Source organism: Calonectris borealis, unplaced genomic scaffold (assembly GCF_964195595.1).
Source record: "Calonectris borealis unplaced genomic scaffold, bCalBor7.hap1.2 HAP1_SCAFFOLD_45, whole genome shotgun sequence".
NCBI lineage: Eukaryota > Metazoa > Chordata > Aves > Procellariiformes > Procellariidae > Calonectris > Calonectris borealis.
Window position 1 is genome coordinate 672651 of NW_027441457.1, and position 60948 is coordinate 733598.

Genomic DNA, 60948 nt, shown 5'->3' on the forward strand with positions numbered 1-60948 from the left:
CAGGATCATCTCATTTTCAGGAACTTCTGATCCATCATCCCAGCGTTCCTTCCAAAATGTACCATGCTGCATGGCTGCGTAAAGTAAACTGGGACCATTTGAAACTTTCTTTGGCCTGGAGCACACAGCACACATCTCAGCTGTTTGCTAGATTCTGGGTCTGAGGCAGCAAAACAAACAAAGCCAGGCTACACACAGCGGGGTAGGGGGAAAAGGTCTGGATCCTGCACAGTTTGGGGGGTAGGGGGAAGGATGGGAACCCACTTTATTCTCAAAATGCAACAGTGAGGTTTTCCAAATACCTTGCTGACCAGACCAAAACAATGTTTTTGAACGTTAGCAGCAATAAAAAGAGCACATTGCAGTATTTTAAACGTCTTGCTATGCAAGGTGGAGGATGGATGAATCAGAGGAACATGGCACACATTCCAGCTGCAGAGGTTTGCCTAACAGCTGGCAGGGACGTACAGCACTGGCTGCCGGGGGAGGCTACCCAGTAAGGACCAGTGCCGACCGCAGGGAGGAGGAGCCCAACACCTTCCCATGCACTCGGCAGCTCTCCATGGCAGCAAACGACCAGAAGAGCTGTGTTATCCTGAAGCACATGGCAGGGCAGCTGCAGGACATTTCTTCGTGGTTGCGCATCTTCCCACCCACCCAGCCGTCATCAGTCCCAGTTACGGCACAGAGAAACACCTCTGTTTCATGCACGTGCCCGCACAGAAACACAGGCAGAGGGAAGAAATCCCTTGGGTATGAAATACAGAAGCGGCACTGAAAACCTTGTCCTCTGACAGAGTCACTGCCGTGTTTCCCCAGATCAATAAACAGCGTACCTTGTGGCAGGATCACCATCGCATGCGTATCGCTCGCTTTCATTTCCATCTTAAGCTATCAGCTGGCACTTGCTACCTCCAGACTGTAGCAAGGATAAAAACGATTCCGTCTGCAAGCAGCACAGCACCGTGAGAACCCGCGGTGTGAAGTCCTGTGTTTACATAAACGGCTATAAATAATAAAAATCTGCAGGGACCGCTGACCCACACATGCTGTATTTTCTGAATAGGGCCTAGGGATTAAACCTACAAACTAAGGACTGCGACTCCTCTCACCCTCTTCTCTTCCCCTCCGTTTGGTGTGGGAGCTCGTTTCACCAGTGAAGGTGCACCACAAAAACAGCCTCACAGAGGGGCAGGGCGGGGAGGGGATAAGGGAAGAGGTGGAAAGGAAATACGCAGGGAAGCAGCTTTGCTCCCGCTCGGGCCAACTGTACCTGCGAAACCACTGGCCGAGCGCCGGCGGGAGAAGTGTGCAGCTCTGCCTCCGAACGGCAGCAGCCGGGGTTCATCAGGCTGCTCCCTACAGGAAACAATCGCCACTGCCTCCATCTTGCCAGCGCACGGACACATTCAAAAATGAAGAGTTTTCAGCGAGGGAACAAGGCTTGAACAATAATAATCGGGCTGGCGATTTCCCCAGGCAGCTGAATATTCCCAGTCCTGAACAGGGCAGTTGCAGTGAAAGCCCTGTGAGAGTTAACAGGAAAACACACACCTCCTATTACTGTAGTAACTAAAGATGCCGGGGCGGCTCAGGGGGGCTCTGGGAGTGGGGCTGCCCGGTGCCTGTGCCCGGGGGGTCTGTCTCCTTCCCCTCCCCAGCTCTCGGGTCTCTCCCGGGGCTGCCCCGGCCGGCCCGGCTCCAGCTGACCGGCAGCCCCTCGCACCGGGCGGTTTGGAGCATTCCCCACCCCCCCCCGCGCGGCCCCAGCCCTCACCTCAGCCGAGACGCAGCCGGAGCAGAGACCGCGCCTCCCGAGGCCAACATGGCTGCCGGGAAGCTGAGCGTGGGGAAACGACAGCTCCCGGCATGCCCCAGGAACCAACATGGCCGCCCAGCAGCCCCATGCCCCAGCACTACAGCTCCCAGCATGCCCCAGGAACCAACATGGCCACCCGGCAGCCCCGTGCCACAGCACTACAGCTCCCAGCATGCCCCGGGGCGCTCCTTCCTGCTCTCTGACCCTGGGGGACACCGCCCCCGGCCCGGCCCCGCCCCCCCCGGCCCCATGGCCCCTCCCCGGGGCTGCCCCGGCCCCGGTCCCGGAGCCCCGGTGGAGCCGGGAGGAGGAGGGGAGAGGGAGAGAGCGGCAGAGAGGGGTGGGGCAGGGCGGTGGGGTGGCCGGAGAGGGGCGGCAGACGGACAGAGGGGCGGCAGACGGACAGAGGGACCGGAGGACGGGGGGCGGGGAGTGGCGGAAGGAAACCCCTGGTGAGGAAGGGGGCAGGGAGAAGGGGGCAGGGCAGGGGCGCAGGGACGTGGCGGTGAGCAGCAGGACAGAGGGACAGAGGGAGCAGAGGAGGGGGGACAGAGGGACGGACCGGCACAGGCGGCCGAGGGGGGGACAGGGGAGGAGGGTGAGGGGGAGAGGAGGGGGAGGGAAGGGGAGAGGCGGGGCCGAGAGCAGGACCCGGGGCAGAGCAGCCGCGGCTCTGCAGAGCAGCCAGCGCTGTGCGCGCGCAGCTGACTGCCTCTTCTCTGGGAGGGGCGAAAGCTGCCGGCCGTGACGGCACCAGCAGCTGCACCCGCCCGGGGCCTGCTCCTGCCCTATCCGCTCCTCCGCAGTCGGTGACATCAGAAGAAGCCTCACAAGCAAGGTGACTTCTCATGCCCAATCGGCTACTCGGGAACATGCGACATCACAAGCACCTGCACCCGCCCGGGGCCTGCTCCTGCCCTATCAGCTCCTCTGCCACCAGTGACCTCACAAGCACCTGCCCGGCAGGAGCGTCCTCACTCCCAGCACCCCGGGTTCTTCCCCTCCACCTCCATTGCTGTCTCCCGTCTCCCTGTGCTCTCCTCGCGCCCAGGCCCCTTCTCACCCCCCCACCCCCTCCCAGTGCCTCTCTCTGTCGCGGTGTTTGTGTGGCCGATGTCACCTCGGACGCATTGTCCCAGCCGCGCCGCCTGCATCTCCTGCTCTTCTCCCTCTGCTCTCACCGTGACTCCGCCCGCCCTCTGACGCGCTTTTTGACCTCCTGGGCCTTCGTCCTGCCTCCCTTCTGCTGTTAAATCCTGTTCCTGCGGGGAAGTGACAACCGGTCGGTGTCCCCTCCGTGCACCTTCCCTGCATCTTCCTGGGCTGGCAGCCGGTGGGAACTGTCACCATCGGCCCGCCTGTGCTTGAAGTCTTCTCCTGGCACAGGCGCAGCTCTGGGTGTGCTTGGTGCGTACCGTGCTTCCCGAAGGAGAACAGCAACGCTCCGAGCTGCTCCTGGGCAGTGTCCAGCTGGGAAGAGCTGATTTGAAGGCAGGTTTGCCGCAGGTCCTGAGGCTGGTCCCGGGGTGCTCCCTGTCCCCCCACTCGGGCACAGCTCCCACATCCGGCTCCTTCCAGCAGGATTTGGGAAAGCCCGTTCCCAGCTGTGAGCACCAGGCCAAGGGCATGGGGCAGAAGCAGCCCCCACCCCCGAGGGCCCCCGCCCCCAACTGGCCTCTGTCCCCAGACCACTAAAACTTCCAAACAGGCTCTCCCTGTGACTGGATTCTCTTCAGGTTCAGGAAAAGAACCTGTATGCTCCCAGATACAGTCGTCTGACTAAGACTGTCAGAGGGCGATTGGGGCTTCACTTCCAGAACAAAAGAACGTCCATTACAGAACCTCAGCCACCACCTCCATGATCGTGGTCACGCACCCACAAAAGCTGCGCTGTGAAAAATCTCTCCTCCCCACCTCTTTGTTCTTCTCATACCCCCAGACTACCGCGGCAATAATCACATACTTATTCTGTAATTACCACCCATCTGAAACCCCCCCAAAGCATCATTCCCTGAGGTGACTGACAGCACTGTGGATAAGGGAGAACCATCACCAACCACGCACCCGCCCGTTCGTCCTCTTGCAGCAGGGTCTGTGACCGAGCACGTCTGCATGGACATCTCTGCCTGACAGGAGACCAGCCTGAAGAAATATCTGATATTGTCTTGGCTCTGGAGTAAGGAAGGAATTTATGACAGTGATACAAACAAGTTTAAGAGAAAGCAGGGTAGCGGAAGAGGCAGAAAATGTGATAGGTCTCATCCACCTCTACTTTCAGAGGAAGTTTCGGGGTGTTTTTTTGTGTTCGTTTTTTTTTTTTTTAATCACTGCACAGCACAAGTGAAAAAACACACACCTGCGTTTTCAGGATACCTGTAAACTACAGGAGTAAAACTATCCAGTCTATGTAATTACACTTATTTCCTGGATACATCAGTCCTTTCTTTTACATTTCAGTGGAGAGCCTTACGTTAAAATCACTAAACTCTGATATGGAAATAGCAAAACATCGTCCGTAAATCTTTGAAAAGAACAATACATTGAAGGAAAACTGTTCACAGAAACTGTAAATGACGTGTTTCTGCTGTAAAAGGTTATCACGCTTTTGAGTATCTTTGCCATCTTCATCTTCTTTGTCTTCACTTTCTTCTGATGACATTATAACTACGTACCTCAACATAACATGAAACTGTTCAAGCACTCTTGCAAATTATATGGAATCCAAAATGCCTTTCTGTCCTAGTTTTGGCTGGGACAGTTAAATTTCTTCATAGCAGTTTGTATGGGGCTGTGTTTTGGATTTGTGCTGATGTTGATAACACAGGGCTGTTTTCGTTGCTGCTGAGCAGTGCTTACCCAGCGTCAAGGCCTTTTCTGCTCCTCACCCCACCCCACCAGCGAGTAGGCTGGGGGTGCACAAGGGGTTGGGAGGGGACACAGCTGGGACAGCTGACCTCAGCTGACCAAAGGGATGATCTGTGGCTTTTCTGTCCCACTCCAGGCATTGTTGCTCAGATGCAGGACTGCTTGGCAAAAATTTAATTTGGTATTTTCTGATTTCATTTCCACTAGTTGACCTTTTTTTTTTTCCCCCCCTCTTTTCCATCTCACAATTTCTTCCCCTTGACCATCCTTGTACCCTCCCATGCAAACAGCACGTCTCTGTTTAACCTTCCCTCCCTGGCCCTAGTTTGGTTTTCTTGGTACCCTCATTTGGTGTTTCTGAGTTGTCACCAGGGCGGTTCCTACCTTGGTCAGCGATTCCATTAGACTAGGACCTCCTTTATTATCTGTAGTGTCCTGCAGTTCCTCGTGCTGTTCTCTTGTCAGAGGCACCACAAATCTGGTGGGCCATCTGTACCCCCATATTAACAGCTGTCCACACAGAGCTTCGCTCCAGGGGGACTTGAGTAACTCTGGGATTTGGCAATAGAAACCTGATGAAATTTTACAAGTAGAAGTGGTCAGTCCTTTACTGGGGGCAGAGTAAACCCATAGATGAGGGCAGGCTGGGGCCTGAACAGCTCAGGGGTGACCCTGAGGAGAAGGGCCTGGCCATTCCAAGGGATGCCATATGAGCCAGTGGTACACACTCACTGTGTGTAAGGCCACCTGCATATGGGGCTGCGCATACGGGCCTGAATTAGGGGGTGCGTGGCCACCCAGAAAAGGGAGCTATCATCTCCCTTGACTCAGCATGGGTGTGGCCACATCTGGATTATCAGTGTCTGGCTTTGGGGCTCCCTGTTCTGGACGAATTGGGAGGAATTGGAGAGGGTCCAGAGGAGATCTGCCAGGATGGAGTTTGGAGCTTATGTAGAGAGGTTGAAGGTCCTGGGCTTCTTTAGCCTGGTGAAGTAGAGGCTCAGGGCACCACAGTAGTAGTCTGCAAGTGTTTGAAGGGTGGTTTCAGAGGTGATGGAGCTGTTCTTGGTAGTGGGAAGAGAAAGAAACCTCCACAAAGGGCATCTTGGAAGGTTCAGACTGGATGTGAGGAAAAAGAAATCTCTCTCAAAGAGTATCCTTGTATTGTAAGAGGTCACCCAGAGGGAGTCTGGATCAGCCCGTGGCTTTGTGTTTCAAGGAGAAGCCAGTGAGGGTGGAGAGACATGAGTGAAGGTCTGGGTTTGTAGTCCTAGGCCTAGAAAGACATTCAGCAATCTTTTGTCCTTGCCATGTCTCTGCTCTGAAACAAATCCTTTGCACACATGGGGTCGAGGACACTTGGTACCAGGATTCCTTATGGCAAGTCAGAGCTTGCCTGGTTCCACAGCGTATGTGCTTCAGCCTAATGTGCAGCAATGCCCTCAGCCAGGGCCACAGACACGGTGAGCTGGAGCCGTTCATGTCAGAGACTGAGCTGTGACAGTGATGGAATGAACTGCCAAGGCATGGTGGCAGAGCTCAGTACAGCTGCTCTTCAAGGACAGCATCCTCCAGGCACAGCAATAGTCCAGATCAAAACTGAGTCTAGACCTGTAAGGCAACGCAAGGGCACCATAATGAGTGTTGAGTACTTCAGGAAAAGTTAAAGAAGACACAAAGACACTGTGTGGCCACTGCTGAATTTCATAAGGGATAGAGGAGAGATTCTCCATATCCTCTCATCCTCCGTCTTCACCAGCAAGGTCTCCCAGGCCTCTGTGACTCGAGGTAGGAATCTGGAGAAGAATAGCCAGCAGTGGATGGGGATCAAGTCGGGGTCACTTGGACTAATGCAATCTTTACCAGTCTCTGGGACAGGAGGGGCGGCATCCCAGGGAGCTGAGCGAGCAGGCTGGTGGCACAGTGAGGCCACTCTCCATCATCTCTGAAAGGTCACGGAGACTGGGAGAACTCCTTGACGCCTGGCAGCACCCAAATGTGGTGTGCACTTTTCAGAAATGGCCACTGGATGAGCAGTGGAACTAAAGGCTGTGCCCCAGAGCACGTCCACTCAGGTCCCACCTCTGAGTGTCTGGAAGAGAAGGTGACTGCATTTACCCAGTGTTGTGGTTTAAGCCCAGCCAAAAAAAATAAACTGCACGCAGCCGCTCGATCACCCCCACCTCCAGTGGGATGGGGGAGAGAATCGGGAGGGCACAAGTAGGAAAGCTCCCGGGTTGAGATAAAAACAGTTTAATAATTGAAATAAAACTAAGTAGAACAGTAATAATAACAATGATAACAAAAACAATAACAGAATACACAAAACCGGCAATGCACAACGCAACCGCTCACCGACCACCGACTGCGTGTCACAAACGGGGGGCGAGCCCCCCCCCACACCTGGTTTTTATACTGAACATGATGTCACATGGTATAGAATACCCCATTGGCCAGCTGGGTCCACCACCCCGGCTGTGCTCCCCCCTCCTGGTGCAAGCATCACCCAGCAACAGCCAAAGCATCAATGGGCCATCAACGCTCCTTTCACACCGAACCCAAAACACAGCACACCACCCAAGCTACTGGGAAGAAAGTTAACTCTGTCCCAGCTGGAACCAGGACAATATCCACCCCTTATTCTATACCATCTACATCATGCCCAGGTCTCACATTTTCCCATACATTCCAATTAGTCACCGCTACTTTTCCCTGCCTTTTGATATATACACACACAGAGATATCATTCCCTTAGTCTATGGGCCATCCCTCTAAAACGTCCATTGAGTTCATTTAGTCCATGACTTCGGGTTCCACCTGTCATAACAGTCTTGCAGGGCAGGAGAGATGGTGTGTGGTGTCGGGCTCTTGCATGCGGAGGCCAGTTCTGGGCGCTCGTCCGGTTCGATCATTGTTGCACCTTGCTCAGTTTCATCGGAGTTCATCCTACATTAATCTGGGTGATTCTTACTGTAATACTGTTAATATGGCATATGGTAACCATAGAAGTGATGACATACAGTACTATGTAATAATTAACATCGTACAATTCAGTTCATTGGCTATTTTCACCCAAAATTAAATCCCCCTGAGGTACACACCGGACTTACCCATCCTTTCTCATCACCCACCAAGTGCACCCAGGTCCCTGAGCAAAAGCAATCCCACGGATGGGTTTTCCCTTGCCAGAGGCAGGAGCAGCCCAGACCGTCTTCCCCAGCATATTTCTCATATGCACGACAGGGACTTTATCCCCCTCTACAGCACGTAAGGGTTTGGATTGGGCAGGGCCAGCTCGAGTGACAGATCTCCTGGTGTTGACTAACCAGGTGGCCTTTGCTAAATGTGTGTCCCAATGCTTGAATGTCCCACCACCCATTGCCCTCAGTGTTGTCTTTAGCAGCCCGTTGTATCGTTCGATTTTCCCGGAGGCTGGTGCGTGGTAGGGGATGTGATAGACCCACTCAATGCCGTGCTCTTTGGCCCAGGTGTCTATGAGGGTGTTTCAGAAGTGAGTCCCGTTGTCTGACTCAATTCTTTCTGGGGTGCCATGTCGCCATAGGACTTGCTTTTCAAGGCCCAGGATGGTGTTCCGGGCGGTGGCATGGGGCACAGGATACGTTTCCAGCCATCCTGTGGTTACTTCTACCATGGTGAGCACACAGCGCTTGCCCTGTCGGGTTTGTGGGAGTGTGATATAATCAATCTGCCAAGCCTCCCCATATTTATACTTCAACCATCGTCCTCCATACCAAAGAGGCTTTACTCGCTTGGCTTGCTTGATTGCAACGCATGTTTCACATTCGTGGATAACTTGTGCAATAGTGTCCATGGTCAAGTCCACCCCTCGATCACGAGCCCATCTCTATGTTGCATCTCTCCCTTGGTGGCCTGAAGTGTCATGGGCCCACCGAGCTATAAATAATTCACCTTTATGTTGCCAGTCCAGATCTACCTGAGCTACTTCGATCTTGGCAGCCTGATCCACCTGCTGGTTGTTTTGATGTTCTTCAGTGGCCCGACTCTTGGGTATGTGAGCATCTACATGACGTATTTTTACAACTAGGTTCTCTACTCGGGCAGCAATATCTTGTCACAATGCGGCAGCCCAGATGGGTTTACCTCTGCGCTGCCAGTTGTTCTGCTTCCACTGCTGCAACCACCCCCACAGGGCATTTGCCACCATCCATGAGTCAGTACAGAGAGAAAGTACTGGCCATTTTTCTCGTTCGGCAATGTCCAAGGCCAGCTGGATGGCTTTCACCTCTGCAAACTGGCTCGATTCACCTTCTCCTTCAGCAGTTTCTGCAACTTGGCGTATAGGACTCCATACCGCAGCCTTCCATCTCCGATGTTTTCCCACAAGGCGACAGGACCCATCAGTGAACAGGGCATATTGCTTCTTGTTTTCTGGTAGTTTGTTATATGGTGGGGCCTCTTCAGCACGTGTCACTTCCTCCTCTGGGGATATTCCAAAATCTTTCCCTTCTGGCCAGTTCGTGATCACCTCCAAGATTCCTGGGCGACTGGGGTTTCCTATTCGGGCCCGTTGTGTGATCAGTGCGACCCACTTACTCCACGTAGCATCGGTTGCATGATGTGTAGAGGGGACGCTCCCTTTGAACATCCAGCCCAGCACCGGCAGTCGGGGTGCCAGGAGGAGCTGTGCTTGAGTACCAACCACTTCCGAAGCAGCTTGAACCCCTTCATATGCTGCCAATATCTCCTTCGCAGTTGGAGTGTAGCGGGCCTCGGATCCTCTGTATCCCCGACTCCGGAACCCTAAGGGTCGACCTCGAGTATCCCCTGCTGCTTTCTGCCAGAGGCTCCAGGTAGGGCCATTCTCCCCGGCTGCGGTGTAGAGCACATTCTTCACATCTTGTCCTGCCCGGACTGGCCCAAGGGCTACTGCCTGAACTATCTCCCGTTTAATTTGTTCAAAGGCTTGTCGTTGCTCAGGGCCCCATTTGAAGTCGTTCTTCTTCCTGGTCACGTGATAGAGAGGGCTTACAATCAGGCTGTAATCTGGAATATGCATTCTCCAAAAGCCCACCACGCCTGAGAAAGCTTGTGTTTCCTTTTTGTTAGTTGGTGGGGACATGGCTGTTATTTTATTGATCACATCCATTGGAATCTGACGACGTCCGTCTTGCCATTTTATTCCTAAAAACTGGATCTCCTGTGCAGGTCCCTTGACCTTACTTCGTTTTATTGCAAAGCTGGCCTTCAGAAGGATTTGGACTATTCTCTCCCCTTTCTCGAAAACTTCCTCTGCTGTGTTGCCCCACGCGATGATGTCATCAATGTATTGCAGGTGTTCTGGAGCCTCACCCTGTTCCAGTGCGGTGTGGATCAGTCCATGGCAAATGGTAGGGCTGTGTTTCCACCCCTGGGGCAGTCGGTTCCAGGTGTACTGGACGCCCCTCCAAGTGAAAGCAAACTGTGGCCTGCACTCTGCCGCCAAAGGGATGGAGAAGAACGCATTAGCGATTCAATGGTGGCGTACCACTTGGCTGCCTTTGACTCCAGTTCGTATTGAAGTTCCAGCATGTCCGGCACGGCAGCACTCAGTGGCGGCGTGACTTCGTTCAGGCCACGGTAGTCTACTGTTAGTCTCCACTCTCCATTGGACTTTCACACTGGCCATATGGGACTGTTAAAGGGTGAGCGAGTCTTGCTGATCACTCCTTGGCTCTCCAGACGACGAATCAGCTCATGGATGGGGATCAGGGAGTCTCGGTTGGTGCGGTATTGCCGCCGGTGCACTGTTGTGGTGACCTTCAACAACCCCACAACAGAAGGATCCTCCGAGAGACCAGGCAAGGTGGACAGCTGTTTAATTTCCTCCGTCTCCAGGGCAGCTATACCAAAAGCCCACTGATACCCTTTTGGGTCCTTGAAATACCCTGTCCTGAGATAGTCTATGCCAAGGATGCACGGAGCCTCTGGGCCAGTCACAATGGGGTGCTTCTGCCACTCATTCCCAGTCAGGCTCACTTCGGCCTCCAACACAGTTAACTCTTGGGATCCCGCTGTCACTCCAGAAATACAAATGGGTTCTGCCCCTTTATAGCCTGATGGCATCAGGGTACACTGCGCACCGGTGTCTACGAGAGCCTTATACTCCTGTGGATCTGATGTGCCAGGCCATCGAATCCACACAGTCCAGTAAACCCGGTTGTCCCTTTCCTCCACCTGGCTGGAGGCAGGGCCCCTCTAGTCCTGGTCATCATATTCGCTATCCACTTCTTGTAAATATGAATCAGAAGTCTCTTTGTTAAGGTCGGAAGTGGAATCAGCCCTTCTACTCTGTCTGGGGAACTCACTGGAGACTGGAGCAGCAGTTTTCCTGGAAGAACCCCCTTTTGTGGTTGTTTTTCCTTGCAACTCATGTACCCATGCCTGTAGGACTGAGGTAGGTTTTCCATCCCACTTCCTCATGTCCTCTCCGTGGTCACACAGGTAAAACCACAGGGTGCCCCTGGGTGTGTACCCACGATGTCTCCTCTCTTGAGCGGAGGGACGCTTGCTCCTAATGGCTGAGACGCTGGCCTGTGCAGGGGGGGAGCAGGACATATCCTCTTTGAGTTGCTGGACCTCCTGAGACAGTTTCTCCACAGCAGAGACACAGGCCCGTAGGGAGGAAGAGAGACTTTCTTCATATTGCCGGAGTTGACCAGCCAGTTCATCCACTGTTTGTTCCTCTCCATCTCTCCAGGTCGTTATTGCCAATGAGTTTGCATGTGACGCTGGTGCGCTCCGTACAAACTTCCGCCACATGGGTCGGGGGCATTTGACTTCATCTGGGTCTTTGGGTAACTGCTCGTTGTTCAGGTCATCATAAATCACTTCCAGCACAGCTAATTCTCTCAGGTACTGGATACCTCTCTCCATGGTGGTCCACTTGCCTGGGTGACATATAACATCTTCCTTGAAGGGATACCTTTCCTTCACACCTGACAGCAGTCGCCTCCAGAGGCTGAGGACTTGTGCCCCTTGTCCAATTGCTTTGTCAATGCCCCCTTCCCTAGAAAGGGATCCCAGCTGCTTGGCTTCCCTACCCTCTAATTCCAGGCTACTGGCCCCGTTATCCCAGCATCGGAGCAGCCAGGTGACAATGTGCTCGCCTGGACAACGGCTGAAGTCTTTTTGCATATCTCGCAGCTCACCCAGAGATAGGGATCGGGTGGTCACCATCTCATTTATGGGTTCTGCCTCCTCCTCATCCTGTTCTCGTGATGGCCCTGGTTCATCTTCATCCCTTACTAAATGAGCTGATTTCTTGTGCTTTTTTTTTTTTGTATAGGGGCGACTGATACCGGTGTGGGTTGGTCTCTGTCGCAGGGGGCAGAGTAGCTGCCGTGCCTGCCGTGGTGCATGGAGTAGCCACAGGGCCTGTTGCTTTGTCATCAGCTGCAGAGACGTTTCCTTCCCCTTGGGGGTTCTGAGTGGTGTTAAATAGGGCTCGGGAGGCGTGGGCCAGGCCCCAGCACATTGCAGTGATTTGCGTCTCCCTAGAATGGCCAGGGTGACAGCATACTTCTTCCAAATATTCTACTAATTTTTCAGGGTTCTGCACTTGTTCAGGGGTAAAGTTCCAGAACACTGGGGGTGCCCATCGCCCTAGGCATTTGCCCATGCTATCCCACTCGCCCTGCCACTCATAACTATCCAGCCTTGGGGCAGATCTCTGGATGACATTCTTAAATTGCTTACTAACCTTGGATAAAACCGCAACAATATTCCCAAGGATGAGAGAAGGCTGTAGAGATTTGGGTTGCAGAGGTTTGAAGTAGTCCTTTCAAAATCTGAGCAGGGTGAGCTTTGGAGCCAAGGAAAAATAGAGCAGCTCTCAAGGGTGTTTTTGGATTAGCGCTACTATCACTAACAAAAGTAACAGGGCAGTGCTGTAAGGGAGTTCCTTCTTATTCTCGATGGTGAGGATGAAGTCAAGCTCTTCAATTTCATTCCCAACAGTCCTTCTTACTTGTCAAAAAAGCTACTGCGTCTCAGCAGTTAGCCTCCTGAGGAAGTTCTTAGAAGAGTGCTTTTTCTTTCACTGCTAACTCCTCTATCATTTAAAGATTACGCTTCTTAGTCAGAAGTGCTCTGAAATTCTCTCTACTAAATATCTTTTTGCCTTACTTCTGGGGTGAGAGTGAGGTGGAATAAGGGTGGTGTTTCTTTTTCAGCCAAAGGCGGCCGAAGGACAGATCCCAGGTTAGTGCAAAGACATAAAGGAAGCCAGAATTTTTATGTGGTATGCACTGACACACCACCATTACCTGCACTTCCAGTTCCCAAAGTCCTACCTGTGCAGTAGAGAGCCTGGAGTTGTGAGCTCCCTTCATCTGCCCTGCGTGTCAGCATGTGAAATGGAACTAACCTAGTCACAAAGTTGGGTTTGGTTCTCTCCACAGCCTGAAGCACCACATGGGTCAGGAGACAAGCCAGGATACCTAACGAGGACTCACACTTCTCTGCACTTAAAGCTTAGGGGTTCTGGGGAATCTCAGGTGGCATGGCATACCGATTCCTGGTTTGAAGGAGCTGGTCAGGTGCCTCGTCTCCATTTCTGTGATGGTGGCTTTGATGCCTGGCTGATGGGCAGACTCTGTACATGGTTGCTGACACCTATTGAGAAACCTGCTCTGAAAGGATTAACAAGGTAGATTGTTCTTTTTGGAAGGGTATTAGGATAGTAAAAAAGAAGAACGTGGGTTGGGACAAATGAAAAGGGATGCCAAAGACGTGGTCAGGGCTGTTTGGGGGTACTTGTAAGGCAGCCCTGCACCTGATGTGAATTATTTCTGGGGTCAGGGAGAACCTGGGAGCTTTCTCTAATTTGAAACCATGAAGGGGAAGGAAGGACAGCATCATTCAGGCTGGAAGGGACCTCAGGAGGTGTCTCCACCAACCTCCTGCTCAAAGCAGGGTCAGACCAGATTACTCAGACCTTTATCCAAACACACCTTGATCACATTCTAGCACAGAGCTGGTGCACGCTCCCTGGGAAACAGCTTCCAGAGTTTGACTTTCCCCATGATTGAGAAGTTTCTGCCTTTATCTAGCGTCCTTCCAAGCCCAACCACCCAGCTGGTGTTTCACCCATCTGCTTATACACCCATGCACACCATAATATCCTCTCCTGGCCACAAGAATATTGTGGGCGATGTTGCTGAATGCCTTGCTGACTTGCAGGGAAAAGACCACCACCGCTCTCCCAAAGTCCAGCAATCCTGTCCTTTCATCACAGAAAGCAAAGAGGCCGGCCAGGCACAATCTACCTGGGTGTCCTGGTTCCAGCTGGGACAGGGTTAACTTTCTTCCCAGCAGCTTAGGGGATGTGCTGTGTTTTGGGTTCGGTGTGAAAGGAGCGTTGATGGCCCATTGATGCTTTGGCTGTTGCTGGGTGATGCTTGCACCAGGAGGGGGGAGGACAGCCAGGGTGGTGGACCCAGGTGGCCAATGGGATATTCTATACCATGTGACATCATGTTCAGTATAAAAACCAGGTGTGTGGGGGGCTCACCCCCTGTTCGTGACATGCGGTCGGCGGTCGGTGAGCAGTTGTGTTGTACATTGCCTGCTTTGTGTATTCTGTTATTGTTGTTGTTCTCTTTGTTATTATTACTGTTCTACTTAGTTTTATTTCAATTATTAAACTGTTTTTATCTCAACCCGGGAGCTTTCCTACTTGTGCCCTCCCGATTCTCTCCCCCATCCCACCGGGGGGGGGGGTGATCGAGCGGCTGCGTGCCGTTTATTTTTGCTGGCTGGGGTTAAATCACGACACATGCAAAGCTGGTGGGCCTTTTGTCCATAATCATGTTAAAATGCATCAATAATCCTTTAAATGTTTGTGTGATTTCCCTAAGGATGTCAGTATTTTAGAAAAATAAATACAAATTTCAAAAGGGTTAATCTGCCTGAATATAAACACCTGCAACATAGCAGTCTGCATCTGTGGGTGCCCTTCTGGGCAGTGCCCATTAGATGGGTGTTTGCACTCTAAGGCATGATACCCCATGCCCAAGTACATATCTAAGTGGTTCAGATGAAGGGCGGTCTTGCACAAGTCACCCTTTTCTCCCCAGGTGGCATGGACGCTGCTGGTTTGCCTCTCCAGAGAGTGGCAGAGGCTGGATCCCCTTCTCAGGACAGACTCCTTGCCAGAAAGACACAGCCGTGGTGGGAACTCAGCAGGTTTTTATGGCATTTCACGCAGCATCCATTTTGATCCATTTGGTGCTTTTCTGTGACTGCTCTTTCTGCACAGACGATCACAAACAGAAAACGCTTTCATAAGAGATGGTCAAAAAGGCCCTTTATGGACAAGAAAGCTCACCATGAGCTCTGGAGCGAGCGAGGAAGTTTATAATGAGCACCAGGAGGAACCAAGAAGCTCAAGGCCTCTTCTGAAGAGCGAGAGGCCCTGAGCAGCAGTGATTGGCCACGGGTAGGTCTGGGAGAGAGGGTCAGGGATGTCAGGGAGAAGCAAGGGGGTGGCTGATGGCTTTAGCAAATCCTTACAACCATGCCTGAGCCCAGCAATGGACAGCAGTTGATGCCTGCAGGTGGAGGAGGAAGAAGAGGAGGATTGTCCTGGGAATATGGCAGGAAGAAAGGCCCTTCTTGTACAAACAGGGATGATAGAGACATTTCCATCCTGTGCGCATGGCTCAGCCTGGCAGAAGGGGAATGCCCACTGCTGGGGGGAATGTGCTCAGTTCTGCCCAATGAGCTGACCTTGATCTCTTTTCTTCCTTCACTCCCCACGCTTGGATGGGCCTCAGGCAAACATCCATGAGCCTGGAGAATGCACAGACCTCCTGGGCTGATGTCCCATCACTGCAGGGGCAGAGGAAGGGTTTCTGAGACACATGGGCATGCAGGAAGAGAGCCGTGGGTGGGTGGCAGCATGTACATAAAGGAGGAAGAAGATGTGAAATAGCAGGGAGTGGGAGGGTGTCATGCGGAAGTGAAATAGGTTGAGTTTTGATTGTGAGGCAGCAGAAGAAGGAGGAGGTGCAGTTCAGTGTTGGGATATGGATTTAAATAGAGGATTCAAGTGAGTCTGTGGGCTGGGACATCTTGGGTGATTGAGGAGCATTAGCAGGGCTTTGGAAGAAGCTGCACAGTTTGTGGGGAACTCACAGCCATTAGCAGAACCCAGAAAACCACAGCTTTGTGTTTGAAGAACGAGTCAATGAGGACAAAATGTCATCAGTAAAGCTTGGGACATGATGGGGTGAGAGGGAGGTGGGGAAGCAGGGCTGGTGGTTAAAATGTGCAGAGAAAGAGGCACAGGCACAGAACAGTGTAGGACAGCCTGTGGTGGGGATGGCCCCTTTGTGGGGGCTGGGACCCCCCAACAGAACTGAAATCTTTGTCCTTTCAACTATGGCTGCTGTCTCTTCCACCGTAGCCCCTGAGAGGACACCAGTTCCTCACAGCCCCAGCACTTTCTTGCCTCCTCACTCACCCTCCACAGAGTCTGGGAGGAGTCCTACTGCAGCCCTGCACTCGGCATCGCACCCCCACATCTCCCTGCTCCCTGGAAGAACCCTGAGCATCGCAGGAGGGAACGGATCCCCATTCCTAGGGGATGGGGGTCAGCGCTTGAACATCTGCTTGATGAAACACATCAAGGCCTTTCACAGTTGCCTGCACATCTGATCTTCAACCTGTAAGCAGTGCCTCTGCGTTCCTGCTTCACCGGCCCCCAGAGACAGTCGCCTTGTCATCTCATTCCCTCCATGATCTCTTCAGTGATGGCCCTCAGGGGGACTAAATAACACCTGCAGAAACTTGGAGACGTGCTGCTGACTTTTCCTTCTCCAGAGGCCAGTTCAATCTTCTGTCAGTATCTGCAGTTCAGGAACTTGGCACCAGAGGGCTCATTAACATGCAAAATGCCCTAACCAGCCAAGTCTCTGGGCATAACTTTCCTTCATTCCTCTGTTCTTATGTGGTTAATGTGAGAGGTTTCAGGAGTGTAGTCGAAGTGAAAAGTTTTCAATACTAAATATCAGTAAGAAACCATTTCTTCTTTTTCCCCTTCTTCTTTTTCTGCTTACACATTCAGTGATACCAGAAAACTCCAACTGATATTGATCCTCAGCATCTCCTAACGGAGGCTGAAGATGTAGGGAAGTCAAGACCCTGTATGTCAGACTGGCAGTCTTTGTCCCTACCTCTAACCCCACCATTTCTCCCATCTCCCCTGGGACTTACAGCACCTTTGTTCAAACCTGAGCTTTCTCCACTACAGTCAGTAGCTGCGTGTTTCAGCCCATTGGCACCAACTCCCACCCGCTTTGCTTGGAGAACGAGCTGCACGCAGACACAGAAGGATGTTTCTTAATTCCAGCAAACAAAACCAAATGAAGGCATGGTTCAATAAAAAATAAACCACACTCCTCTGCTGTATATTAAGTCCACCTTACCTCCTCTGAAGTCCACTTGGATGGACTTAGACCAACAGAAAACACATTTTTGTGTCAAGCACAGATCCCAAGAACCCCCAAAGCTCTCCCTGCCCCAGACTCTCTTTGTCCATACTCACTCAGAGCGAGTCACACGCTGAAGTCATGAGCTCCCTTAATGCACAGAAGGAAGCAAAGAGGCAAAGTGAATGGAATGCTCTCTTTTGAATAGCCAAATCTGCACTAGTCCCACCATATCGGGGTTACAAGAACGTCTACAAGTAGGCTCTGCAGCACCTATACCCACGCATTTCTTACTGTCCTCCAGTGCTGGACACCTTGGGGGCAATTGTCCAGGCTTCCTTTCCTACTCAAGGGAGAGAAATGAGTTGTCTCGACTGAGATGCTTTGGCCTACCCTGCCTGTCCACCAGCTCCTGCTCCAGAAAGGCTCCTGTCAGCCCTGGGTAACATTTCTCAGTACCATGTGGGGTCTTCAGCTACCCCTGGGAATCTTGTTGGCCACCTCGGTGTGGGCAACGGCATCAATCCCTGAAGGAAGATGTTAGGCAGAAGTTGAAACATATGCAGAAACGACCTCGGTGTAATAAGTGTGTAAGAAGGCTTCATCTTGACAGCTTTGACAATGGTCTGTAAATTCTCATTATTTTTTCACAGGCCATGGACGTGGACCAGCAAGGCTGATGACACTTTCTCTCCCTCAATGTAAATACAGATTTCTACATCCGGTCCCTTTTGACTGGTAACGTTTGAGTTTGCTCAAGTAGCTACTGATTTGATTCCTGTCCACTGATGGCTGTTTTCCTCTAGAGTCCTGCCTTGAGGCACAAAGGCCTGGGAGACCTTGCTGGTGATAAGAGCACATCAAATATCTCAGATCTATCCATGCCTACTCTTACTAAATTTAGGAGTGATCCCATATTATCTTTGCTTCTTCTTGAACTGTCCCTGAAATAGTAACAGCTCATTATGGTACCCTTGAATTTATTTTCAGGTATCAACTGAGTTTTGATAGAGACCATTTCTGTGCTTGGAGGATGTTGTCCTTGAAGACGAGCTGTACTGAGCTCTGCTGCCCTTCAATGCTGCTGACCACGAGACCCCACCAGAACTCCGCAGAACAGGCCAAAGTCTGCTCCTCTGATGTCCGGCATCTACAGCCTTCAATTGTCCTTCCTCACTTCCCTCAGGAGCTGAGACCCCACTGTTTCAGTGTCAGGACAACCAAGGCTTACACTGACCTTCAGTTCACTGGCCAGCTCTCACCTGCTTGCAAGTATCAGATCCAGGTTTGCATTACATTTGCTGGCCCATCTGGCTCCAGCTCGTCCTGGCTGTGCCCCTGGTTGAGGGCATCAGTGCACATTTGGGCTGTAGCACTTCAGGTGTAGCCCCAGGCCAAGCTCTGACTTGTCTTAGGCAAACCTGGGACCAAGTGTCCAAGCCCCGTGTGTGCAAAGGCTTTGCTTCACAGCAGAGACATGCCAGAGTGGGCAGCAGGTGGAAACATAAAGCTGAAACTGGATGCCAAGAGAGTGAGCAAACCCTGCTGACCCCAAGGGCAGAGAGGAGCAGGGCTGGGAAGGGCAGCCCTGGCAAGACATGGGTTTGCTGTCGGTGGGGTCTCTGCTGTCCCCGAGGGTCTTTGGTGGAGGTGAAGCTGATCTCCAGGAATGACAAGGTGCTACTGACAGGCCACTGTGACAACTGTTGGTCTCTTCCTTGACTGTGTTCTCTAGGGGGTGAGTGAAGGTTGGTGGACAGAAAAACCAGAAGTCTGAAGGTGTAGGCACATGCGTGGTGACCCTGGTGTGATGGGCTTCCTATTCATGGAGTGCCCTACCTCTACTGGAGAGAGAAGGGACGGACCTTGCCACGCTGCAGAGGTGGCAATCAGTTTCTGGCACAAAGGCACTGGATCTGTCGCAATGCTGTCTGGGGTGTCTGTCACACCCTCGCTCTGCATGGGGATGGCTTTCCTGTGTAGGACCATCGCTGTCCCTGCCAACTGCATGTCGCTGTGTGTGAGAGCCTTGGCACCTCACCTACCATTACAGGCCTGTAACTGGCCTTAAATGGAATAACTGCCCTGAAGTTGATTGGGCAATGCGAGAATGTTCAGGATACCACCGCCATTAGAGTCAATGGAGATCTAGTCAACCTGGCGGATGGAAAAGACAGAGAGGAACTTAGCTCTCCCTGTGGTACATGACTCCATCAGATGAATCCCTGCGTAGGCTGCCCAGAACATAAAGAAGAGAGACAGATTCCATCATCCTGAATGTGGGCATCTGATGCCATTTCCACTGGCCAAAGAGATTCACCTCCAGCCTCCAAGAAGATGCCCCCAGATGCTGCCCTGTCTCTCAGCATTGCTCCACTAGAGCTTGCAGCTAGCTCCATGTATCTTGGACCACCTCTGGCACTCCAGATGTCACCAGGTCTTTGCATGTGACCACGTCAGCCCTGGCCTCCATCTCCATTAATTAGCATGGGAGCTGAGAGAAGGAGCTGACATGCAGGTGTCTGCTGTGTGCACACCTGAGCTGAGGCCAGAGGAATCCCACCTCCTGTGGGCTTGTGCTGTGCGTGGGGGGCAGCTGAGCCCACTTCTAGCCCCAGGGCCACAAGCATGGAATGGGGGCTGAATCCCTTCCCTGGGCAGTGCTAAATGAGATCCTTCCCTGTCCCTGTCCGGGTGTCCTGTCTACAGGTGGGACAATGAAAAGGTGATTCTTGGAGCTGACTCTTCTTCAGATGGGAGAAATGCCCGTGCTGGAAAGAAGTGTCTCTCCGCAGCTGAGAGAGGGACCATCAGTGATGGCTTCAGGCTGTTCCCAGCAGGTTCCCTGGAGGCCCAGGGACACTTGGAGGGAGCCCCGAGGGGGCAGAGCAAGTAGTGCCTTGGGCTGGTCCTCTGCTGCTGAGCTGGGCTGGGCTCCTGGGATGGAGGGAGCTCATGGCAAGTGGGCAGCGCTGCAGAGAGACAGCTCTGCCCAGAAGCAGCTCCTTTGCAAAGCGCAGCAGGGCTGAGGGCACTGCCTGCAGGCACCGAGGGGAGAAGAGCGATGCAGAGAGAGGTTAGAGGCAGTCAGGGCTCAGTCTGGACTGGGAGGATGCTGAGAATTAATGGGAGGAGAAACCTTCACAGCCCTTGACATGGTAAGTCTCCGGGTGCAGGGCAAAGAAGCTGCAGTGCCTGGAGAGATCTCCAAAAGCTGGCACATGCCACAGCCTGTGGGACATTTCAGGAGGTCTCTCCCACCTTCTCTGTGTGGAGGAGGAGGACATGGTGCAGAGCAGGGCTTCCCTGCTGCACCGTCAGAGGGACAGGGCATGAGGGCTGCCTTCTGCTGGGGGGGACTGCAGGGCTGTGCAGTCAGGGGTGCCCAGGGCTGTCCTTCTCAGCAGGGTCCCTGCACCCCAGGGGCTGTGTGCTGGGGCAGGGACTCTGCCGCCTGCCAGGGTCAGCACTCAGCCTGCCCGGGGAGCTCCCCACATCCAAGCTCTGCACATCCAAGCATGGATGTGCTCCCCACATCCAAGCACTCAGCCTGCCCGGGGAGCTCTTCCTGACATCCAAGAACACTCCCCAGGGGAGATGGGGGGAGCTGTCAAAACCCCCAAGCCTCTCACAGTGCCTTCTGCCACCTCAGTTCCTCAGCACGGGGAGTGCAGATGCTGACAGGCCCTTCTGCGTTAGGAGCGGTTCCATCTGACACAGTCAAACGCCAGCACTGGCCCCTGCCCCCACCCTTCCCAGGAACCCACTGCTGCAGAGCAGAGCTGACTCCTCGGCAGCCAGCGGGCAGAGGCCCTGCTCCTCACGCCACATTCAGCCAGCACCCACCAGAGCTCCAGCCCCGGAGCTGAGGAAGGATTCCTGGAAAATGCAAAGGGGGGGTGTGCAGCAGGGGCAGGGGCTGTGGGAAATGGCTTTGATTTTGCTCAGAGAAGTCTACCCTAACTTCTTGTGTTTTCCTCCTCCCACAGGTCCCCATGCCCAGAGGGACCAAATGTCCAACGGCAGCTCCATCACCCAGTTCCTCCTCCTGGAGTTCGCAGACACGCGGGAGCTGCAACTCTTGCACTTCTGGCTCTTCCTGGGCACCTACCTGGCTGCCCTCCTGGGCAACGGCCTCATCATCACCGCCATAGCCTGCGACCACCGCCTGCACACCCCCATGTACTTCTTCCTCCTCAACCTCTCCCTCCTCGACCTGGGCTCCATCTCCACCACTGTTCCCAAAGCCATGGCCAATTCCCTCTGGGACACCAGGGACATCTCCTACGCAGGATGTGCTGCACAGCTCTTTCTGTTTGTCTTTTTTATCTCAGCAGAATTGCATCTTCTCACTGTCATGGCCTACGACCGCTACGTTGCCATCTGCAAACCCCTGCACTACGGGACCCTCCTGGGCAGCAGAGCTTGTGTCCACGTGGCAGCAGCTGTCTGGGCATTGGGTTTCTCAATGCCCTCCTGCACACGGCCAATACATTGTCACTACCCCTCTGCCACGGCAATGCTGTGGACCAGTTCTTCTCTGAAATCCCCCAGATCCTCAAGCTCTCCTGCTCACACTCCTACTTCAGGGAGGTTGGGCTTCTCGTGGTTACTGCCTGTTTAGTGTTCGGGTGTTTTGTTTTCATCATGCTGTCCTATGTGGAGATCTTCATAAAATCATAGAATCACACAGGTTGGAAAAGTACTCTAGGATCATCGTGTCCAACCGTCAACCCAACACACCATGTCCACTAAACCATGTTCCTAAGGGCCTCATCTACATGTCTTTTAAATACTTCCAGGGATGGTGACTCAACCACTTCCCTGGGCAGCCTGTTCCAAGGCTTGACCACTCTTTCAGTAAAGCAATTTTTCCTAATGTCCAATCTAAACCTCCCTTGTCGCAACTTGAGGCCATTTCCTCTTGTCCTGTCGCTAGTTACTTGGGAGAAGAGACCAACACCCACCTCACTACAACCTTCTTTCAGGGAGTGGTAGAGCGCGATGAGGTCTCCCCTCAGCCTCCTCTTCTCCAGGCTAAACAACCCCAGTTCCCTCAGCTGCTCCCCATCAGACTTGTTCTCCAGACCCTTCCCCAGCTTCGTGGCCCTTCTCGGGACACGCTCCAGCACCTCTTGTAGTGTCCTTCTTGTAGTGAGGGGCCCAAAACTGAACACAGTATTCGAGGTGCAGCCTCACTAGTGCCGAGTACGGGGGCACGATCGCCTCCCTCCTCCTGCTGGCCACACTCTTTCTGATACAGGCCAGGATGCCCTTGGCCTTCTCGGCCACCTGGGCACACTGCCGGCTCATGGTCAGCCGGCTGTCAACCAGCACCCCCACGTCCTTTTCCTCTGGGCAGCTTTCCAGCCACTCTTCCCCAAGCCTGTAGCGTTGCGTGGGGTTGTTGTGGCCGAAGTGCAGGACGCGGCACTTGGCCTTGTTGAACCTCATACAACTGGCCTCAGCCCATCGATCCAGCCTGTCCAGGTCCCTCTGCAGAGCCTTCCTACCCTCGAGCAGATCAACACACCCGCCCAACTTGGTGTCGTCTGCAAACGGACCGAGGGAGCGCTCAATCCCCATCATCCAGATCCTTGATAAAGACATTGAACAAGGCTGGCCCCAAAACTGAGCCCTGGGAAACACCGCTCGTGACCGGCCGCCAACTGGATTTAACTCCGTTCACCACAACTCTCTGGGCTCGGCCAGCCAGCCAGTTTTGCACCCAGCGAAGAGCGTACCTGTCTAAGCCGTGAGCCGCCAGCTGCTCTAGGAGAATGCTGTGGGAGACAGTGTCAAAGGCTTTCCTGAAGTCCAGGTAGACCACATCTACAGCCTTTCCCTCGTCCACTAGGCGGGTCACCTGGTCATAGAAGGAGATCAGGTTGGTCAAGCGGGACCTGCCTTCCATGAACCCGTGCTGGCTGGGCCTGATCCCCTGGTTGTCCCGGACATGGCTTGTGAGCACCCTCAAAACCAACCGCTCCATGATCTTCCCCGGCACTGAGGTCAGGCTGACAGGCCTGTAGTTCCCCGGATCCTCCTTCCGGCCCTTCTTATAGATCGGCGTCACATTGCCGAGCCTCCAGTCGTCTGGGACCTCCCCTGTTAAGCAGGACTGCTGGTAAATGATGGAGAGTGGCTTGGCAAGGTCCTCCGCCAGCTCCTTCAGTACCCTCGGGTGGATCCCATCCGCCCCCATAGACTTGTGAGCATTCAGGTGGCATAGCAGGTCGTGAACTGCTTCCTCTTGGATTATGGGGGGTTTATCCTGCTCGTCGTCCCTGTCTTTCAGCTCAGGGGGGTGAGTACCCTGAGGATAACTGCTCTGACTACTAAAGACTGAGGCAAAGAAGGCGTTGAGTACCTCAGCCTTTTCCTCATCCTTGGTGGCAACGTTCCCCCCCGCATCCAATAGAGGATGGAGATTCTCCTTGGCTCTCCTTTTGTCATTAACATACTTATAAAAGCATTTTTTGTTGTCTCTCACGACAGTGGCCAGGTTGCGTTCTAGCTGGGCTTTTGCCTTTCTAATTTCCTCTCTGCACGACCTAACGCGATCCCTGTACTCTTCTTGAGTTGCCTGCCCCTTCTTCCACAAGTGATAAACTCTCCTTTTTTCCCTGAGTCCCAGCCAGAGCTCCCTGTTCAGCCAGGCCGGTCGCCTTCCCCGCCCGTTCTTCTTGCGGCACATGGGGACAGCCTGCTCCTGCGCCTTTAAGACTTCCTTCCTGAAGAATGTCCACGTCTTGGAGGACATGAAGAATGTCGTGGGGAGTGGGGCTGGTGGGAGCAGAGGAGGGGGCAAATTCAGTCAGGGCTGGGCATCACCTGCAATATTAATTCAGGAGAGGCAGCGAGTGAGTAGCCTCCATTTCCTCGTGGCCTTGGGGCCAGCACCATCCCTGGGGCTGATGGGGAGGCTGAGCTCCCTGTCTGCCCCCCAGCAGCTGCTGTGCCCCTCAGAGGGGCTGGGGCCGTGGGGTGAGTGCCCAGGGCTCTGCAGCACCCTGTGGTGGGCACTGCCGTGGGACCAGCCCAGGCTGGGCTGCTCTGCTGGGCTGGGCTGGGGAGAGGGCAGGGGTGGTGGGGAGAGCTGGGGAGGGGCTGGGCTGGGCTGGGAAGTGCCCGGGAGAGGAAAGCAGCAGTGTAGAGCTCAGCTGTGTGAGTGTGCAGGGTGGGGGCACACAGCAGGGTGCTCACAGTGCAGAGTCAGGCGTCATGGTGAAGGAAGCAAGGCACCAAAGGTGCACAAGAGAGAGGCCCAGTCTGTGCCATGGTCCCTGGACACCCCGGGGAAGCTGTCCTGGGAAAACCATCCCAGACCAGTCGCACACACTGGCCATTTCCATCTCTGATTGTACATCCCAGCCCTTAGGAGGGACCTTTGCTGCATGGTCACCTCCGTCCTCCTCCGGGGCTCACTGATACCCAACTCCACTGCCATTATTAACAAAAAGGGAACCAGTTTCCTACTGACACTTCTTACACACAAGTCCCGGAGCTATTGTCACAGCTGGTCTCTCAGCCAAGCCCCTTCTCAGACAGCCCCAGCTCGATCAGGTGCTCATGGCCTTGTCTCAACAAACATTGAAAATCTCCATTGATTGAGATCCCACCAACTGGCCTGGGTCCTTGCCCCAGTGGTTGGCTCTGAGGGATTTCTTAGAAAATCCCAGCTCTCTCAGCCTCTCTTTGTCCAAAATGTGCTCCAGGCCCCAACCATCCTTCTGGCCTCTGCAGGACTCGCTCCAGTCTGTCAGGGTCTTTCTTGTGCTGGGGAGCCCCAAACTGGACACAGCAGTCATGATGTGCTACTGTGGTGGGTTAGCCTTGCCCAGCAGCCAGACACCCACCCAGCTGCTCACTCACTCACACCCCTGGTTCAACAGGACAAAGGGAGCAAATAAACCAGAAATGTCAAGGGTGAAGGTAAAGTCAAGGAGATCTGTTACCAAGTAATCTCACATGCGAAGACGTTGACTTGCCGAGGATCAATTTAATTTATTGCCAATTTGGATTGTGAGAAACAATGACAAAAATATTAAAGACCATTCTCCTCACACTTTCTCCCAGGCTCAAATTTCTCCATTGCTCCCAATTCATCTAGCCACCCCAACCCCAAGAGGAGCAGGGGGGATTATGAAGGGGGGATTATGAATGGGGGATTAACAGTCAGTAAAGAATATCGCTTCGTCTCCTTCCTCCCCACATTTCTCCCCTGCTCCAGCTTTCGTCCTCTCCTCCATGGATCCCACTATATTGGCAGTCAAGGCTATGCGTTGTTCATTTCTTTCTGTCTGTCTTTTCTTCTTTATACTCCCAGAATGATGGGAATGTTTTGATTGGAAGGGACCTCTGGAAATCATCTAGTTCAACCCCCTAGCTGAGGCACGGTCAGCTAGAGCAGGTTGCTCAGCACCTTGTCTAAGTGTGTTTTGAATATCTCCATGGATGGAGACTCCACAACCTCTCTGGGCAACCTGTTCCAGTGATTGACCACCCTCACAGTCAAAAAGTGTTTTCTTGGGCTCAGGTGGAATTTTATATACATTAATAAGACACTTCCAAACCTTTTCTTCTCCAGACTGAACAGTCCCACATCTCCCAACCTTTCCTCCTGTGAAAGATGCTCCAGTCCCTTAAACCAGCTTTGTGGCCCTTTGCTGGACTTGCTTTAGTAGGTCATCAACTTTCTTCCAGTGGGCAGCCCAGCACAGGACACAGCACTCCAGATGGGGCCTCACCAGTGCTGAGGAGAGGGGAAGGATCACCTCCCTCCATCTGCCAGCAATGCTTTTCCTAATGCAGCCCAGGAGGCTGTTGGCCTTTGCTGCGGGGGTGCACTGCTGGCTCCTGCTGAGCTGCTTGTCCTCTGGGACCCCAAGGTCCTTCTCTGCAGAGCTGCTGTCTAGCTGGTTGGCTCCCAGCATGATGTCCACAGTGTGGCTGGATTACAGGCTGCCCTCCCCCAGGGACATTCTCAGCAGCACCTTGTCCTTCGTGGAGATCAGCTCCACCTCTGGCAGAGGCCCCACGGTGCTGCAGAGTCACCTGGGACAGCAAACCCCTCTCCTGTCGGGGCTGCACAGCCCAGGCCTGTTTCTCTCTGGCCTTGGGCACTGCAGCTTTTGCTCTCGCTGTGGCAATCTCATCCATCATTCTGTTGCCACCTGCCACACTGTTGGTGCATTCATACCCCTCCTTTTTCTTCCCTGGGCCACTTGTTGATCTGGGCCACCTGTTGATCTCAGAAATTTCCATGAAACCTCGGCCTTGGTGTATTGAGTCTGGCAGTTGAGCGCTCCTTGACTGTATCAGAAACTCTGCACAGCTGAGGATGGGAACATACTCCTACTGTCCGGCCCGGGTGTCCAGCAGAACACCACCGAAACCTTGAGAATTCTTTGGTAATTACCACCTGGGACTGTGGCCAGGATGGAAATTTACGGAGGACTAAAGCCAACCATCTTGCGAACCTATAAACGGTGGTCCTGAGTGAGGCCCTTTGAGCTCTCCTGGACCGCAGCGGCTGCACCCAGCATCTCCCTCGGAGTGGGAGCCTCTCAGAGCTCGCGACCTTTCGGGCCTGCGATATTCAGAGGACCGCTGGGTCCTGGGTGAGTCCCTTTCGAAGCTCAACCCTTCCGCCCGTTGAGAGGGAATGCCTAGACATTCGACGTGAATATTTCTTCACTGACATCGAGGGGAATTTTTAATAGGTATACCTTTTGTACATTTTTATATATATATGCATTTCTCTGTGTGTGTGCACTAACAGTAAGCATAATCTGTAATTAAGTTGTGATTGTAGTAGACTTACTAACCTACTTTGCAAATATTGAATAGTTAATGATCAGGCGTTACTAAAGTTTGTTAATGATTAGTTAATCCTCAAGTGTTGCTAAATTGTGAATGAAACCCAGACTGTCCCTGAAATATAAACCCTTAGATGATTTTCCTTTATATATATTTCACCCGTGTAATAAGTAATAGAGTGAACCTTGCCATCGAATCCTATTAGGTCGCACCTTTATAAATCTCTATTAAAATCACTTTCTGCTAATTTCTTTGGCGGTAATTCTTTAAGCGGCCTCTAAACCACTCATTCGCGACAGCCACCCACTCCAGCATGCCTCTGCTGGGAAGCAAAGCCTTTCCACACATGGGGTCCCATCTCTGGGTAACAGGTTTGCATGGGACAAGTCTGCCCTTGGCCCTGGTGCCCCATCGGAGGGGCTGCAGCCCAAATGGGCACCAAAGCCCACAGCCTGGGCCACAGAGAGCAGGAGCCGTGGGTGTCATCACAGAGCTGTGACTTCAGTGGAATAAGAGCTGAGGTGGGGAAGGACAGCTCCCACGGCTTTTGTGGTAATGGAGATACAACATCTTTAGAAGAGACTGATGGGGAAGATGAGGAGTGGGGCTGCCTTGTGTGATGTCAGGGTAGCTCAGGAATATGAAGGGTCTCTATGGGACACGTAACAGGTTAGATGGCGGCTTGTGTGTGCGTCAGCTTCTACATGGGCCACCCAGTCTGCTGCTCACCTGGACCTGGTACTCCCAAAGGAGGAAGAGCTGCTCAGGGATGTGACGACCAGTGTTAGCCTTGGCTGAAGTGACCTTGAAATTGTGGTCTCCCAGATGCCCAAGCACATGGGAAGGAGAGTAGCAGAGAGCAGACCCTGCACATCAGGGAATGAGAATTTGTGCTAGTGAGGGCAGTGGCAGGTGGGGTCCAATATGGCAGTGTCAGGGCCCTGAGAGCATCCATAGGCCTTCATGGCCCTGAGCAGCATCACCTGGGGCCTCCACCTGCATCTCTGTCCATGGGCCCAGGAGACCACTGAAGCCCAGGCCTGAGGTTCAGCCCCAGCTTCATCTAAGCTGTAGGTGTTGGGTCTCCAGACACAGCCATAGACACAGCCTTGCCTGGCCATGGACCTTGTTGATTCGGACTTGCAGAGGCACTCCCCAGCTTGAGTCTTTATGGGGTGTCCAATGAAATGACACCATCACCCTCCAGATGCCAGACCCCACCTGATTCACAGAGGCCTAGGGCCTTTCTGCTGCCTTTCCTCCCATCACTTGTTCAGGTTTTGGGAGGAGAGGACGGAAAAGCAGGTGAGGTTTCTGGGTGCTAATGTTTGAGATGGGGGAGCAGAGCCCTCACATGTGAAATGATCTAAAGGCTATGCTAGTTCAAAAGTGTTCTTTTCAGCTCCTTTCTCGGAGGCCTTAAATCTTCAGCAGGAACCTGGAAATGTTGAGATCCCTCCACCTCCCTCTCTTTTAGCAATTAAGTTGATCGAACCCAAATCAGAGGCTTTCTTTCAATTCTGTTTAGAGCCTAAAACACTGTCTTGGCAAGGCTCCTCTTTACACACTTCAGGACACTGCTGGCCACCTTTGCCACCAGCTCACACTATTGGGTTTTGTTTTGCCTTCTGTTCCCCAGCACCACCAGAGCCTTTCGGCAGAGCTGCTCCCCAGCCAGGCAGTCCCCTTCCCCTGCCACTGCAGGCTGTCAGTCTATCCCAGGCACAGAACCTGGCCTTTGTCCTTTGTCTATCTCATGAAGTTCCTGAGAGGGCAGTCCTCCCGCCTGTCAGGCTTCCCCTGAAAGGCGTCCCTAAGGCATAGGAATGGTCCTCCCAAATTAGTATCATTGAAAAATGCGGTGAGAGTTGCCTCCTCTGGGTCATCGATGCAGGTGTTAAACTGCACAGGGCTCAGCAGAGTCCCTGTGCCGTCTCACCAAACCCCAGTATGTCCCCTGGCCTCCAGGTAGAGCATAGCCCCTTCCCCACTGCTCTGTCAGCCTCATCATCCAACTGGTGTTTTGCTCATCTGTTTGTCTACCTGTCCAGACTGGAATGGCCTAACTTGGGTACAAGAATATTGAGGGAGACCACACCAAAGGTCTTGCTGAAATGGAGGTCAATGACATCAGCTGTTGTCCCCTCATGCACAAATGCAGCTACTTCATCATGAAGGCAACCCAGTTGGCAAGGCATGATTTACCCTTGGTAAGTCCATGGCGATGCTCTTCTCTTTCAGGTGCCCAGAAATGTCACCCAAGAGCACTCATGCAATGGCTCACTCCCCACCAAAGTGAGCTTGTGCAGCCTGTGGTTCCCTGGGTTGCACTTTTGGCCACTTTCAAAGACGAGTGCAACACTTGCTTGTCCTCACTCACAAGAGACCTCTACCAATCCAATGACCTTTCAAAAGGAATATTCCAAAGAAATATTGGTCTTGCCCTGTAACTTCATTATCACTATTCTTCCTGTTATACGGTGTATTCAGTTTCTCTAATCTTTCCTATGATTTCACCTGTCCTGATACAATGACCATTTCTAATGTCACATTTGCAGATGCAGACTCTCTAGACAAAGGCCCATTCCATTATTTGCCAACCAGCCATTATTCTTTGTTCATTCAGATACCTCTCACGTACTCATTTGCTGCTTTGCACTTTGGGGAGTTACAACCTTGCCTGTTTTTCAGTACCCTAAACGTCCCTGTAGCCAATTCTTTAATTACGTTTATATGTAACTTTTTTGTATCTATCTCAAACCATTTCTGAGAAGATTATCCCTTGTAAAAAGGCAACCTCATTAGAGACAGCTTGTACTTAGCATATGGTTGAGGAGTGTGTTTTATTGTTTATGAAACTTTATAATGCTTTGCTTTGCTTGCAAATAAGAAAGCTTCTTATGTGGCCTGTGTGCAGCCAGGTCTCTAAGGAAAGCAGGTGGGGAATGGTGCAATGGAGCTGTAACATCCAGCTGCAGAGATCAGTGGAGAAGTCTGATGCAAGGAAGAGTGATATAAGTCCCAGGGGGCCAATGATAAAAATGGTGGGGTTGGGGAGGTGAGGAGCAAAGTTCTCCATACAGTGTCATTGCTTTTCCTATCTGTCCAGACCTCCTGAGGAGACACCCTGGATCAATATCACTTGGAGAATGCTTCTATCACCTCTTCTCTAAACTGAAGAGTAATAAAATACAAACTTTAAATTAAAAAATAACTTTCATTTGGTGCACTTTGAAATCTTCCCCTTTCACTACACTATGAAATAACTCCAATTACCTGTACAAGCCTGGAAGACCTAAAGAAAACTACAGGAAGAGAAAGAGCTCCTTAACGCTTTCTGTATTTTAATGAGACCCATGGTGGTTTTGGTGCTGAGTCCTTGAAGCTCCCATGATGGGAGGAGAAAGAACAAACCTGTCAGGAAGTCAAAGTCAGAAGCAAAACTCAAAGTACCTTGAAGTATTAATGGGTCCCACTGAGGACCATTACTGACAAAGCCTCCCCATGGACTTGTTAGAGCAGATCGTTGGAGGCCATGCTTGCAGGTAGGCAAAGGCACTGTGCAGGTGGCTGTAATGCTGAGAAAACCCTTGGTTTATTTTAGGAAGCAGAAAGGCCAAGTCCTCACCCCCAGGCCCTGGGAAAGCAGACCCTGTCCCTCACGCGTGGCTCAGGGCTCTTCCTGGGGTCAGTGGGATGTGGGGGTGAGCAATGCCAAGGGTAGAACAATTATACCACACTTCCCGCCTCCCCAAGCAGGGGAAAGGAGCCTCAAAAGAAAGTTCCTCCTTGTAGACCTCGGTGGCAGAGGCAACTGCCTTAGCCAAGGGGACAAAGACCTCGGTCCCATTGAGCCTTTTGGCCTTGACAGAGCCCTCAGCCATCTCTGCTGCAGGCTGTCCTACACTGTCCCATGCCTGCACCTCTTGCCCTTCAGGCTGTAGACACCCATCTTGCTTTCCCACCTAGCTCTCACCCCAGCATTTCTAGACCTTCACTCATGTCTCTCCACTCTCACTGGCTTTTCCTTGAAACACAAAGCCATGGGCTGATCCAGACTCCCTCTGGGTGACCTCTTACACCACAAGGCTACCCTTTGAGTGAGATTTCTTCTTCCTCATGTCAAGTCTGAACTTTCCAAGCTGCACTTTGTGGAGGTTGCCTTGTCTTCCCACTACCAAGAAAGGCTCCATTATCTTGGAAATCACCCGTCAAGACGTTGCAGGCTACTACTAGAGAGCCCTGAGCCTCTACTTCACCAGGCTAAAGAACCCCAGATCCCTCAGCCCCTCCACAGAGGCCCCAAACCATATCCTGGCAGGTGTCCTCTGGGGCCACTCCAGTTCATCCCCATTCCTCCAGGGAGGCCCTCGTTTTCCATTTCTTCTATCTAAGAAGAAATTCTGTTCTGTTCTGTTCTGTTCTGCTCTATTGTTTTCTATTCCTTTCCATTCCTTTCCATTCCATTCTGTTCCATTCCATTCCAATTTCTTCTGTCCACAAAGGTATGGGAAGGCTGTCATTAGGTCTCCCCAAAGCCTTCTCCTCTCCTGCCTTTGCACCTTTGCAGCAAAGGCAGACAACGGCACCCTGGCCTGCATTAGGCAGAGCACTGCCAGCAGGTGGGTGGAGGTGATCCTTCCTCTCCACTCAGCCCTGCTACAATTTGTCTTGCTGACTTCCCTCAAGGGTTTCTACATCCCCACCTCACTCCCACTGTAGCCAAAGCTGCCCTCCACATCTTCCACCAGCTTCTTGTGAGAAACAAGTCCAGGAGAGCATCCCCCCATGTCAGATCAGGGATCACCTTCCACCTTCCCTCTGACTGAGGCCTTCTAGCAGAGGTCCACGGCCTTCAAAGTCGCCAGTGACTGCCAAGTCCTTTGTGTCCCTTCCTCCAGCTTTCTAAAGGAGACCTCATCCTCTTCCTAACCTTCCTCAGGCGGGTCGGTGATCCCGACCATAAGAGCATTGTACATGGAGGAGTTAGTGATCCCCCTAACAGTAAACCTGAAAAGACCCTGGCCTGCATGTGCCGCGCTGTGCTGTGCTCCACGTACAGCTTGGTCTTCAGGCTGTGTTGTGCTGAGCATATCCCTGGGTCACAGGAGAAACTTGACTGCAACAGAGGAATCTGCAGGAAGCTCCCACCTGGTATTGGTGATGAGGCCAACTGCATGTCCTTACCTTTACCAAACACTGCAGCAACAAATTTGCATGTGAACATCACTTCTTAGGGCAGTAGAAAGGACGACTAGAGTTTGTCTCCCTGTTAGAAAACATGGAAAGAGATCACAGGAGCAGGTTCCACAGATGGAAGCTGCACAACTTTCTGCACCACTGTCAAAGGCTCTGGCATCTGAAGGAACCTAATATTGCCTCCATGATCTGCTCTTTGTTTATGGTGTTTCTCTAACAAATGGCATTTTAAACAAAGCGTCTGCGTGCCTTTCTTAGTGGGGACATAACAAACCAGAAGCTCCAGGTACAAAACAGCCACCAAGTCACGTGCCTGCTGCTGGCTCTCAGGTTCTCAGCCAGAAGGGAATGTCAGAGCCAACACCCCAGCCCTGTGCCTGCTGATGGCCAATCACTCAAGGAGATTGGAGACTAAGGGGGCCTCACACTCCCCTTCACGGTCATGTGCCTCCTGCTGGCCAATGAGCTCCTCAGACACAATTGATAACATAATAACATCCCAACCCACCAGCCTCCTTGTGGCCTATCAGCCCACTAGACAGAAGTGACCTCACCATGATCTCCCAAGCCGCGTGCCTGCTGCTGGCCTTTCAGCTTCTGGGATTGACCCGGCCAAGCTGTGTGCCTACCCCTGTCCCCTCAGGTACTGAGGTGGAAAGGAAGTGACAACCCATATCCAACGCCTCTTCCTGGGTAGGCCTACCAGGTAATTAGGGGGTGTGGGGGAAGCTGTGGGTAGAAGTGACCCCTGGCAGGGCAGGGCAGGGTCCTTCTGCTGCCAAGAGGGTGCTGTGTGATACAGGGCTGCTCACAGCTCCACATCACCCCCAGGGACACATCTGAGTGCAATCGTCCTCCAGCTGAAGGAGCTGCCAGCACCGGGCAGCTGAGACCAGGACTGATGGGCAGACTGGCCGTCCTCGCTCGGCCCTAAGGGACAGTCCCTTTGCCTCTCAGCACCCGCAATGTTTCACGTGGAGTGCAGCAGGAATGCCAACAATTTCTGTCTTAAAAACACTCCTCAGGTGTGGTGGGGCAACTAGAACAGAATAAACCCAACAAACCCCCCCAGCTCTGCTCTGCAGTCAGGTGCGTTGGGAGCAACAATGCTGCAAAGCTCTTTGATGCCCTGAGTGGTTTTAATCTGGGATCACTCCTGTTTCCTATTTGCCTATTGCTGTAGGGCAGGACTGACTCCTGCAGAGCCCCCAGCAGAGCTCCCAGCTCCTCGGGCACCCTCAGCCAGCACCAACCAGAGCTCATGGAAGGAACCGGCCAAAGGTCTTCCTGAAAGTGGACAGGCAATTTGGGGTTGGGGGCAGGGGGAGATTCTATGATAAATGAAGTAGATTTTGCTCAGAGAAGTCTACCCTAACTTGCCACTGCCTTTTGCTCCTTGGACAGGTTCACATGCCCAGAGGGACCAAATGTCCAACAGCAGCTCCATGACTGATTTCCTCCTCCTGGCATTCACAGACACGCGGGAGCTGCAGCTCTTGCACTTCTGGCTCTTCCTGGGCATCTACCTGACTGCCCTCCTGGGCAACGGCCTCATCATCACCGCCATAGCCTGCGACCACCGCCTGCACACCCCCAGGTACTTCTTCCTCCTCAACCTCTCCCTCCTCGACCTGGGCTCCATCTCCACCACTGTTCCCAAAGCCATGGCCAATTCCCTCTGGGACACCGGGGCCATCTCCTACGCAGGATGTGCTGCACAGCTCTTTCTGTTTGTCTTTTTTATCTCAGCGGAATTGCATCTTCTCACTGTCATGGCCTACGACCGCTACGTTGCCATCTGCAAACCCCTGCACTACGGGACCCTCCTGGGCAGCACAGCTTGTGTCCACATGGCAGCAGCTTCCTGGGCCAGTGGGTTTCTCTATGCTCTCCTGCACACGGCCAATACATTGTCACTACCCCTCTGCCAAGACAACGCTGTGGACCAGTTCTTCTGTGAAATCCCCCAGATCCTCAAGCTCTCCTGCTCACACTCCTACCTCAGGGAAGTTGGCCTCGTCATGTTTAGTGCTTTTCAATTTTTGGGGTGTTTTATTTTCATTGTGCTGTCCTATGTGGAGATCTTCAGGGCCGTGCTGAGGATCCCCTCTGAGCAGGGATGGCACAAAGCCTTTTCCACGTGCCTCCCTCACCTGGTCGTGATCTCTCTGTTTTTCAGCACCATTCATGTTTGCTCACCGAAGCCCCCCTCCATCTTCTCCCCATCCCTGCACCTGGGTGGCTGTGTGTACTCCATGGTGCCTCTGGCAGTGAACGCCCTCATGTACAGCATGAGAAACCTGCAGCTCAAAGGTGCCATATTGAAAGTGATTCCATGGAAATGTTTTAATAGTGATAAAATTATCACCTCTCTCCACAGATGACTCCCACAGTATCCGATTCCATCGTTTTTTCTTTGGTATTTTTTATCATTATATACGTCTTTACTGCTGTTGTTATTGTCCTTCATGGTTATTACACTCCTACACAAATGTTTACATTTGTATCACTATATCTGAGGCATGTACTTCATGGGGTTCGGGGCCTTAAGTACAGGACACGTGTAGACCTCCTCCGGGCACCTCCAGTTCCTCCCCACCTGTCATTCAAATTCAGCTTTAAGTTTCCAGATGCCGTCCGCTTGGCCATGTCTCTGCTCTGAAGCGAAGCCTTTCCACACAGAAGGACTGCAACGCTTGGTACCAGGTTTCCTTTAAGAGAAGTCAGAGCTTGGCCTGTATGGAGCTCCTCTGTGGGGCAGGTGAGCCCTTGTGAGGGAGAGGGTCAGAGGAGAGGCCAGTAAAAGTGGCCTCTCATGTGGGAGCTGAGGAACCCACAGTCAGGGTGAGGAAGTGGGCAGAGTCTTTTCAAAGCACCCCAAGGAAGTCTCTGTCTGTTGAAGCCTGGGTCTCACTGGGGACTGCAATGACCCTGGCATTTTCTGGAAGGGGAACTCAGCAGCATGCACAGCCCAGGTGGTTTTGGGAGTGTCTTAGGACAACGTCTTAGCACACCTGCTGGATGGGCCAACAAAAATAATGCCAACCTGGATGTGATACTTGCAAGCAAGGAAGAGCTGGTCAGGGATGTGAAGATTGGCTGTCGTGACCCTGAAATAGTGAGGTCCCAGCATCCGCGGGGAGTGAGGAAGCAGAATAGAAGACTGCAGACATTGGACCTCAGAGGAGCAGACTTCTGCCTCTCCTGGGGAGTTTCAGTGGGGATCCAATGGCCAGCCCCACTGAAGGGCAGCAGAGCTCACTACAGCTGGTCTTCAAGGACAGCATCCTCCAAGCAGAATACTTGTCTGTATCAAAAATCAGTTTGAGAGCTGAAAGTGAATTTTCCTACTTCAGGAACACTTAAAGAAGAAAACAAAGACATTGATTGGACAATGCTGGATTTAGTAAGAGTAGGAAAAAGACAGATCTGAGATACTCTATGTCCTTGTTGCCTCAGACTTCACCAGCAAGGTCTCTCAGGCCTTTGTGCCTCAAGGCAGGACCCTGGAGAACAGCCAACAGAGGATAGGAATCAAATCAGGGGCTCCTTGAGCAAACTCAACCACTACCAGTACATGAGAATGGACAGGTTACATCCAGAGGTGTTGAGCAAGTAAGACAATGTCACAGTGAGGCCACTCTATCATCTCTGAAAGGCCATGGAGACTGGCGGGACTCCCTGACATCTGGCAGAAAGTAAATGTTGCACGCATCTTTCAAAAAGGGCCAGAGAATGAGCTGGGGAGCTAAAGGCTGCTTAGCTTCACTTTGGATGAGGAACATGTCCCAGAGCATGTCCTCTTGGATCGCATTTCTGGGTGCCTGAAAGAGAAGGTCTCTGGGTGAACTCAGGGCATATGTACCCCAGTGGCGGTCTGGCACTTGGAGGGCCATGGTGTTATGCCATTTTACAACCCCATAAAGATTTGGCCATCCCAAACAAAGGACGATAGGAGGGAAGTGCTAGCAGGTGGGGCCATTGCTTGACAGCAAAGAGATAAAGGCAGGATCTATCCCACTTACCCAACCTTCATTGCTCCCAGCTCCATTTAGATATGAAATGTAGATGTGAAATGTATGAAAATAAACACGTCCTCCAAACACAGCTTCTCCATTCAAAGTGTTGGGACAAAATGTGGTTTTGGAAATGGCTGCATAAATCTATATTTACAAAGGGGGTGAGAAAGTTGTCATCAGCTTGCTGGTCCATGTCCATGTCCTATGAAAAAATTCATGAGAATTTACAGACCAGCGTCAAAAATCTGAAAATGAAGACTTCCTGAACACTTATTACACCGAGGCCTTTTCTGCATGTGTTTCAACATCTGCCTAACATCTTCATCCAGGGGTTGATTCAGTTGCTCACACAGAGGGGGCAACTTCCTCCAGGATACATGGGGGCAGCTGAAGCCGCCACAAGGGACTGGGAAATGTGACCCAGGAGCGACACGAATCTTTCTGGAGCAGGAACTGGTGGACAGACAGGGTAGGCCAGGGCATTCTCAGTTGAGACAACTGATTTCTCTCCTCTGACTAGAAAGGGAAGCCTGGGCGATTGTACCCAAGGTGTCCAATGTTGTAGCAGATCACTCTCATCCCTGTCTTCACCTACAATGGAGTCCCATGTAATTTACCCTGCAGTGAATGAAAAGTGAGCGGCGCTAGATGTTGCGGAGTCTACCTGAAGATGCTCCTGAAACCCTGACATTTTGGGATTAGTGCAGTTTTAGCTATCCAAAAGAGAGCATCTCATTCACTCTTGTGACTTCAACATGTGACTCACTGTGTGCAAAGAGCGAATATGGACAGAGTGCAGGGCAGGGCGTGTTTTGGGGGGTCTTGGGATCTGTGCTTGACACACAAATGTGTTTTGTATTAGTCTAAGGCCATCCAGAATGGAGAGTGCACTTCAGTGGAGGTAATGTGGACTTAACCTACAGCTGAGGAATGTCTTTTGTTTCTTGAACTCTGCCTTCCTTTGTTTCTCTGTGTTGGCTATTAAGAAACATCCTTCTGTGTCAGCTCGTTCTCCAAGTAAAGCCCCAGGTGGGAATTGGTACCAGCGCGCAGAACCATGCAGCTACAGACTTCAGTGGAGAAAGCTCAGATTTGCACCGGCTGCTGTAAGTCCTAGTTGCCTGATGAGAGAAATGGTGGGGTTGGGACAAAGACTGTCCGTAGAGTGTCTGACATAAAGGGTTTTGACTTCTATATTCAGACTCCATGAGGAGACATTCAGGATCAATATTGTCTGGAGACTGCTGACATCACTTAATGTGTAAGAAGACAAATGAAGAAAAAATTAAAAAAGAAGGAATCCTATTTTGTTGCTGTTTAGTATTGAAATCTATTGACTTCTGAAATCTAATTAACCACATAAGAAGTGAGGGATTAAGGAAAACTATGCACAGAGACTTGGCTTGTTGGGGTGTTTTGCGTGTTAATGAGCCCTCTAGTGCCAAGATCCTGCAGATCCTGAAAGACTGAACAAGCCTCTAGAGAAGTAAAAGTCAGCAGCAAAACTCCAAGTTTCTGAGGGTGTTAGCAGGCCCCACTGATGTCCATCACTGGAGAGACCACGGAGGGAATGACCAGACAAGATTCCCGACCCTGGGGACTGGTGAAACAGGAAGTCAGAACCACTGGTTCCAGGTGGAAAATCAAATGTGGAGGTGCCTCTGAAAACCTGTGATGCATTTCATCAATCAAGAGAGCAAAGCCCTGATCCCTGTTCCCTGGGAAAGGGGATTCTTTCTTCCTGGGAGTCTCAGGGCTTTTCCTGGGGGCAGTGAGAGCTGGGGGTGTGCCATGTGGAGTGCAGGACAGCGGTAGGACACCCTCAGCCTCCATGGAGGTGAGGAGGCAACAAGGCACTGGGAACATCAGGAACTGCTGTCCTCTCATGGGCCCCAGCGGAAGAGATAGCAGCCATAGCCGAGAGGACAAGGATCTCAGTTCTGTTGAGGGGGTGTCCCAGCCCCACCAAGGCCCTTGGTTGTCCCCACCACCGGCTGTCCTACACTGTCCTCTACCTGTGCCTGTTTCCTTGAAACCTTTAACCGCCCCCTTCGTCCCCTGCCTCACTCTGACGCGGGATGTCCCAAGCTTTACTGGTGTCCCTCTATCCTCACTGGTAGTGTCTTCAAACGCAAAGTTTTCTGTGGATTTGCCAGTGCCTCTGAGTTTCCAACAACTCACCCAGCTTCTTCCAAAGTTCTGCTAATGCTCCTCCTGCACCCAAGGTGTCCTAGTCCCCAGACTTGCTTGAATCTTCACTCAATATGCCAGTACTGATCTGCACATCCTCCTTCCTCTGCTGCCTCGAATTAAAAAAATCAACCTGTTTCAATTCAGCACAACACCCCCCCCCGCCCCTTGCCCATCTATTTCAGGTCTTCTTCCTACCTGTAGTGCACTTATTGCTACACATACACCGCTCTGTTACCTGCACCCCCATGTGTCTCACAAGTCCTTCACTCACTGCCACACACGCACCGCTATCGCCCTGCACGTCCACGTGCCTCACAAAGCTTTCCCTCTTCCCCTGCAGTGACGGAACCTCATCCCAGGAGGTCTGTGCATCCTCCAGGCTCATGGATGTTTCCTGAGGTCCATCCAAGCGTGGGGAGTGAGGGAGGAAAAGAGAGCAAGGTCCTTCCTGCCATATTCCCAGGACAAACATTCTCCTTATCCCCCCTGCCAACAGACGTCAACTGCCTTCCCTTTCTGGGCTCTGACATGGTTGTAAGGATTTGCTAAAGCCATCAGCCATGACTTTGATTCTCACTGGTGTGCCCCAACTCTCTCTCCCAGACCTCCACATGGGCAATCACTGCTGCTCAAGACCACTTCAGAAGAGACCTTGAGCTTCCTGGATCTTCCTGGTGCTTATTAACTATCTTCCTGGCTCCCTCCAGAGCTCATGGTGAGCTTTCTTGTCCATAACAGGGCCCTTATGACCAGCTTTTATGAAATCATTGCCTTTTTATGATCTTCTGTGCAGAAAGAGTAGTCACAGAAAAGCATCAAATACACCAAAAGGGATGCCAAGTGAAGTGCCAGTAAGAATCAGGTGAGCAACACCCACGGCTGCAGCTTCCTTGCAGGGAGTCCTTCCTCAGAAGGGGACCCAGCCTCTGCCAATCTGGGGAGGGAAATCAGCAGTGGCCGTGCCATCTGGGATCACAAAGGGTGACTTTTGCAAGACCGCCCTTCAGCTGAACCGCTTTAGATGTGTACTTTTGGATTGGGTATCATGCTGTACATTGCAAATACTGATTTAATTGGCATTGCCCAAAGTGGCTACCACAGGTGCAGAGTGCTCCTCCTATTTAGGCAGATTAATGCTTTTGTTGTGGTGGTGGTTGTTGCAGATACTGATATTCTTGGGGAAATCACACAAACACTTGAAGGATAATGGAAGGATTACCATCTTAGTGGCCCACTAGTGAAGTGGTTCCTGTTTGCCAATGTCTCACTGTCATTGCACAGGGTCCAAACCTGGGCAAGTATTGTGGATGTGGTGTAAAAAGTGCTGAGCAGAGGGGGATAATCACTTCTTCTGGCTGTGGTCCTGCTCATAGGCCCAGGACTCTCTGCTGGGTCATGTTTTGCCTAACGAAACTCAAGGACCACCAGAGCCATTTCCACAGAGCTGCTGCCCAGCCACACAGCCCCTGGCCTCTGTCACTGCTGCCTATAATTCCCCTGTTCAGTCCTTGGGTCTTTTTAGAAGATGTATGCAAGATTTGCCTTTTGCTTGCTCCAGTCATGATGACCTTCCAAAATGTATCAGAGCAGCCCTGCTATGACATCGGCCTGCTCTCTCAATATCCTTGGGTTCATCCCATCCGGTCCAATGGACTATTAAAGGTTGACCTTACCTAAGAAACCCCTGACTTGATCTCCATCCACTGCTGGATTTCGCCTGAGGTTCTCCTTCTTAGGCACATGGAACTGGGAGACCTTGCTGGTGAAGACAAAGGCCAAGAGAACCTCACACCTATCTACACCTACTCTTACTTTCACCAGTCCCCAGGGTCGGGAATCTTGTCTGGTCATTCCCTCCGTGGTCTCTCCAGTGATGGACATCAGTGGGGCCTGCTAACACCCTCAGAAACTTGGAGTTTTGCTGCTGACTTTTACTTCTCTAGAGGCTTGTTCAGTCTTTCAGGATCTGCAGGATCTTGGCACTAGAGGGCTCATTAACACGCAAAACACCCCAACAAGCCAAGTCTCTGTGCATAGTTTTCCTTAATCCCTCACTTCTTATGTGGTTAATTAGATTTCAGAAGTCAATAGATTTCAATACTAAACAGCAACAAAATAGGATTCCTTCTTTTTTAATTTTTTCTTCATTTGTCTTCTTACACATTAAGTGATGTCAGCAGTCTCCAGACAATATTGATCCTGAATGTCTCCTCATGGAGTCTGAATATAGAAGTCAAAACCCTTTATGTCAGACACTCTACGGACAGTCTTTGTCCCAACCCCACCATTTCTCTCATCAGGCAACTAGGACTTACAGCAGCCGGTGCAAATCTGAGCTTTCTCCACTGAAGTCTGTAGCTGCATGGTTCTGCGCGCTGGTACCAATTCCCACCTGGGGCTTTACTTGGAGAACGAGCTGACACAGAAGGATGTTTCTTAATAGCCAACACAGAGAAACAAAGGAAGGCAGAGTTCAAGAAACAAAAGACATTCCTCAGCTGTAGGTTAAGTCCACATTACCTCCACTGAAGTGCACTCTCCATTCTGGATGGCCTTAGACTAATACAAAACACATTTGTGTGTCAAGCACAGATCCCAAGACCCCCCAAAACACGCCCTGCCCTGCACTCTGTCCATATTCGCTCTTTGCACACAGTGAGTCACATGTTGAAGTCACAAGAGTGAATGAGATGCTCTCTTTTGGATAGCTAAAACTGCACTAATCCCAAAATGTCAGGGTTTCAGGAGCATCTTCAGGTAGACTCCGCAACATCTAGCGCCGCTCACTTTTCATTCACTGCAGGGTAAATTACATGGGACTCCATTGTAGGTGAAGACAGGGATGAGAGTGATCTGCTACAACATTGGACACCTTGGGTACAATCGCCCAGGCTTCCCTTTCTAGTCAGAGGAGAGAAATCAGTTGTCTCAACTGAGAATGCCCTGGCCTACCCTGTCTGTCCACCAGTTCCTGCTCCAGAAAGATTCGTGTCGCTCCTGGGTCACATTTCCCAGTCCCTTGTGGCGGCTTCAGCTGCCCCCATGTATCCTGGAGGAAGTTGCCCCCTCTGTGTGAGCAACTGAATCAACCCCTGGATGAAGATGTTAGGCAGATGTTGAAACACATGCAGAAAAGGCCTCGGTGTAATAAGTGTTCAGGAAGTCTTCATTTTCAGATTTTTGACGCTGGTCTGTAAATTCTCATGAATTTTTTCATAGGACATGGACATGGACCAGCAAGCTGATGACAACTTTCTCACCCCCTTTGTAAATATAGATTTATGCAGCCATTTCCAAAACCACATTTTGTCCCAACACTTTGAATGGAGAAGCTGTGTTTGGAGGACGTGTTTATTTTCATACATTTCACATCTACATTTCATATCTAAATGGAGCTGGGAGCAATGAAGGTTGGGTAAGTGGGATAGATCCTGCCTTTATCTCTTTGCTGTCAAGCAATGGCCCCACCTGCTAGCACTTCCCTCCTATCGTCCTTTGTTTGGGATGGCCAAATCTTTATGGGGTTGTAAAATGGCATAACACCATGGCCCTCCAAGTGCCAGACCGCCACTGGGGTACATATGCCCTGAGTTCACCCAGAGACCTTCTCTTTCAGGCACCCAGAAATGCGATCCAAGAGGACATGCTCTGGGACATGTTCCTCATCCAAAGTGAAGCTAAGCAGCCTTTAGCTCCCCAGCTCATTCTCTGGCCCTTTTTGAAAGATGCGTGCAACATTTACTTTCTGCCAGATGTCAGGGAGTCCCGCCAGTCTCCATGGCCTTTCAGAGATGATAGAGTGGCCTCACTGTGACATTGTCTTACTTGCTCAACACCTCTGGATGTAACCTGTCCATTCTCATGTACTGGTAGTGGTTGAGTTTGCTCAAGGAGCCCCTGATTTGATTCCTATCCTCTGTTGGCTGTTCTCCAGGGTCCTGCCTTGAGGCACAAAGGCCTGAGAGACCTTGCTGGTGAAGTCTGAGGCAACAAGGACATAGAGTATCTCAGATCTGTCTTTTTCCTACTCTTACTAAATCCAGCATTGTCCAATCAATGTCTTTGTTTTCTTCTTTAAGTGTTCCTGAAGTAGGAAAATTCACTTTCAGCTCTCAAACTGATTTTTGATACAGACAAGTATTCTGCTTGGAGGATGCTGTCCTTGAAGACCAGCTGTAGTGAGCTCTGCTGCCCTTCAGTGGGGCTGGCCATTGGATCCCCACTGAAACTCCCCAGAAGAGGCAGAAGTCTGCTCCTCTGAGGTCCAATGTCTGCAGTCTTCTATTCTGCTTCCTCACTCCCCGCGGATGCTGGGACCTCACTATTTCAGGGTCACGACAGCCAATCTTCACATCCCTGACCAGCTCTTCCTTGCTTGCAAGTATCACATCCAGGTTGGCATTATTTTTGTTGGCCCATCCAGCAGGTGTGCTAAGACGTTGTCCTAAGACACTCCCAAAACCACCTGGGCTGTGCATGCTGCTGAGTTCCCCTTCCAGAAAATGCCAGGGTCATTGCAGTCCCCAGTGAGACCCAGGCTTCAACAGACAGAGACTTCCTTGGGGTGCTTTGAAAAGACTCTGCCCACTTCCTCACCCTGACTGTGGGTTCCTCAGCTCCCACATGAGAGGCCACTTTTACTGGCCTCTCCTCTGACCCTCTCCCTCACAAGGGCTCACCTGCCCCACAGAGGAGCTCCATACAGGCCAAGCTCTGACTTCTCTTAAAGGAAACCTGGTACCAAGCGTTGCAGTCCTTCTGTGTGGAAAGGCTTCGCTTCAGAGCAGAGACATGGCCAAGCGGACGGCATCTGGAAACTTAAAGCTGAATTTGAATGACAGGTGGGGAGGAACTGGAGGTGCCCGGAGGAGGTCTACACGTGTCCTGTACTTAAGGCCCCGAACCCCATGAAGTACATGCCTCAGATATAGTGATACAAATGTAAACATTTGTGTAGGAGTGTAATAACCATGAAGGACAATAACAACAGCAGTAAAGACGTATATAATGATAAAAAATACCAAAGAAAAAACGATGGAATCGGATACTGTGGGAGTCATCTGTGGAGAGAGGTGATAATTTTATCACTATTAAAACATTTCCATGGAATCACTTTCAATATGGCACCTTTGAGCTGCAGGTTTCTCATGCTGTACATGAGGGCGTTCACTGCCAGAGGCACCATGGAGTACCCAGGTGCAGGGATGGGGAGAAGATGGAGGGGGGCTTCGGTGGGCAAACATGAATGGTGCTGAAAAACAGAGAGATCACGACCAGGTGAGGGAGGCACGTGGAAAAGGCTTTGTGCCATCCCTGCTCAGAGGGGATCCTCAGCACGGCCCTGAAGATCTCCACATAGGACACCACAATGAAAATAAAACACCCCAAAAATTGAAAAGCACTAAACATGACGAGGCCAACTTCCCTGAGGTAGGAGTGTGAGCAGGAGAGCTTGAGGATCTGGGGGATTTCACAGAAGAACTGGTCCACAGCGTTGTCTTGGCAGAGGGGTAGTGACAATGTATTGGCCGTGTGCAGGAGAGCATAGAGAAACCCACTGGCCCAGGAAGCTGCTGCCACGTGGACACAAGCTGTGCTGCCCAGGAGGGTCCCGTAGTGCAGGGGTTTGCAGATGGCAACGTAGTGGTCGTAGGCCATGACAGTGAGAAGATGCAATTCCGCTGAGATAAAAATGGCTAACAGAAAGAGCTGTGCAGCACATCCTGCGTAGGAGATGGCTCCGGTGTCCCAGAGGGAATTGGCCATGGCTTTGGGAACAGTGGTGGAGATGGAGCCCAGGTCGAGGAGGGAGAGGTTGAGGAGGAAGAAGTACATGGGGGTGTGCAGGCGGTGGTCGCAGGCTATGGCGGTGATGATGAGGCCGTTGCCCAGGAGGGCAGTCAGGTAGATGCCCAGGAAGAGCCAGAAGTGCAAGAGCTGCAGCTCCCGCGTGTCTGTGAATGCCAGGAGGAGGAAATCAGTCATGGAGCTGCTGTTGGACATTTGGTCCCTCTGGGCATGTGAACCTGTCCAAGGAGCAAAAGGCAGTGGCAAGTTAGGGTAGACTTCTCTGAGCAAAATCTACTTCATTTATCATAGAATCTCCCCCTGCCCCCCACCCCAAATTGCCTGTCCCCTTTCAGGAAGACCTTTGGCAGGTTCCTTCCATAAGCTCTGGTTGGTGCTGGCTGAGGGTGCCCGAGGAGCTGGGAGCTCTGCTGGGGGCTCTGCAGGAGTCAGTCCTGCCCTACAGCAATAGGCAAATAGGAAACAGGAGTGATCCCAGATTAAAACCACTCAGGGCATCAAAGAGCTTTGCAGCATTGTTGCTCCCAACGCACCTGACTGCAGAGCAGAGCTGGGGGGGTTTGTTGGGTTTATTCTGTTCTAGTTGCCCCACCACACCTGAGGAGTGTTTTTAAGACAGAAATTGTTGGCATTCCTGCTGCACTCCACGTGAAACATTGCGGGTGCTGAGAGGCAAAGGGACTGTCCCTTAGGGCCGAGCGAGGACGGCCAGTCTGCCCATCAGTCCTGGTCTCAGCTGCCCGGTGCTGGCAGCTCCTTCAGCTGGAGGACGATTGCACTCAGATGTGTCCCTGGGGGTGATGTGGAGCTGTGAGCAGCCCTGTATCACACAGCACCCTCTTGGCAGCAGAAGGACCCTGCCCTGCCCTGCCAGGGGTCACTTCTACCCACAGCTTCCCCCACACCCCCTAATTACCTGGTAGGCCTACCCAGGAAGAGGCGTTGGATATGGGTTGTCACTTCCTTTCCACCTCAGTAACTGAGGGGACAGGGGCAGGCACACACCTTGGCCGGGTCAATCCCAGAAGCTGAAAGGCCAGCAGCAGGCACGCGGCTTGGGAGATCATGGTGAGGTCACTTCTGTCTAGTGGGCTGATAGGCCACAAGGAGGCTGGTGGGTTGGGATGTTATTATGTTATCAATTGTGTCTGAGGAGCTCATTGGCCAGCAGGAGGCACATGGCCGTGAAGGGGAGTGTGAGGCCCCCTTAGTCTCCAATCTCCTTGAGTGATTGGCCATCAGCAGGCACAGGGCTGGGGTGTTGGCTCTGACATTCCCTTCTGGCTGAGAACCTGAGAGCCAGCAGCAGGCACGTGACTTGGTGGTTGTTTTGTACCTGGAGCTTCTGGTTTGTTATGTCCCCACTAAGAAAGGCACGCAGACGCTGTGAGGTGGTGTTTAAAATGCCATTTGTTAGAGAAACACCATAAACAAAGAGCGGATGGTGGAGGCAATATTAGGTTCCTTCAGATGCCAGAGCCTTTGACAGTGGTGCAGGAAGCTGTGCAGCTTCCATCTGTGGAACCTGCTCCTGTGATCTCTTTCCATGTTTTCTAAAAGGGAAACAAACTCTAGTCGTCCTTTCTACTGCCCTAAGAAGTGATGTTCACATGCAAATTTGTTGCTGCAGTGTTTGGTAAAGGTAAGGACATGCAGTTGGCCTCATCACCAATACCAGGTGGGAGCTTCCTGCAGATTCCTCTGTTGCAGTCAAGTTTCTCCTGTGTCCCAGGGATATGCTCAGCACAACACAGCCTGAAGACCAAGCTGTACGTGGAGCACAGCACAGCGCGGCACATGCAGGCCAGGATCTTTTCAGGTTTACTGTTAGGGGGATCACTAACTCCTCCATGTACAATGCTCTTATGGTCGGGATCACCGAACCGCCTGAGGAAGGTTGGGAAAAGGATGAGGTCTCCTTTAGAAAGCTGGAGGAAGGGACACAAAGGACTTGGCAGTCACTGGCGACTTTGAAGGCCGTGGACCTCTGCTAGAAGGCCTCAGTCAGAGGGAAGGTGGAAGGTGATCCCTGATCTGACATGGGGGGATGCTCTCCTGGACTTGTTTCTCACAAGAAGCTGGTGGAAGATGTGGAGGGCAGCTTTGGCTACAGTGGGAGTGAGGTGGGGATGTAGAAACCCTTGAGGGAAGTCAGCAAGACAAATTGTAGCAGGGCTGAGTGGAGAGGAAGGATCACCTCCACCCACCTGCTGGCAGTGCTCTGCCTAATGCAGGCCAGGGTGCCGTTGTCTGCCTTTGCTGCAAAGGTGCAAAGGCAGGAGAGGAGAAGGCTTTGGGGAGACCTAATGACAGCCTTCCCATACCTTCGTGGACAGAGAAAATGGAATGGAATGGAACAGAATGGAATGGAAAGGAATAGAAAAGAATAGAACAGAACAGAACAGAACAGAATTCTTTCTTAGACAGAAGAAATGGAAAACCAGGGCCTCCCTAGAGGAATGGGGATGAACTGGAGTGGCCCCAGAGGACACCTGCCAGGATATGGTTTGGGACCTCTGTGGAGGGGCTGAGGGATCTGAGGTTCTTTAGCCTGGTGAAGTAGAGGCTCAGGGCTCTCTAGTAGTAGCCTGCAACGTCTTGATGGGTGGTTTCCAAGATAATGGAGCTTTTCTTGGTAGTGGGGAGAGAACGAAACATCCACAAAGTGCAGCTTGGAAGGTTCGGACTGGAAGTGAGGAAAAATAAATCTCACTCAAAGGGTAGCCTTGTGGTGTAAGAGGTCACCCAGAGGGAGTCTGGATCAGCCCATGGCTTTGTGTTTCAAGGAAAAGCCAGTGAGAGTGGAGAGACATGAGTGAAGGTCTAGAAATGCTGGGGTGAGAGCTAGGTGGGAAAGCAAGATGGGTGTCTACAGCCTGAAGGGAGAGAGGTGCAGGCATGGGACAGTGTAGGACAGCCTGCAGTAAAGATGGCCTAGGTCTCTGGCAAGGCTGACAGGCCCATCAAAAGAGAGGTCTTTGTCCCCTCGGCTAAGGCAGTTGCCTTTGCCACCAAGGCCTTCAAGGAGGAAGTTACTTTGAGGCTCTGCATTTCTTCCTTTCCCCTGCCTGGGGAGACCGGGAGGTGTTGTCCAATTGTTCTACCCTTGGCATTGCTCACCCGCACATCCCACTGACCCCGGGAAGAGCCCTGAGCCACGCGTGAGGGACAGGGTCTGCCTTCCCAGGACCTGGGGTCGAGGGCTTGGTCCTTCTGCTTCCTAAAATAAACCAAGGGTTTTCTCAGCATTACAGCCACCTGCACAGTGCCTTTGCCTACCTGCAAGCATGGCCTCCAATGATCTGCTCTAACAAGTCCATGGGGAGGCTTTGTCAGTAATGGTCCTCAGTGGGACCCATTAATACTTCAAGGTACTTTGAGTTTTGCTTCTGACTTTGACTTCCTGAAAGGTTTGTTCTTTCTCCTCTCATCATGGGAGCTTCAAGGACCCAGCACCAAAACCACCATGGGTCTCATTAAAATACAGAAAGCGTTAAGGAGCTCTTTCTCTTCCTGTAGTTTTCTTTAGGTCTTCCAGGCTTGTACAGCTAATTGGAGTCATTTCATAGTGTAGTGAAAGAGGAAGATTTCAAAGTGCACCAAATGAAAGTTATTTTTTAATGTAAATTTGTATTTTATTACTCTTCAGTTTAGAGAAGAGGTGATGGAAGCATTCTCCAAGTGATAGTGATCCAGGGTGTCTCCTCAGGAGGTCTGGACAGCTAGGAGAAGCAGTCCCTTGAGGTGTGACTCTGTATGCAGAACTTTGCTCCTCACCTCCCCAACCCCACCATTTCTCTCATTGGACCCCTGGGACTTGCATCAGTTTTCCTTACATCAGACTTCACTGAACTCTGGAGCTGGATGTTACAGCTCCATTGCACCATTCCCCACCTGCTTTCTGTAGAGACCTGGCTGCACAGAGACCACATAAGAAGTTTTCCTATTTGCAAGCAAAGCAGAGCATGATAAAGTTTCATAAACAATAAAACACACTCCTCAACCGTATGCTAAGTACAAGCTGTCTCTAATGAGGTTGCCTTTCTACAAGGGATAATCTTCTCAGAAATGGTTTGAGATAGATACAAAAAAGTTACATATAAACATAATTAAAGAATTGGCTACAGGGACGTTTAGGCTACCGAATGACAGGCAACGTTTTAACTCCCCAAAGTGCAAAGCAGCAAATGAGTATGTGAGAGTGTCCTGGTTTCGGCTGGGATAGGGTTAAATTTCTTCCTAGTGCTGTGTTTTGGATTTAGTATGAGAAGAATGTTGATAACACACCGATGTTTTCAGTTGTTGCTAAGTGCCCTCCTAGTCCAAGGACAGCTCCTGTGCCTACTGACTGAGCTAGGTACACGAGATGGGAGGGAACATAATCAGGACAGCCAGCCCAGCTGGCCAATGGGGTATTCCATACCATGTGACGTCATGCTCAGTATATGAAGGGTAGGCGTGATCCAGGAAGTACCGATCGCTACTTGGTTATCGGTCAGCGCGGGTGGTGAGCAATTGCATTGTGCATCACTTATTTTGTATATTTTATCATTATCATTATTATTTTCCCTTATTTTTCCCTGTTTTGTTAAACTGTCTTTATCTCAACCCATGAGTTTTTCTCACTCTTACCCTTCCGATTCTCTCCCCGTCCTGCTGGGGGTGGGGGGAGTGAGTGAGCGGCTGCGTGGTATTTGGCTGCCTGCCAGGTTAAACCACGACAGAGAGGTATCTGAATGAACAAAGAATAATGGCTGGTTGGCGAAAAATGGAATGGGCCTTTGTCTAGAGAGTCTGCATCTGCAAATGTGACATCAGAAATGGTCATTGTATCAGGACAGGTGAAATTATAGGAAAGATTAGAGAAACTGAATACACCGTATAACAGGAAGAATAGTGATAATGAAGTTACAGGGCAAGACCAATATTTCTTTGGAATATCCCTTTTGAAAGGTCATTGGATTGGTAGAGGTCTCTTGTGAGTGAGGACAAGCAAGTGTTGCACTCGTCTTTGAAAGAGGCCAAAAGTGCAACCCAGGGAACCACAGGCTGCACAAGTTCACTTTGGTGAGGAGTGAGCCATTGAATGAGTGCTCTTGGGTGACATTTCTGGGCATCTGAAAGAGAAGAGCATCGCCATGGACTTACCAAGGGTAAATCATGCCTCGCCAAGCAGATTGCCTTCATGATGAAGTAGCTGCATTTGTGCATGAGGGGACAACAGTTGATGTCATTGACCTCCATTTCAGCAAGACTTTTGGCGTGGTCTCCCTCAATATTCTTGCACCCAAGTTAGGCCATTCCAGTCTGGACAGGTAGACAAACAGATGAGCAAAACACCAGTTGGATGATGAGGCTGACAGAGCAGTGGGGAAGGGGCTATGTTCTACCTGGAGGCCAGGGGACATACTGGGGTTTGGTGAGACAGCACAGGGGACTCTGCTGAGCCCTGTGCAGTTTAACACCTGTATCCACGACCCGGAGGAGGCAACTCTCACCGCATTTTTCAATGATACAAATTTGGGAGGACCATTCCTGTGCCTTAGGGACGCCTTTCAGGGGAAAGCTGACAGACAGGAGAACTGCCGTCTCAGGAACTTCATGAGATAGACAAAGGACAAAGGCCAGGTCCTGCGCCTGGGATAGACTGACAGCCTGCAGTGGCAGGGGAAGGGGGCTGCCTGGCTGGGGAGCAGCTCTGCAGAAAAGGCCCTGGTGGTGCTGGGGAACAGAAGGCAAAACAAAACCCAGTAGTGTGAGCTGGTGGCAAAGGCGGCCAGCAGTGTCCTGGAGTGTGTAAAGAGGAGCCTTGCCAAGACAGTGTTTTAGGCTCTAAACAGAATTGAAAGAAAGCCTCTGACTTGAGTTCTATCAACTTAATTGCTAAAAGAGAGGGAGGTGGAGGGATCTCAACATTTCCAGGTTCCTGCTGAAGATTTAAGGCCTCCGAGAAAGGAGCTGAAGAGAACACTTGTGAACTAGCATAGCCTTTAGATCATTTCACATGTGAGGGCTCTGCTCCCCCATCTCAAACATTGGCACCCAGAAACCTCACCTGCTTTTCCCTCCTCTCCTCCCAAAACCTGAACAAGTGATGGGAGGAAAGGCAGCAGAAAGGCCCTAGGCCTCTGTGAATCAGGTGGGGTCTGGCATCTGGAGGGTGATGGTGTCATTTCATTGGACACCCCATAAAGACTCAAGCTGGGGAGTGCCTCTGCAAGTCCGAATCAACAAGGTCCATGGCCAGGCAAGGCTGTGTCTCTGGCTGTGTCTGGAGACCTGAACACCTACAGCTTAGATGAAGCTGGGGCTGAACCTCAGGCCTGGGCTTCAGTGGTCTCCTGGGCCCATGGGCAGAGATGCAGGTGGAGGCCCCAGGTGGTGCTGCTCAGGGCCATGAAGGTCTTATGGATGCTCTCAGGGCCCTGACACTGCCATATTGGACCCCACCTGCCACTGCCCTCACTAGCACAAATTCTCATTCCCTGATGTGCAGGGTCTGCTCTCTGCTACTCTCCTTCCCATGTCCCTGGGCATCTGGGAGACCATGATTTCATGGTCACTTCAGCCAAGGCTGACACTGGTCTTCACATCCCTGACCAGCTCTTCCTCCTTTGGCAGTACCAGGTCCAGGTGAGCAGCAGACTGGGTGGCCCATTTAGAAGCTGACCCACATACAAGCCACCATCTAACCTGTTACGTGTCCCATAGAGACCCTCCATATATCTGAGCTGCCCTGACACCACACAAGGCAGCCCCCACTCCTCATCTTCCCCGTTGGTCTCTCCTAAACAAGTTGTATCTCCACCCACCACAAAAGCCGTGGGAGCTGTCCTTCCCCACCTCAGCTCTTATTCCACTGAAGTCATAGCTCTGTGATGGCACCCGGGGCTCCTGCTCTCTGTGGCCCAGGCTGTGGGCTTTGGTGCCCATTTGGGCTGCAGCCCCTCCGATGGGGCACCAGGGCCAAGGGCAGACTTGTCCTATGCAAACCTGGTCCCCAGAGATGGGACCCCGTGTGTGGAAAGGCTTTGCTTCCCAGCAGAGGCATGCTGGAGTGGGTGGCAGGTGGCAACAGAATGATGGATGAGGTTGCCACCCTGAGAGCAAAAGCTGCAGTGCCCAAGGCCAGAGAGAAAGAGGCCTGGGCTGTGCAGCCCTGACAGGAGAGTGGTTTGCTGTCCCAAGTGACTTTGCAGCACTGTGGGGCCTCTGCCAGAGGTGGAGCTGATCTCCACGAAGGACAAGGTGCTGCTGAGAATGTCCCTGGGGGAGGACAGCCTGTGATCCAGCCACACTCTGGACATCATGCTGGGGGCCAACCAGCTAGACAGCAGCTCTGCAGAGAAGGACCTTGGGGTCCCAGAGGATAAGCAGCTGAGCAGGAGCCAGCAGTGCACCCCCGCAGCAAAGGCCAACAGCCTCCTGGGCTGCATTAGGAAAAGCATTGCTGGCAGATGGATGGAGGTGACGCTTTCCCTCTCCTCAGCACTGGTGAGGCCCCATCTGCAGTGCTGTGTCCAGTGCTGGGCTGCCCACTGGAAGAAAGTTGATGACCTACTAAAGCAAGTCCAGCAAAGGGCCACAAAGCTGGTTTAAGGGACTGGAGCATCTTTCACAGGAGGAAGGGCTGGGAGATGTGGGCCTGTTCAGTCTGGAGAAGAAAAGCTTTGGAGGGATCTTATTAATATATACAAAATTCCACCTGAACCCAAGAAAATATTTTTGACTGTGAGGGTGGTCAATCACTGGAACAGGTTGCCCTGAGAGGTTGTGGAGTCTCCATCCATGGAGATATTCCAAACCCACCTAGACAAAGTGCTGAGCAACCTGCTCTAGCTGACCCTGCCTCAGCTGGGGAGTTGAACTAGATGATCTCCAGAGGTCCCTTCCAATCACAACGTTTCCATGACTCTGTGAGTATAAAGGAGAAAAGACAGACAGAAAGAAATGAACAACACATAGCCTTGACGCAAATATGGTGGGGTACATGGAGAAGACCCAAGCTGGAGCAGGGGAGAAATGTGAGGAGGAAGGAGATGAAGAAATATTCTTTACTGACTGTTAACCCCATCTTCACCATCCCCCTGCACCTCTTGGTGTGTGGGTGGGTAGATGAATTGGGAACAGTGGAGTAATTTGAACCTGGGAAAAAGTGTGAGAAGAATGGTCTTTAATATTTTTGTCATTGTTTCTCACAATCCAAATCTTTTTTAATGGCACTAAATTATATTGATCCTTGGCAAGTCAACACATTTTTGCCCGTGACAGTAATTGATAACTGATCTCCTTCACTTTATCTTCATCCATGAGATTTCTGGTTTATTTGCTCCCTTTGACCACCTGAGTCTGGGGAGTGAATGAGCAGCTGGGTGGGTGTCTGGCTGCTGGCCAAGACTAACCCACCACAGGACCGTATCTGGACTGCTGTGTCCAGTTTGGGGGTCCCCAGCACAAGAAAGACCCTGACAGACTGGAGCGAGTCCTGCAGAGGCCAGAAGGATGGTTGGGGCCTGGAGCACATTTTGGCCAAAGAGAGGCTGAGAGAGATGGGATTTTTTGAGAAATCCCTCAGAGCCAACCACTGGGGCAAGGACCCAGGCCAGTTGGTGGGATCTCAATCAATGGAGATTTTCAATGTTTGTTGAGACAAGGCCATGAGCACCTGATCGAGCTGGGGCTGTCTGAGAAGGGGCTTGGCTGAGAGACCAGCTGTGACAATAGCTCCGGGACTTGTGTGTAAGAAGTGTCAGTAGGAAACTGGTTCCCTTTTTGTTAATAATGGCAGTGGAGTTGGGTATCAGTGAGCCCCGGAGGAGGACGGAGGTGACCATGCAGCAAAGGTCCCTCCTAAGGGCTGGGATGTACAACCAGAGATGGAAATGGCCAGTGTGTGCGACTGGTCTGGGATGGTTTTCCCAGGACAGCTTCCCCGGGGTGTCCAGGGACCATGGCACAGACTGGGCCTCTCTCTTGTGCACCTTTGGTGCCTTGCTTCCTTCACCATGACGCCTGACTCTGCACTGTGAGCACCCTGCTGTGTGCCCCCACCCTGCACACTCACACAGCTGAGCTCTACACTGCTGCTTTCCTCTCCCGGGCACTTCCCAGCCCAGCCCAGCCCCTCCCCAGCTCTCCCCACCACCCCTGCCCTCTCCCCAGCCCAGCCCAGCAGAGCAGCCCAGCCTGGGCTGGTCCCACGGCAGTGCCCACCGCAGGGTGCTGCAGAGCTCTGGGCACTCACCCCACGGCCCCAGCCCCTCTGAGGGGCACAGCAGCTGCTGGGGGGCAGACAGGGAGCTCAGCCTCCCCATCAGCCCCAGGGATGGTGCTGGCCCCAAGGCCACGAGGAAATGGAGGCTACTCACTCGCTGCCTCTCCTGAATTCATATTGCAGGTGATGCCCAGCCCTGACTGAATTTGCCCCCTCCTCTGCTCCCACCAGCCCCACTCCCCACGACAGCACGACAGTCCTGGCCCTGGGCCTCCTCCGGCACCTCCTGCATCTCTCCAGTCTCCCCTCCCTCTGCCTGCTGGGTACCCACTCACTCCCATGGCATTGCAGAATCCTTGTCCATGGATACATCGATTTGGTGCTTTACTTTTGGGGGACTTCACCTTGGAGGGTGTTTCACCTTCTGAGTCTCCATTCATTGCAACCCCAGGGCACGCTGTGAGTCCCCATCCTCTCCTCTCCTCAACCCTCCAAATTCACTTCCAGAGACTCTGGTGTGTGCCATCAATCTTGTCATCCATGAAGAAACGTGAGAAGATAATGGGAGCTCATGGACCATCTCCGCTGCCATTGGACACCAAGAAGACAGCTCTTAAATCCAGACCATTTTGGGCAGTGGAAGCCAGTGGTACCAAGAGTTTAATACCAAAACATTGAGAACACAGGGAGAACAGATTTTTTAAAAGACCAATTCCTTGGACATTTATTTGGTAGCAACTTTGAAGGAAGAGCCCAGCCGTCAGGCACTGCATCTGGGAGACCCCGTGTTATTGAAGAGCTGCTATTGGGCATGCCACATCGGACACAGTGTTGGGCAAGAGTCAGACACAACAGGATGAAGCCTCAAGACAAGTAGTATAAACCAAGAAAATTCTATATAACAGGATTATCACAGACACAAAAGCAGAGTCATGGCCTAAGATAAACTCTGGGGAATGTGCAGAGCAGGGGAGGAAGGTTGTTGTTGGTGAAACAGCGTCCATTGGACCAGTTTCCTTGAGCTCCTGGTTCCTCATGCTGTAGATGAGGAGGTTCACTGCTGGAGGCACCACTGAGTACAGAAATGATACCACCAGGTTTAGAACTGGGGAGGAGATGGAGGGGGGCTTCAGGTAGGCAAACATGCCAGTGCTGACAAAGAGGGAGACCACGGCCAGGTGAGGGAGGCACGTGGAAAAGGCTTTGTGCCGTCCCTGCTCAGAGGGGATCCTCAGCACGGCCCTGAAGATCTCCACGTAGGACACCACAATGAAAACAAAACACCCGAAGACTAAACAGGCAGTAACCACGAGAAGCCCAACCTCCCTAAGGTAGGATTGTGAGCAAGAGAGCTTGAGGATCTGGGGGATTTCACAGAAGAACTGGTCCACAGCACTGCCATGGCAGAGGGGTAGTGACAATGTATTGGCCGTGTGCAGGAGAGCATAGAGAAACCCACTGGCCCAGGAAGCTGCTGCCACGTGGACACAAGCTGTGCTGCCCAGGAGGGTCCTGTAGTGCAGGGGTTGGCAGATGGCAACGTAGCGGTCGTAGGACATGACAGTGAGGAGAAAATACTCTGCTGAAATGAAAAACAGAAAGAGCTGTGCAGCACATCCTGCGTAGGAGATGTCCCTGGTGGCCCAGAGGGAATTGGCTGTGGCTTTGGGGAGAGTAGTGGAGATGGAGCCCAGGTCGAGGTGGGAGAGGTTGAGGAGGAAGAAGTACATGGGGGTGTGCAGGCGGTGGTCGCAGGCTATGGCAGTGATGATGAGGTCGTTGGCCAGGAGGGCAGCAGGTAGATGCCCAGGAAGAGCCAGAAGTGCAAGAGCTGCAGCTCCCACGTGTCCGCAAATGCCAGGAGAAGGAACTGGGTGATGGAGCTGCTGTTGGACATTTGGTCCCTCTGGGCATGGGGACTGTCCAAAGAGGAAATGGAAGTGACAAGTTAGGGAAGATTCCTCTGAGTAAAGCCTATTCCAGTTCTCATGGAAACCCACCAAACATCCTCCCCTGCTCACAAGAACTTTGTGCAGCTCCTTTGCTTGAGCCCTGGTTTGTGCTGGCTGAGACCGCCACTGGGAGCAGGGGCTCTGCTGGGGGCTCTGGAGGAGGCAGTCCTGCCCTGCACCAAGAGGTAATAGGAACACGGGCTGATCTCAGATTAAATCCACTCCTGATATCAAAGAGCTTTTCTGAAGATCTGCTCTGTCCCTCAACCCTGCTCTCAGCTGCCCTGTGCTTGAACCAATCTGACTTGGAGGATGATCACACACAGATGTTCCCCCCAAAAGAACCTGGGCATTGCTGAGAGCAGAGGAATCCAGTTCCCAAGTGCAATCTCCAACCCTCACCCTGTCTCATTGTACCTGAGGAGGATCTCAGCTCTGCTCCCAGCCAGGGACGCTGAGGGCTCATTGCTGCTGCCTGTGCACAGCCGCCCAGCAGCATCTCCATGGCCTTAGTACCGAGGTGTCTTCTCCATGAGGCTCCTTGATAACACAGTGATGCCACGGGAGAGCTGTGCCCTTGCTCAAGGGCAGCCTGCCCCCCAGCAGGACTCGAGGGGAAAGAAGAGAATGTCCTAAGGATGGGGTGTCCTGAGGGGAGAGTTTTCTCCTTTGGATCCCTGGGAGCCTGGGCTGTAGGAGGGGATTGGGACACTTTACTCCCATGGACAAATCTGCATTGCAAGACCCCTAGCGTTGGTCTCTGAAGGGCATCGGAATCCTACCCCCGCCCCCATCGCAGTCCAGTGATAAGAAAAAGAGGAGCCGAGGCAGGAGGGGGAAATGGACAAATGCCACAGTGCTGCTGCCGATGGAGGCAGCAGGTAGGGTATTTGAGAAGTTCTCCTCTTCAGGGGTGAGGCCATGAGAAGGTGACTGAGTCCCCATGGCCGTAAGTGCAGAGGCTCTGCTGGATGGGAAAAAAGAGCACGGTTTTTCTCTGGGGAAGGCTTGCACACTGCAGGGGATGGCAGGGAGGTGCCAGAATCCCCCCTCCCGTGGCCTTTCTGGGAGCAGCTCCCTCTCCCTCCCTGCCCAGGTCTCTGCTACCTGGAGCTCTCCATGCTGGGAGCTGTTTCTCTGTCCCCGTCTCCTCCCTGTCAGTGCTGCCAGACCCCGTCCCACCCACTGTGTGCTCAGCTCTGCCCTGCAGACCCCTCCTGGCAGCCGGGCACGGCCCAGGGGCATCTCTGTGTGTGCAGGGGCTAAAGAGCAGCTCAGAAAGGTGCTAATGAGACGTGGGGTCTCAGTGCCTTCTCCGGAAGAGAGAAATAAATTGTAGTCTCCCACTGCCCACCCAGCACTACCAAGCCCTGGGCACCCCTGGTTGCACACCCGGCTTCACACCCCTGCAGCCGTCCCTGGGAGAAGACAGCCCTCATGCCCTGTCCCTCTGATGGTGCGGCAAGGAAGCCCTGCTCTGGAGCACCTCCTCCTCCTCTACATTAGAGAAACTGAGTGAGTCCTCCTGACAGAGCCCATCAACTGTCAGATGTACGAGTTTTAGGAGATCCCTCCAGGAACTGAAGCTGCATTGCCCTGCACCCAGAGACTTACCACGAAAAGGGCTGTGAAGATTTCTCCCGCAGTGAGCTCTTAGCATCCTCTCACTCCCCACTGCCTTTAACCTCTCTCAGCCTCACTCCTCTCCTCTCGGTGCCTGCAGGCAGTGCCCCCAGCCCTGCTCCTGGGCAGAGCTGCCTCTCTGCAGCGCTGCCCGCTTGCCATGAGCTCCCTCCATCCCAGGAGCCCAGCCCAGCTCAGCAGCAGAGGACCAGCCCAAGGCACCACTTGCTCTGCCCTCTCGGGGCTCCCTCCACGTGTCCCTAGACCTCCAGGGAACCTGCTGGGAACAGCCTGAAGCCATCACTGATGGTCCCTCCCTCAGCTGCGGAGAGACACTCCTTTCCAGCAGGGGCATTTCTCCCATCTGAAGAAGAGTCAGCTCCAAGAATCACCTTTTCATTGTCCCACCTGTAGACAGGACACCCAGACAGGGACAGGAATGATCTCATTTAGCACTGCCCAGGGAAGGGATTCAGCCCCCATTCCATGCTTGTGGCCCTGGGGCTAGAAGTGGGCTCAGCTGCCCCCCACGCACAGCACAAGCCCACAGGAGGTGGGATTCCTCTGGCCTCAGCTCAGGTGTGCACACAGCAGACACCTGCATGTCAGCTCCTTCTCTCAGCTCCCATGCTAATTAATGGAGATGGAGGCCAGGGCTGACGTGGTCACATGCAAAGACCTGGTGACATCTGGAGTGCCAGAGGTGGTCCAAGATACATGGAGCTAGCTGCAAGCTCTAGTGGAGCAATGCTGAGAGACAGGGCAGCATCTGGGGGCATCTTCTTGGAGGCTGGAGGTGAATCTCTTTGGCCAGTGGAAATGACAGCAGATGCCCACATTTAGGATGATGGAATCTGTCTCTCTTCTTTATGTTCTGGGCAGCCTACGCAGGGATTCATCTGATGGAGTCATGTACCATAGGGAGAGCTAAGTTCCTCTCTGTCTTTTCCATCCGCCAGGTTGACTAGATCTCCATTGACTCTAATGGCGGTGGTGTCCTGAACATTCTCGCGTTGCCCAATCAACTTCAGGGCAGTTATTCCATTTAAGGCCAGTTACAGGCCTGTAATGGTAGGTGAGGTGCCAAGGCTCTCACACACAGCTACATGCAGTTGGCAGGGACAGCGATGGTCCTACACAGGAAAGCCATCCCCATGCAGAGCGAGGGTGTGACAGACACCCAGACAGCATTGCGACAGATCCAGTGCCTTTGTGCCAGAAACTGATTGCCATCCCTGCAGCGTGGCAAGGACCGTCCCTTCTCTCTCCAGTAGAGGTAGGGCACTCCATGAATAGGAAGCCCATCACACCAGGGTCACCACGCGTGTGCCTACACCTTCAGACTTCTGGTTTTTCTCTCCACCAACCTTCACTCACCCCCTGGATCACACACACAGTCAAGGAAGAGACCAACAGTTGTCACAGTGGCCTGTCAGTAGCACCTTGTCATTCCTGGAGATCAGCTTCACCTCCACCAAAGGCCCTCGGGGACAGCAGAGACCCCACTGACAGCAAACCCATGTCTTGCCAGGGCTGCCCTTTCCAGCCCTGCTCCTCTCTGCCCTTGGGGACAGCAGGGTTTGCTCACTCTCTTGGCATCCAGTTTCAGCTTTGTGTTTCCACTTGCTCTCCACTCTGGCATGTCTCTGCTGTGAAGCAAAGCCTTTGCACTCACGGGGGCTTGGACACTTGGTCCCAGGTTTGCCTAAGACAAGTCAGAGCTTGGCCTGGGGCTACACCTGAAGTGCTACAGCCCAAATGTGCACTGATGCCCTCAGCCAGGGGCACAGCCAGGACGAGCTGGAGCCTGTGCTTTTTGACATGCATGGAGGAACTGCCATGGCCTTGTGGGACAAGTGACACAGCTTGGGGTGCTGCAATGGCTGGGTACAGGCTTTTCAGAGAGACAGTCTGGAAGGGTCAGAAGTGGGGTTCCCTCAAAGTGAAGAAGTTGTTTGGATGGGTGGAGCCTGAATGGCCTTGACATCTTCTGGAAGGGGAACACAGCAGGATGCAAACAGTCCAGGTGGTTTATGTCTGGGAACCACTTCTTAGCACAGCTGCCAGACGGGCCAACAAGGGTAATCCAAACGCGGATTTGAGACTCACAAGCAGTACAGAGCTGGTCAGGGATGCGAAGGTCGATGTAAGCCTTGGCCATTGTGACCCTGGAATAGTGGTGTCCCAGCTCCCGAGGGGCGTGCGGAAGGAGAGTTAAAGACTGCACATGGTGGACATCGAGGAGAAGACTTTGGCTTGTTCTGGGGATCCAATATTCAGCAGCATTGAAGGGCAGCAGAGCTCAGTACAGCTGGTCTTCAAGGACAGCATCCTCCAAGCTTGGCAATGGTCTATATCAAAACTCAGTTGAAACTTGAATGGGATTTCAAGGGCACCACGATGAGCTGTGACTACTTCAGGGACAGGTCAAGAAGAATATGTGTGGCCACTGCTCCACTGAGTAAAGCAGGTGTGGATAGAGCTGAGATACTCGATGTCCTCTGTGCCTCAGTCTCCACCAGCAAGGTCTCCCAGGCCTGTGTGCCTCGAGGCAGGACTCTGGAGGGGAACAGTCAGGGGTGGATAGGAATCAAGTCCTGGCTTACTTGAGCAGCCTCAAATGTTACCAGTCCATGAGAATGGAGGGGCTGCATCCAAGGGTGCTGAGAGAGCAAGATGATGTCAGAGTGAGGCCAGTCTCCATCATCTTTGACAGGTCATGGAGACTGGGGGGACTCCCTGACAACTGGCAAAAGCAGAAGTTGCATGCCTGTTTCAAAAAGTGCCAGAGGATGAAGTGGGGAGGGAAAGGCTGGTTAGCTTCGCTTTGGGTGAATAACATGTCCCAGAGGTTGTTCTGGATTGCATTTCTGGGGCGGACGAGCCCCTCCAAGTGACACAGCTTCGGGACTCCCTGGATGTCTTGCAGTTCTGCAGAATAATTTCTTCATTCAAAGCGTTGGGAGGAAATGTATTTTTGGAAATGGCTGTAAAAACTTATATTTCCATAGAGGGAGAGAAAGGGTCGTCGTCTTGCTTGTCCATGGCCATGGGCTATGACAAAAATCATGAGAATTTATAGACCAACCTCAAAGTTCTGAAAATGAAGACTTCTCAACAGTCATTACACACACCTCTTTTCTGTACATGTTTCAACTTTTGCCTAACATTTTCTTTCAGGGATTGATGCAGTTGCCAACACAAAGGTGGCCACTGCCTCCAAGATACATGGGGGTAGCTGAAGCCCTTCCGTGGGACAGGGAAATGTGACCCAGAACCTACTGGAGCCTTTCTGAAGCAGGAGCTGGTGGCCAGGCAGAGAAGGCCAAGGCACCTCGGTTGAGACAACTCATTTCTCTCTCTGGACTAGAAAGGGACCTCTCAGCAATTGCACTTGAGGTGTCCAACATTAGAGATCACTCTCATCCCTCTCTTCACCTGCAGTGAAGTCATATGTAATTTACCTGCAGGCAATGAAAAATGAGTGGGTCTAGATGCTGCAGAGTCTACTTGAAGATGCTCCTGTAAGCATTACAGGTTCAGATTTATGCCGATTTCCATGTTCAGAACAAAGCTTTTCATTCGCTTTGTCTCTTTGCTTCTCCCTGAGGCTCGAGGGAGTTTGTGACTGCAGTGTGTGACTGACGGGGTGCAAAGAGCAAATATGGGCAGAGTCAGGGGCAGGGAGTGCTTTGAGGTGTCTTGGGATGTGTGCTGGAGACAATAATGTGTTTTCCATTGGTGTATGGTCATCCACTGTGGGAAGTGGACTTCAGTGGAGGTAACATGGACTTGATATACAGCTGAGGAATGTCTTTTGGGTTTTTAATGAACTGTGCTTGACTTTGGTTCTGCTTGTTGGCAATTAAGAAACACCTTTCTGTGCCTGTGTGCAGCTCGTTCTCCAGGTAAAGCAGATGGGAATTGGTGCCAATGGGCTGAAACACACAGCTACAGGCTGTAGTGGAGAAAGCTCTGATTT

The 60948-nt window shown here is 52.1% G+C and overlaps 2 protein-coding genes across 2 annotated transcripts; one reads left to right on the top strand and one right to left on the bottom strand.

The window, feature by feature from the left end:
• Positions 1-33584: 33584 nt before the first annotated feature.
• Positions 33585-34541, top strand: LOC142076383 (olfactory receptor 14C36-like). The gene has a single exon (XM_075138687.1). It carries the CDS (start codon positions 33585-33587, stop codon positions 34539-34541), a length of 957 nt encoding a protein of 318 aa, XP_074994788.1.
• A 7714-nt stretch (positions 34542-42255) lies between these two features.
• Positions 42256-54950, bottom strand: LOC142076387 (olfactory receptor 14J1-like). Its single transcript, XM_075138689.1, has 3 exons — positions 54387-54950; positions 43497-43620; positions 42256-42350 (listed from the first exon to the last, which is right to left on the bottom strand). The coding sequence occupies exons 1-3, from the start codon at positions 54948-54950 to the stop codon at positions 42256-42258; spliced, it is 783 nt and encodes a 260-aa protein (XP_074994790.1).
• Positions 54951-60948: the final 5998 nt, after the last annotated feature.

Excerpts from the sequence above, each read along its gene's own strand:
- LOC142076383 (XM_075138687.1), top strand. The coding sequence starts at position 33,585 with ATGTCCAACAGCAGCTCCATGACTGATTTCCTCCTCCTGGCATTCACA.
- LOC142076387 (XM_075138689.1), bottom strand. The coding sequence starts at position 54,950 with ATGTCCTACGACCGCTACGTTGCCATCTGCCAACCCCTGCACTACAGG. Across the intron at positions 43,621-54,386 it reads AAACTGGTCCAATGGACGCT|CACCATTCATGTTTGCCCAC; the intron begins GTTTCACCAACA and ends TCTGTTTTTCAG. Across the intron at positions 42,351-43,496 it reads GAGAAACCTGCAGCTCAAAG|ACTTCACCAGCAAGGTCTCT; the intron begins GTGCCATATTGA and ends TTGTTGCCTCAG.